The 72,089-nt window shown below is 44.2% G+C and overlaps 1 protein-coding gene across 2 annotated transcripts; it reads right to left on the bottom strand.

Annotated features, from left to right (window-relative positions):
- Positions 1 to 30,766: 30,766 nt before the first annotated feature.
- Positions 30,767 to 54,155, bottom strand: LOC121543302 (angiopoietin-1). Of its 2 annotated transcripts, none has more exons than XM_041853081.2 (9): positions 53,371 to 54,155; positions 44,899 to 45,054; positions 44,159 to 44,280; positions 43,760 to 44,001; positions 41,981 to 42,129; positions 41,070 to 41,171; positions 36,976 to 37,142; positions 32,643 to 32,773; positions 30,767 to 31,228 (listed from the first exon to the last, which is right to left on the bottom strand). In XM_041853081.2, exons 1-9 carry the CDS (start codon positions 53,812 to 53,814, stop codon positions 31,068 to 31,070), a joined length of 1,674 nt encoding a protein of 557 aa, XP_041709015.2. In that variant the 5' UTR covers positions 53,815 to 54,155; the 3' UTR covers positions 30,767 to 31,067. The 2 variants fall into 2 exon arrangements, with proteins under 2 accessions (XP_041709015.2, XP_041709016.2); XM_041853082.2 differs by having other exon boundaries at positions 41,981 to 42,126.
- Positions 54,156 to 72,089: the final 17,934 nt, after the last annotated feature.

Here is a 72,089-nt window from a genome sequence, read left to right as displayed (position 1 = left end):
CTTGTGGCATGCTCTTGTGCCCTCTTGACAAGAGTGGTGGTGGTGTTTTTTTTTTTTTTTATGTTTTATTATTTATTGAGGCCCAGGCCTCTACTTCAGGTCTATACTTACTATCTACACCTTATGGACACAGTTAATTTTACAATAATTATATATATATATTAGGGCTGTCAAAAATAGCGCGTTAACGACGTTAATTAGTTGTTTGCTGTTAATTACGTCAATTTTTTAACGCATTTCACGCATGCGCAGTGTGACAAATTATTCAGGTCAGGAAAGTGGTTGGGAGCTAGAGGCGAGATGGAGCAAGGTGAGCAAAGTGGGCCTATTGACGGATTCAAATATAAAAAGAATGATGATGGTACAGTTAACAAGTACAAGGTTATTTGCAAGATTTGTAAGGAGTTTCAATTTCACCGGAGCTGTTCAAGCTTGAAGTACCATGTCAACGCCAAACATGCGTTTGCTGGGCCGTCAGATTCAGCAAGTGGTTTGCGCCAGACCACGCTGAATGTTTGCAGGCAATTAACAAAATCAACCTCAGATAATTTGACCAACACAATAGCAAAATGGATTGCAAAGGATTGTAGACCCATTAGCATTGTAGAAGACTCAGGTTTCCTTGATGTTTTGCAAGTGGCGTCTCAAGACTCATTCTATAAGCCACCGTCAAGAGCCACAGTTATGAAGAAAATCCACGAGCTCTATGAAAACGAAAAAGGAAAGAGGTCTTGGCTCAAGTAAATCATATCGCCCTGACAGGAGACCATTGGACATCAGTGAGTAACAACAATTACCTCGGAGTAACTGCACATTTAATCAGTGACACGTGGGAACTGAAGTCTTTTGCGCTGACTATATTAAAAACTGAGGAGCGTCATTTTGCGGAGGCTTGTAAAGAACAGTTCCTGTCTGTTGCACGTGAGTGGGACATCGTATGCATTTCAGAAAAAAAATGGTTAGGATTCAGGTGTAATTGCAAATAGTGATTAATCATGATTAATCCACTGAAAATTCTGATTAATTTGATTAAAAATTTTAATCATTTGACAGCCCTAATATATATATTTTTTTTATTTTATTTATTTTTTTTGCTCCTGAACTTCTTCTACTCTCAACCTCTCTGATCATTTTCATGATGTCCATCCGGTTTGCTTCTATATGCCATATCTTTCTAACTGTGCTCTTTCCCAAAAGCTCCCAACATACAACCTATATACTTATTATGGACACAGTATGCTTACATTATTAGCTATCTTTGTTATTATTTGTTGTTATTTGTTATTAGTCCCATCCTTCAACTCTATTCAATACCTCCCATCTATCTTTTAACACCATCCATATAGGATTTCTATTTGCCATATATATTTCAACCGTACTGTGATGTTTCATTGCCTCATTGCTTCTACAGATTGTGAATGAAAAATAAACATTTTTGCTAAAAGTATTATTATATTATTGATCGATTGACTATGACTTTTCAGATCACCCAGTAATGCTATCTGCAAGGTTAGCTCTGGGTAAATATTGCAATCCTTTAGCCATTCCTGGACCTGTGTCCAAAAACTACAAGCTACAAATGGACAGAACCAAAACAAATGATCTAATGATTCTGTCTCTTAACAGCAAAATATGCAGAGCTGGGAAGATTGTGTCCCCCATATAAATAACATTCTATTGGTGGCAAGAATTTTATATAATAATTTAAATTGAAAGATTCAAATTTTTGAATCCGGTGTCGTTTTGCGTGTCAGTTCATAAACACTATGCCATGGGATCGGTACGTCAAAGATCTCTTCCCAACTATTTTGCAATCTATATGGGACGGCTGTCAATCGTTTGGTCATTAAGTGAAACTGATATACTTTTTTATTTATCACAGTTTTCCTTAACCAATTATGTTCTTTAATGCAAGGCCGACAGACAAGTTCCTTACTTTCTCCCCCTTCCACTTTCCTCTTCCACTTTTGCGGTAAGGCTGCAATTATTTGGTTGTAATTTTGGGTAGAGCAGATATTTCCATATGTTTTTGTTAGCTGCATGTACCGATGATATCATTTACGAAGATTACACCTTTTTTAAACATTCTGTCAAGGTTTTTTGTCAATTAGTATATTTGAATTTAACCACAATATTTGTTGCATTATTTGTTCTGTCATTTCTGGAGGATTAAATTGAAATTGCAACCAACTTTCTATGGCTTGTTTTAGAAATAGTGATATTTGGGAGATTATTTCCTTTTCAAATAACTGCAAATGAGTTGTTGTAATCTGAATAAAGGGAAAAAGGCCTTTCTTGAACATTGGGTGAGACAATCTTACTAATTTGCTTGAGAACCAGTTCGGATTTAAGTATAACTTTTGTATGACTGAAGCTTTTAGTGATAGGTCTAATGCTTTAATATTTAATACTTTCTGTCCTCCGAATTCATATTCATTATATAAATATGCCCTTTTAATTTTGTCTGGCTTGCCGTTCCAAATAAAATTGAATATTTTTTTCTCATATAATTTAAAAAACTGTTTGCTAGGCGTAGGCAAGACCATAAGCAAATAGGTAAACTGGGATAATACTAAAGAGTTAATCAGGGTGATTTTTCAACAAATTGACAGGTATTTTCCTTTCCATGGTAGTAAGATCTTATATATTTTTGCTAACTTTGTATTAAAATTCATTGAAGTGAGATCATTTATTTCCTTTGGGATATGTATTCCGAGTATATCCACATCACCATCAGACCATTTTATTGGTAAACTACATGGTAATGTAAAAATTGTATTTTTTAGTGATCCAATATGTAATATAGTATATTTGTCATTATTTGGTTGTAATCCAGAGAGGTTAGAAAATGTATCTAGATCCTCTATGAGGCTGTGGAGGGATTCTAGTTGTGGATTTAAAAGAAAACATGAATCATCAGCGTACAATGACACCTTTGTTTTTAAGCCCTGGATTTCTAATCCTCTGATATTATTATTGGATCTGATTTTAATAGCTAACATCTCGATGGCCACAATAAATAGATATGCCGATAGTGGACAACCTTGTTTCACTCCTCTTGACAGTTTAAAACTTTCTGAGAAATAGCCATTATTTACTATTTTACACCTAGGGTTACTATACATGATTTTGACCCATTTTATAAGAGATTTTGACCCATTTTATGCATATCCTATTTTCCATCATTATCAATTAATATGTGTAATAATGTCGGCGGTTCACGCGTAGGATTCTAACATATAACCCGGATTGCCATTATATTACATTTAATTCATTGACAAGCAATTATTATCCTAGCAAATAATTCCCGTGCTCCATCCCATACCCTCCCCCCCCCCTCCCCCCCAACATCCCCACCCCCCCACAACAGATGCCAGACAAGCACACACGCACATACTCACATACTCCAACACACTCAACCCCCCTCCTCCACAATCCACCACAAAATCAGATACTCAACGGCTGTTATATCCCAGAGCCCAACTCGAGAAATAACCTGATTTATGAGTGCACATACAGTTAAAGCTGATTGAGAAAGCATGCAGATTGAGCAGAAATTGATAACAATGTGAGATTTGATTAATCTACTTAATCTATGTCAAGTCCTAGGTGATGGAGATCAGATCCACCCTCTTCACCTGAGACACAAACACTCTGATCCCCTGTTGTAACCATTTTTCCAAGCATCTCCGTGCGGTCAGACCTTTGATTATTTTGTGCCACCTGGGCCACAATGATAAATCCCCTCTCTGATTGTCCGAGTGTGACCCCCTCCCCATGGGTTACTGCAGCCAGTGTTGCCAGCACTGCCACTACCTGGGTGGGCGTACCCCACCGGAATCCCCACCGGCTAGGTAAAAGGTCGTCAAGGTTCTCATTAGCAGCTTTGAGAATTTCCTTGTATATTATGCTCTCCCATCAGGGGGCTCTGGCTTTGTAGGACCAACCCTGCCAGGCAGGCTCAGAATCATGAGGGGGCGGTGCTGCTCAAGTAGGTCTCTGACCGCATTTATTTCTCTGTTTAGGCTGCATACTCACAGCAGGTCCATAAAAGAGATGGGAACTTCTCTTTGGTGTATGGGTCGCTCAGGTGGGTGTCCAGGTTATAGGGTTAGGGATCTTTCCATCATGATAGGACAATGAAAAATTAGATTAGATGTATACTATATTTAAAAATGTATATCCCTCATCTACACAAAATTGAAAGCTCTCTCTCACTACCCCTGCTCATAGACCCCCGGTCGGCTCTGGGATATGCAACCATTTCTCCTCTCACTCACTTAACGCCGCACCTTTTCAAACACAAAAATGCACACCACATGGTTGACTGCGGAAGAAATGGGCCGAGCATGCAAACGCACTCGCATGCACATCTGCCGCAAGGGGGAAAGGACGCCAGAGAGAACACAGGACCAACCACAACAACCTCCCGCCAAAAAAGCCATGTTCTAATTATTTGTATTTAAAGATGTATTATACGTTTTATCCTTTTATAAAATACTATACTTACTATAAATATTATTTTATATTACAATCCCTATCATTGCTAGTATCAGGTGCTCCAATAATCGACTCCTCTATTACAACTTTTAGAATAGCCATGGAGTAGTCTTTGTGTCTCTGAACATTTGGTTGTCAATATATAGTTTATCCACCACGAGTGCAACACGTTTCCCTTTTAATCTGTTTTCCTTGAAGATTGGATACAGAACTTTGCACCTTTCTACAATCTCCCTCGGGAACTGATCATTCATGCCTATTTTCGTGCCAGCAAGTCTTTTTCCGAGGCTTTTCACCATAGCTTTATCCTTAAAAAAAGCAAATTTGGCAACGATTGGGCGCTCATATTTCTGTCCTCTTTTTCCGTAACGTTGTACACGTTCGAGTTGGATTTTATCGACAGCCTCGAGTGGGATTTGTAGCGCTGTATGCAGGAAGTCCTTCATAATATTCTCTGTTATTTCTTCCTCCTTTTCCTGAATACCCGTAAGTACTAGATTTTCCCTCATCAATCTAGTTTGGATGTCTAGTAAGGCTTCTCTCAGAAGGTTGTTCTCCTTTTTTAGTTCCCTAACGTCCGTTTCCATTTTAGAGACTGTCACTTTTAATTTTTTGGTTTCTTTCTCCATTACCAAAGCTTTTTCGTCACTCATTTGAAGACTCGCTTTCAACTCTTTTACGTCTTTACTGACCAATTCTAGTATGCCCAATTTGTCATTTATCGACTTCAACAGGTCGCTTTCCACACTTACCATACCCAGTGGTGAAAAGCATATATCATCTGTATCAGTCGATGAGTCGCGTTTCCTTTTGGGGATCGGCTCTCCACGCTTATCTTCAGTCATGTTTGGGTGTTGCGTGTTGTTGTAATATTTGTCGATATATTTCTCTAGCCTTATGATCTGTTTTGTGTTATTATCCAGATTGAATTATATTAACTGCGAATATATGAAATGCTAATATTTAGTCTAACTTACTGATTTTGAATATTATGTTTTTATCTTGAGGTGTTTTGTACCGCTTTCTATTCAATACGCCATCTTGTCTACGCGTGCCCCCACCACAGTTGTAGCTGGTTTGTTTGTACACGTCCATAGTATTTGGAGAGGACCCGGGGCGGCATGCTGTTGTGCCCTCTTGACAAGAGTGGCGTAGTAGTGCAGTTCTGTTTTTGTCGTGTGTCTGTAAATAGCCTGTAAATACCCTGTTTTTTTGTATTTTTCGTACATATTTCCCTATCAGACATTTCATCCTTCTACAAAATATACTTTCCTGCAACCCGCCTCACTCAATGTGGAACGGATTCTATTATTGACTTACCTTTTATCTCCAGTTGAAACTAGCTAGCCAGCTAACTAGCTACTTGCTATTAGCCACAGTTAGCGGTATTTCACCCAGAACATTGGATTTTTCTGCGGGATTAATTTAATCACTGGACATTAATCACCGGATCGCAACTAGCTAGCCGCAACCGAATGGATGTTGCTGTCTGGCTAATCACCACTGCCCCCGATGCAAGCACCAGTTAGCCTCGAGCTAGCCTAGAGCCAGGCTCATATCTACCTCTAGGTCTACCGGACGGGAGTAGCCAGCTAACTAGCTACTTGCTATCAGCTACCGTTAGCGGTTTTTCACCATTGTCCGTGGCCTGCACCACTCACCAGCCAGCTCTAGTCTGGACTATTATTCGGCCAGTCTGCACAGCACGTTATCGACCCAGAACATATCAGTTTTTCTGCCGGAATCACTGAATCACTGGACCTTTAACTCCGGAATCATCGCTACCTGCTAGCTGCAACAAAATGGATGTTGTGGTCTGGCTAATCATCCTGAGCTAGGCCCATCTCCCGGCTATCTACCTCTCTGTCAACCGGACGGGACCACCTAGTGTTGACATGGAGCCCCGCCGATCCTACACGACTGGTCTACCGACGAAATCGTCTGATGTCGTTACGACGTCGACCACGAAGATTCCATCTGCTAGCCCCGGCCCGCTAGCACACACTAGTTGTGGCCTCTTGCTCGCTAGTGCTTTAGCAGCCCCCGAACTACCTCCGAACTATCCTATTGCTGTTCACCGGACCTTATGATAACTCAGCTATTCAGCTGATGTCTGCTGGACTGTTCCTTTTTACGGTACCGCATCCTGTTTATGTTTAGCCTCAGCCCAAACTGTGTCGTCATTACCAGCTGTTGTCTTAGCTCTCTCAAATTACACCTGTGATTGCTTTATGCCTCTCTCCCATCTCAATATGGTTAGCTTATTGTTGTTTCGGTTATTTCTAATTGACTATTTCACTGTTGATCCCCCAGCCCAGCTAAACCTGCCTTAGATAGCTCCTTTGTCCCACCCCCCATACACGCGGAGACCGACTCAATTGGTGCCTCCAGTGATGCTATCTCTTTCATTGTTACCCAACGCTTAGGTTTACCTCCACTTTACTCATATCTTTCCATATCGTTGTCTGTACATAATGCCCTGAATCTTTTCTACAACACCCGGAAATCTGCCCCCTTTATTCTATGTACCCAACGCACTAGAAGACCAGTTCTTAAAGCCTTTAGCCGTATCCTTATTCTAGTCCTCCTCTGTTCCTCCAGTGATGTAGAGGCTAACCCAGGCCCTGCAGCCCTCAGTATCACTCCTACTCCCCAGGCGCTATCATTTGCTGACTTCTGTAATCGCAAAAGCCTTGGTTTCCTGCATGTAAATATCAGAAGTCTACTTCCTAAATTTGAGTTATTCACTGCGTTAGCACACTCCGCCAACCCTGATGTTCTAGCAGTGTCTGAATCCTGGCTTAGGAAGGCCACCAAAAATTCTGAAATTTCCATCCCCAACTATAACATTTTCCGTCTAGATAGAACTGCCAAAGGGGGTGGAGTTGCAATCTACTGTAGAGATAGCCTGCAGAGCTCTATCATACTATCCAGGTCTGTGCCCAAACAGTTTGAGCTTCTACTTCTAAAAATCCACCTTTCCAGAAATAAGTCTCTCACTGTTGCCGCTTGCTACAGACCCCCCTCAGCCCCCAGCTGTGCCCTGGACACCATATGTGAATTGATTGCCCTCCATTTATCCTCAGAGTTCGTACTGCTTGGTGACCTAAATTGGGATATGCTTAATACCCCGGCCATCCTACAATCCAAACTAGATGCCCTCAATCTCATGCAAATTATCAACGAACCTACCAGGTACAACCCTAAATCCGTAAACATGGGTACCCTCATAGATATAATCCGGACTAATTTACCCTCTAAATACACCTCAGCTGTCTTCAACCAGGATCTCAGTGATCACTGCCTTATTGCCTGCGTCCATAACGGGTCCGCGGTCAAACGACCACCCCTCATCACTGTCAAACGCTCCCTAAAACACTTTAGCGAGCAGGCCTTCCTAATTGACCTGGCCCAGGTATCCTGGATGGATATAGATCTCATTCCGTCAGTAGAGGATGCTTGGTTGTTCTTTAAAAGTAATTTCCTCTCAATCTTAAATAAACATGCCCCATTCAAAAATACAGAACTAAGAACCGATATAGCCCCTGGTTCTCCTCAGACTTGACTGCCCTTGACCAGCACAAAAACATCCTGTGGCGTACTGCATTAGCATCAAATAGCCCCCGCGATATGCAACTTTTCAGGGAAGTTAGGAACCAATATACACAAGCAGTCAGGAAAGCAAAGGCTAACTTTTTCAAACAGAAATTTGCATCCTGTAGCACTAACTCCAAAAAGTTTTGGGACACTGTAAAGTCCATGGAGAATAAGAGCACTTCCTCCCAGCTGCCCACTGCACTGAGGCTAGGAAACATTATCACCACCGATAAATCTACAATAATCGAGAATTTCAACAAGCATTTTGCTACGGCTGGCCATGCTTTCCACCTGGCTACCACTACCCCGGCCACCAACTCTGCACCCTCCGCTGCAACTTGCCCATGCCCCCCGCTTCTCCTTCACACAAATTCAGACAGCTGATGTTCTGAAAGAGCTGCAAAATCTGGACCCCTACAAATCAGCTGGGCTAGACAATCTGGACCCTTTCTTTCCTAAAACTAGCCGCCGAAATTGTCGCAACCCCTATTACTAGTCTGTTCAACCTCTCTTTCGTAACGTCTGAGATCCCCAGAGATTGGAAAGCTGCCGCGGTCATCCCCCTCTTCAAAGGGGGTGACACTCTAGATCCAAACTGTTACAGACCTATATCCATCCTGCCCTGCCTTACGAAAGAATTTGAAAGCCAAGTTAACAAACAGATCACCGATCATTTCGAATACCACCGTACCTTCTCCGCTATGCAATCCGGTTTCCGAGCTGGTCATGGGTGCACTTCAGCCACGCTCAAGGTCCTAAACGATATTATAACCGCGATTGATAATAGACAGTACTGTGCAGCCGTCTTCATCGACCTGGCCAAGGCTTTCGACTCTGTCAACCACCGCATTCTTATTGGCAGACTAAATAGCCTTGGTTTCTCAAATGACTGCCTCGCCTGGTTCACCAACTACTTCTCAGATAGAGTTCAGTGTGTCAAATCGGAGGGCCTGTTGTCTGGACCTATGGCAGTCTCTATGGGGGTGCCACAGGGTTCAATTCTTGGGCCGACACTTTTCTCCGTGTATATCAATGATGTCGCTCTTGCTGCTGGTGACTCTCAGATCCACCTCTACGCAGACAACACCATTTTGTATACATCTGGCCCTTCATTGGACACTGTGTTAACAAACCTCCAAACAAGCTTCAATGCCATACAACACTCCTTCAGTAGCCTCCAACTGCTCTTAAACACTAGTAAAACTAAATGCATGCTCTTCAATCGAACGCTGCTGGCACCCGCCCACCCGACTAAAATCACCACTCTCGACGGGTCTGACCTAGAGTATGTGGACAACTACAAATACCTAGGTGTCTGGTTAGACTGTAAACTCTCCTTCCAGACTCACATTAAGAATCTCCAATCCAAAGTTAAATCTAGAATCGGCTTCCTATTTCGCAACAAAGCCTCCTTCACTCATGCTGCCAAACATGCCCTCGTAAAACTGACTATCCTACCGATCCTTGACTTCGGAGATGTCATTTACAAAATAGCCTCCAACACTCTACTCAGCAAATTGGATGTAGTCTATCACAGTGCCATCCGTTTTGTCTCCAAAGCCCCATACACTACCCACCTGTCACACCCTGGCTCTGGGACTCTATATGTTGAGCCAGGGTGTTTTCATTCTATGTGTTCTGTTTCTATGTTGGGTGTTCTAGGTTGTGTATTCTATGTTTGCCTGAGTGACTCCCAATCAGAGGCAACGAGTGTCAGCTGTTGGCTGGTTGTCTCTGATTGGGAGCCATATTTAAACTGTATGTTTTCCCTTGGTGTTTGTGGGTTTTTGTTCCGTGTTTCGGTCATTGATACCGTGGACTTCACGAGTCGTTTCTTGTTTTGTATTGTTTAAACTTTAACTAATTAAAGTATGTTTGTTCATCACGCTGCGCATTGGTCTCTCCCTGACGATCGTGACAGAAAAACCCACCATACCAGGACCAAGCAGCGTGTCCAGGAGCAGGCAGCCTGGACATGGGAGGAGATATTGGACGGGAAAGGGTCCTGGACCTGGGAGGAGATCCTGGCCGGGATGGATCGCCGGCCATGGAGTGAGACAGTTGAGAGGCGACGGAGAGAGGAGCAACGGCGTAAGCAGTGTCAGCGTCGGACGGTCGAGAGGCAACCCCAAAAAATGTTTAGGGGGGCACACGGCAGGGGGCGACTGGGCAGCAGGAGGCTGCCACAGGGCGATTAGGTGAGGAGGCCACCAGGTTAAGGGGGCTACTGGCCCAGAGGGAGCAGGAGTTAGTGTTGCAGAGGATGGAGCTATTGGAGGCGATAAGGGAAAGGGTGAGAAATGAGGCACGGCGAGAGGAACTCGGTAGGCAGCTGAGGGAGCGGAGGGTTATGATGAAACCCAGTCCCGCTCCTCACACCAAGCAAGTGGTGTGCGTCACCAGTCCGGTCCGGCCCGTTCCTGCTTCCCCGCACTAAGTGTACGGTGCACGTCGCCAGCCCAGCCCGGCCTGTTCCTGTCCCTCGCACCAAGCCTACGGTGTGCGTCGCCAGCCCGGCCCGGCCTGTTCCTGCCCCTCGCACCAAACCCACGGTGTGCGTCGCTGGCCCGGCCCGGCCCGTTCCTGCTTCCCGCACTAAGTGTACGGTGCGCATCGCCAGCCCGGCCCGGCCTGTCCCTGCTCCACGCACCAAGCCTACGGTGTGCGTCGCCAGCCCAGCCCGGCCTGTCCCTGCTCCACGCACCAAGCCTACGGTGTGCGTCGCCAGCCCGGCCCGGCCTGTCCCTGCTCCACGCACCAAGCCTGCGGTGTGCGTCGCCAGCCCAGCCCGGCCTGTCCCTGCTCCACGCACCAAGCCTACGGTGTGCGTCGCCAGCCCGGTCCGGCCTGTCCCTGCTCCACGCACCAAGCCTACGGTGTGCGTCACCAGCCCAGCCCGGCCTGTCCCTGCTCCACGCACCAAGCCTACGGGGTGCGTCGCCAGCCCGGCCCGGCCTGTCCCTGCTCCACGCACCAAGTCTAAAGTGCGCGTCGCCAGCCCGGCCCGGCCTGTTCCTGCCACTCGCACCAAGTCTACGGTGCGCGTCGCCAGCCCGGCCCGGCCTGTCCCTGCTCCACGCACCAAGTCTAAGGTGCGCGTCGCCAGCCTGGCCCGGCTTGTTCCTGCCACTCGCACCAAGTCTACGGTGCGCGTCGCCAGCCCGGCCCGGCCTGTTCCTGCCACTCGCACCAAGTATACGGTGCGCGTCGCCAGCCCGGCCCGGCCTGTTCCTGCCACTCGCACCAAGCCTACGGTGCGCGTCGCCAGCCCGGCCCGGCCTGTTCCTGCCACTCGCACCAAGCCAGGGGTGCGAGTCGCCAGCCCGGCCCGGCCTGTTCCTGCCACTCGCACCAAGCCAGGGGTGCGAGTCGTCAGCCTGGTCCAGAACGTTCCTGCTACTCGCACCAAGCCAGGGGTGCGAGTCGTCAGCCTGGTCCAGCCCGTTCCGGCTCCACGCACCAAGCCAGGGGTGCGAGTCGTCAGTCCGGTGAGGCCCGTTCGGCCCACGCACCAAGCCAGGGGTGCGAGTCGTCCAGTCCGGTGAGGCCCGTTCCGGCTCCACGCACCAAGCCAGGGTGCGAGTCGTCCAGTCCGGGTGAGGCCCGTTCGGCTCCACGCACTAAGCTAGGGGTGCGCATCGTCAGCCCGGTCCGGTCGGTTCCTGCCTCACGCACCAAGCCAGGGGTGCGCGTCGTCAGTCCGGCACAACCCGTGCCTGGGTCATCGGTGCCAAATCAGGTACCGCTCAACTGCTCCACAACGGAGCTGAAGCTAGCCGCTCCTGCTACGTCCAGGTCAGCTCCAGCCAGCGGGGCCAGACCGGACCAGGGGGCGCTATGGGGGGTTTATTGGAGGGTGGTGGGCAAGGCCGGAGCCAGAACCGCCGCCGAGGAGGTATGCCCACCCAGCCCTCCCTGTTTTGCTCTTATTGAGGCGGTCGCAGTCCGCGCCTTTAGGGAGTACTGTCACACCCTGGCTCTGGGACTCTATATGTTGAGCCAGGGTGTGTTCATTCTATGTGTTCTGTTTCTATGTTGGGTGTTCTAGGTTGTGTATTCTATGTTTGCCTGAGTGACTCCCAATCAGAGGCAACGAGTGTCAGCTGTTGGCTGGTTGTCTCTGATTGGGAGCCATATTTAAACTGTATGTTTTCCCTTGGTGTTTGTGGGTTTTTGTTCCGTGTTTCGGTCATTGATACCGTGGACTTCACGAGTCGTTTCTTGTTTTGTATTGTTTAAACTTTAACTAATTAAAGTATGTTTGTTCATCACGCTGCGCATTGGTCTCTCCCTGGCGATCGTGACAGAAAAACCCACCATACCAGGACCAAGCAGCGTGTCCAGGAGCAGGCAGCCTGGACATGGGAGGAGATATTGGACGGGAAAGGGTCCTGGACCTGGGAGGAGATCCTGGCCGGGATGGATCGCCGGCCATGGAGTGAGACAGTTGAGAGGCGACGGAGAGAGGAGCAACGGCGTAAGCAGTGTCAGCGTCGGACGGTCGAGAGGCAACCCCAAAAAATGTTTAGGGGGGGGCACACGGCAGGGGCGACTGGGCAGCAGGAGGCTGCCACAGGGCGATTAGGTGAGGAGGCCACCAGGTTAAGGGGGCTACTGGCCCAGAGGGAGCAGGAGTTAGTGTTGCAGAGGATGGAGCTATTGGAGGCGATAAGGGAAAGGGTGAGAAATGAGGCACGGCGAGAGGAACTCGGTAGGCAGCTGAGGGAGCGGAGGGTTATGATGAAACCCAGTCCCGCTCCTCACACCAAGCAAGTGGTGTGCGTCACCAGTCCGGTCCGGCCCGTTCCTGCTTCCCGCACTAAGTGTACGGTGCACGTCGCCAGCCCAGCCCGGCCTGTTCCTGTCCCTCGCACCAAGCCTACGGTGTGCGTCGCCAGCCCGGCCCGGCCTGTTCCTGCCCCTCGCACCAAACCTACGGTGTGCGTCGCTGGCCCGGCCCGGCCCGTTCCTGCTTCCCGCACTAAGTGTACGGTGCGCATCGCCAGCCCGGCCCGGCCTGTCCCTGCTCCACGCACCAAGCCTACGGTGTGCGTCGCCAGCCCAGCCCGGCCTGTCCCTGCTCCACGCACCAAGCCTACGGTGTGCGTCGCCAGCCCGGCCCGGCCTGTCCCTGCTCCACGCACCAAGCCTGCGGTGTGCGTCGCCAGCCCAGCCCGGCCTGTCCCTGCTCCACGCACCAAGCCTACGGTGTGCGTCGCCAGCCCGGTCCGGCCTGTCCCTGCTCCACGCACCAAGCCTACGGTGTGCGTCACCAGCCCAGCCCGGCCTGTCCCTGCTCCACGCACCAAGCCTACGGGGTGCGTCGCCAGCCCGGCCCGGCCTGTCCCTGCTCCACGCACCAAGTCTAAGGTGCGCGTCGCCAGCCCGGCCCGGCCTGTTCCTGCCACTCGCACCAAGTATACGGTGCGCGTCGCCAGCCCGGCCCGGCCTGTTCCTGCCACTCGCACCAACCCTATGGTGCGCGTCGCCAGCCCGGCCCGGCCTGTTCCTGCCACTCGCACTAAGCCAGGGGTGCGAGTCGCCAGCCCGGCCCGGCCTGTTCCTGCCACTCGCACCAAGCCAGGGGTGCGAGTCGTCAGCCTGGTCCAGAACGTTCCTGCTACTCGCACCAAGCCAGGGGTGCGAGTCGTCAGCCTGGTCCAGCCCGTTCCGGCTCCACGCACCAAGCCAGGGGTGCGAGTCGTCAGTCCGGTGAGGCCCGTTCCGGCTCCACGCACCAAGCCAGGGGTGCGAGTCGTCAGTCCGGTGAGGCCCGTTCGGCCCACGCACCAAGCCAGGGGTGCGAGTCGTCCAGTCCGGTGAGGCCCGTTCGGCTCCACGCACCAAGCTGAGGGTGCGCATCGTCAGCCCGGTCCGCCCGTTGCTGCTCCACGCACCAGCCAGGGGTGCGCATCGTCAGCCGGTCCGGTCAGTTCCTGCCTCACGCACCAGCCAGGGGTGCGCTGTCGTCAGTCCGCACAACCCGTGCCTGGGTCATCGGTGCCAAATCAGGTACCGCTCAACTGCTCCACAACGGAGCTGAAGCTAGCCGCTCCTGCTACGTCCAGGTCAGCTCCAGCCAGCGGGGCCAGACCGGACCAGGGGCGCTATGGGGGGTTTATTGGAGGGTGGTGGGCAAGGCCGGAGCCAGAACCGCCGCCGAGGAGGTATGCCCACCCAGCCCCCCCCCGTTTTGCTCTTATTGAGGCGCGGTCGCAGTCCGCGCCTTTAGGGGGGGGTACTGTCACACCCTGGCTCTGGGACTCTATATGTTGAGCCAGGGTGTGTTCATTCTATGTGTTCTGTTTCTATGTTGGGTGTTCTAGGTTGTGTATTCTATGTTTGCCTGAGTGACTCCCAATCAGAGGCAACGAGTGTCAGCTGTTGGCTGGTTGTCTCTGATTGGGAGCCATATTTAAACTGTATGTTTTCCCTTGGTGTTTGTGGGTTTTTGTTCCGTGTTTCGGTCATTGATACCGTGGACTTCACGAGTCGTTTCTTGTTTTGTATTGTTTAAACTTTAACTAATTAAAGTATGTTTGTTCATCACGCTGCGCATTGGTCTCTCCCTGACGATCGTGACACCACCACTGTGACCTGTACGCTCTTGTTGGCTGGTCCTCACTACATGTTCGTCGTCAAACCCACTGGCTCCAGGCCATCTATAAATCACTGCTAGGCAAATCCCCGCCTTATCTTATCTCATTGGTCACCATAGCAGCACCCAACCGTAGTCTGCGCTCCAGCAGGTACATCTCACTGGTCATTCCCAAAGCCAACACCTCCTTTGGCCGCCATTCCTTCCAGTTCTCTGCTGCCAATGACTGGAACGAATTGCAAAATTCTCTGAAGCTGGAGACTCTTATCTCCCTCACTAACTTTAAGCATCAGTTGTCAGAGCACCTTACCGATCACTGCACCTGTACACAGCCCATCTGAAATTAGCCCACCCAACTACCTCATCCCTATATTTTGCTCTTTTGCACCCCAGTATCTCTATTTGCACTAGGCTCCGGGAAAGCACCCTAAAGAGCAAGACATGCTTTTTTTTCAATTAAGAGGAGGTGCTGTTTCCAGCTTCTTCCATGTACATGAATCCCCAGTGGGCTCCAATGGAGGTGATGCCGGCACCGTCGGAGCGGCCGCTGAGAAGCCTCAGCTCACTGCCTACATCTCCTTTTTTCACCCACTTCGCAACCAAACACAGGAGACCAGGTGTAGTCATATCTCAGCTGAAACCTAAGAAACAGAGCAGGCTTTTCATGTTAGTTGTGTTTTGATAAGGCACATTCAGACAGAGAAAATAGGTAGCGTTGCAGAGTATCAAGGACTGACATTTTCCATTGTACTCGGGGTTAGATATGATAACACTATTTGTCATGTACTGAGTATGCAATGAACAGAAAGAAAGAAAGAAAGAAAGAAAGAAAGAAAGAAAGAAAGAAAGAAAGAAAGAAAGAAAGAAAGAAAGAAAGAAAGAAAGAAAGAAAGAAAGAAAGAAAGAAAGAAAGAAAGAAAGAAAGAAAGAAAGAAAGAAAGAAAGAAAGAAAGAAAGAAAGAAAGAAAGAAAGAAAGAAAGCGTCTGTTTGGGGTCTGTTGGGTAGTGTAGTTGGACTGAGTCAGTGGTGTCTGTTGGTTAGTGTAGTTGGATTGAGTCAGTGGTGTCTGTTCATGGGTCAGGGTCTGCTCACCCGTTGATGTAGACGTTGTTGTTGTAGTAGTAGGAGTAGTAGTAGTTGTTGTTGTTGTTCTCCCACACTCTGACCGCTGTGATGCGTCCCTCACCGGAGGAGGCAAATGGGGTGCCAGTGCCCAGACCCACCGCAGAGGAATACGAGTACGGTTCTTTGATGGCTAAAATAATATGGGCAATATGTTTACTATATTAATAATCAATATATACATATATATACACACCTACACTATATGCACAGAATATACAGTATATTTTATTTATATGTATAGTTTTCATTTTACTGACACATTTCTCAAAGATCTTTACATAATTAAAAAAGTGCAAATGAATTAACTAAAAAGTACATTCTGCAATGCATTAAACCATCAGAAGTTGTCTCTAAGAACTTCTAAGTCTAACTGAAAAAGACAAGTTGAAGTGAAATCACAAAAGCCATTATATAATTATATAATTCTGAATTGTGATATGATTTATTACTCATGCATTGCCAAACAGCTGGCCAAGAAGACTGTGACAAACAGGATTGAGAACATTCTGCAAACGGGAGGCATCAATACTTATGACCTTTCATTTCACTCAGTTTCTCTCTCACTCCATTTCACTTTAAATGGTAAAACTTGAAATAATTGTAAACAGTTTTTCATAGTAGTTCATAGGACGGGGGAGGAATAAAATAAACTTTAAATTGTGAAATGTGACTTTACAAACAACAAACCATTCTTGAACATGAAATGTTATAAAACAGCTTTAAAAAGTTGAACCTACTCTTGCAGTGCTAAGCTAATGTCAAATTAAAAATAAGGTCAGATCGGGTCATTAATAGGGGAGTTAGTTCAGATACCAATTTTATTGTAGAAGATTTGTTTCATTACATATATTTCCGTTTAACTCTAGAGGGGCAGAGGAGATTCAACATTTCCTGTCTCTATTATTGTGAGAATTTTTCACTCACATAGTCATCAAGGGGCTTAAGGGGCCGATCCCGACTTAGGAATGTATGACTTTCCTACGCTCGCCTTTCCTACGCACTTCTCAATATTTATTCAGACTTAACTTACTTAGTTGCGTAACAACCTCTGCAGGTCTGGCTACCTTGTGTGTTCAGAATACATTTAAACCGCTGAAAACCCTCCCACTTGTTGGCCAACAAATTCGTGGAGTTTTCGTTCAATGGGGTTTTCAGCACATTTATCTTAAGCCATCCCTTTAAATAAGGTACACCATTTAGTTAGAAATTTGTCGACAGACTAGAATATATAGAGAAAACGGGTTCAGAATATTAGGGATCAATGAAAGAAAGCCTTCTAAATATATGCATATTCGTCTCCGTTTCAGCCCCAATTGGTAGATTTTAAAATACTCTGATCTTGTAGATTATTTATTAATCATAAAAAACAGGTTTGGAGAGCCTTTATGCACGATCGAAAGAAAACTGTGTTTTGATTAATTCAGAAAATTGCCACATTCAGTTCTTCAACCCATGGTAATGTTGGAAGATTAGAGTACATAGAATTATAATAGGAGGGGACACCGGGGCATGTTGGGGGAGACCGGGGCATGTTGTCAAAGGGGCAAGTTGTCACATGGCCCCCGTGCTTCACGGATGGTCATTATGGCCAAACAGTTCTATTTTTGTTACATCAGACCAGAGGACATTTCTCCAAAAAGTACGATCTTTGTCCCCATGTGCAGTTGCAAACCATAGTCTGGCTTTTTTATGGCGGTTTTGGGGCAGTGGCTTGTCCTTGCTGAGCACCCTTTCAGGTTATGTCGATATAGTACTAGTTTTACTGTGGATATAGATACTTTTGTACCTGTTTCTTCCAGCATCTTCACAAGGTCCTTTGCTGTTGTTCTGGGATTGATTTGCACTTTTCGCACCAAAGTACGTTAATCTCTAGGAGACAGAACGCGTCTCCTTCCTGAGCGGTGTGACAGCTGCGTGGTCCCATGGTGTTTATACTTGTGTACTACTGTTTGTACAGATGAACGTGGTACCTTCAGGCGTTTGGAAATTGTTCCCAAGGATGAACCAGACTTGTGGAGGTCTACAATTCTTTTTCTGAGGTCTTGGCTGATTTCTTTTGATTTTCCCATGATGTCAAGCAAAGAGACACTGAGTTTCAAGGAAGGCCTTGAAATACATCCACAGGTACACCTCCAATTGACTCAAATTATGTCAATTAGCCTATCAGAAGCTTCTAAAGCCTTGTCATCATTTCCTGGAATTTTCCAAGCTGTTTAAAGGCACAGTCAACTTAGTGTATGTAAACCCACTGGAATTGTGATACAGTGAATTATAAGTGAAATAATCTGTCTGTAAACAATTGTTGGAAAAATTACTTGTGTCATGCACAAAGAAGATGTCCTAACCGACTTGTCAAAACTATAGTTTGTTAACAAGAAATTTGTGGAGTGGTTGAAAAACAAGTTTTAATGACTCCAACCTAAGTGTATTTAAACTTCTGACTTCAACTGTACATTTACTACATACAGTGGCGATTTTAGCATGTACTGTATATCTGTATATATTTTTTTTAGATGCATGCCAGCAAAGACTCTACACAACACTAAACAACACATTAATTGCACTATAACGGTAACATACGGTACCCACATACTGTTAGGGCCTACATAAAGCTGTCCCAACAGCAGAGTCCCAAGACCTTACCACTGCTACACCTGGCTATCAGCGGAGCCTTGTCTGGCAACGAAACAGTTCATTCAGCCTCATTTCCTGCCTTTAAAAAAACATAGCTGATATGGCTGACTTGCTTAAACAAATGTGGTTTCTACTGACAATAAAGATAGGCATACAAACTACGGCATAAGGGGACGACGAGCGGATAAGAGGCAATCCATAATTTTGATTAAGACATTAATGAGTGAGCTAGGACGGACGTAGTCAATATAACTATTTGTTCAGCACTTTTGAAATGTAAAGCGACAGAATTCAGAACATGGGCCATTCTTAAAATATTCTCCCTGTACACCAAGTCAGAACCGTAGGATAATTAAAGGGGGCGTATAAGCAGACAATGAAAGCTCTTACAACATTCGATGATGATAAAACAGGCTATAGGCTAAATGTGCACCACCAAGTCAGAACAGTAGGCAAAATTATGAGGGAAAAAGGGAGCAAATTATTAGGGTGAGGCACATGGGCTACTAACAGCTTACTACACAACATACACTTAGTATTACTTTCTTAGCTACAGTATACTTATCTCCCTGGCATATTTACATCATTTATGCAGCAGCATACAATACATTTTCGGACTCACCTTGTTGTGTTGTGCTCACTTGAACAGGAAGGTGGCGCGGCGGTCCTTCTGGGGAAATTTTGTCATCCAACTTTGTCATCAAAGTCTGGCATTCTCTGGATTTATGGTGCTTTCAAGACAACTGGGAACTTTGGAAAAAAACAAGGTCGAATCATGACGTCAGTGATCTTCAGGTCGGAGCTCTAGAAAGAGGCCCGAGTTCCCGATTTACAATTCCGAGTTGGATGACCATTCAAAACGTATTTTCCCAGTAAGAGCTCATTCTTTTCTAAGTTCACAGTTTTCTTGAACTCACTGAAGTCTGAGATTTTCCCAGTTCTGAGTTTCCAGTTGTTTCGAACGCGGCAGAAGTCATGCTGGATTGACAGCATGGCCAATGTTGAATGTTTATCCTTTTAAGCTTGGAAAGAGACCCTTAAACCCAGACTTGGACCACACACTCACTCCACTGAATAGCAGGCTAGTGGTTGCTTTGCAATGCTTGCCATTAGCCACTGATTCCTTCCAAACCACTCATTGTTGAATTTGTGATTTCCAACTTGTTGTGTAATGTTTATGTCCAATGGCCGATGAGCACCAATACATTTTATCTATCATTTCTCTACATAATTTATATTCATATGACAAGGATTGAAAAGGATTTGCCAGATTGTTTTCATGATGATGACTGCTAGCTAAGATTTTGAAAGTACGTTGTTGACATGATCAGTCCAATCAAAGCTATGGTACATCTAACGTGATACGACGTCATTTTATCTGTGGCCAATGACTTTGAGTCTTCTTGGATGGGTACTTCTAATGTAACTCTATGGCAGCACCCAAGGGGCTTTAATTTTCGAGCTCTACCCTTAGACTTGGTGGTGACATCGTGTCCCCATGAGTGACAGAACACTGAGCCAATCACGGCGCAACTAGAGAACATTACCAACCCCTACGCTCTGTATTTTCCGCTGGCTGCTCCACCACCACAGAAAGCACTGAACTAGGCTGAAACACCTGCATTTTGGAGCTGCCTTACTCAAGAAAGCAAAAAAAGAGACCATGTTTGTACGCGGCTTTATTAACACAATGATTTTTTTTATTTTTTACTTTTTACATTGTTTGCAAACTGATATGTGACACATATTAATGCCAAAATAACATGCCAAACAGGCAAATCATAATAATAATTGAATCTATTAAATGTTTTTTCTAAACAGGTGGAGCTCTGACTACATACAGTGGGGAAAAAAAGTATTTAGTCAGCCACCAATTGTGCAAGTTCTCCCACTTAAAAAGATGAGAGAGGCCTGTAATTTTCATCATAGGTACACGTCAACTATGACAGACAAAATGAGAAAAGAAAATCCAGAAAATCACATTGTAGGATTTTTAATGAATTTATTTGCAAATTATGGTGGAAAATAAGTATTTGGTCAATAACAAAAGTTTCTCAATACTTTGTTATATACCCTTTGTTGGCAATGACACAGGTCAAACGTTTTCTGTAAGTCTTCACAAGGTTTTCACACACTGTTGCTGGTATTTTGGCCCATTCCTCCATGCAGATCTCCTCTAGAGCAGTGATGTTTTGGGGCTGTCGCTGGGCAACACGGACTTTCAACTCCCTCCAAAGATTTTCTATGGGGTTGAGATCTGGAGACTGGCTAGGCCACTCCAGGACCTTGAAATGCTTCTTACGAAGCCACTCCTTCGTTGCCCGGGCGGTGTGTTTGGGATCATTGTCATGCTGAAAGACCCATCCACGTTTCATCTTCAATGCCCTTGCTGATTGAAGGAGGTTTTCACTCAAAATATCACGATACATGGCCCCATTCATTCTTTCCTTTACACGGATCAGTCGTCCTGGTCCCTTTGCAGAAAAACAGCCCCAAAGCATGATGTTTCCACCCCCATGCTTCACAGTAGGTATGGTGTTCTTTGGATGCAACTCAGCATTCTTTATCCTCCAAACACGACTGAGTTGAGTTTTGACCAAAAAGTTCTATTTTGGTTTCATCTGACCATAAGACATTCTCCCAATCCTCTTCTGGATCATCCAAATGCACTCTAGCAAACTTCAGACGGGCCTGGACATGTACTGGCTTAAGCAGGGGGACACGTCTGGCACTGCAGGATTTGAGTCCCTGGCGGCGTAGTGTGTTACTGATGGTAGGTTTTGTTACTTTTGTCCCAGCTCTCTGCAGGTCATTCACTAGGTCCCCCCCGTGTGGTTCTGGGATTTTTGCTCACCGTTCTTGTGATCATTTTGACCCCACGGGGTGAGAACTTGCGGGGAGCCCCAGATCGAGGGAGATTATCAGTGGTCTTGTATGTCTTCCATTTCCTAATAATTGCTCCCACAGTTGATTTCTTCAAACCAAGCTGCTTACCTATTGCAGATTCAGTCCCAGCCTGGTGCAGGTCTACAATTTTGTTTCTGGTGTCCTTTGACAGCTCTTTGGTCTTGGCCATAGTGGAGTTTGGAGTGTGACTGTTTAAGGTTGTGGACAGGTGTCTTTTATACTGATAACAAGTTCAAACAGGTGCCATTAATACAGGTAACGAGTGGAGGACAGAGGAGCCTCTTAAAGAAGAAGTTACAGGTCTGTGAGAGCCAGAAATCTTGCTTGTTTGTAGGTGACCAAATACTTATTTTCCACCATAATTTGCAAATAAATTCATAAAAAATCCTACAATGTGATTTTCTGGATTTTTTTTCTCAATTTGTCTGTCATAGTTGACGTGTACCTATGATGAAAATTACAGGCCTCTCTCATCTTTTTAAGTGGGAGAACTTGCACAATTGGTGGCTGACTAAATACTTTTTTTCCCCACTGTACACTACATACATTTTCAGACATGTAGGCTACACACTCGCTCACACACACACACACACACACACACACACAAACCTCACACACACACACACACAGCTTTTTAAATTATTAATGTTTTGTCAAACCAAAGTTTTTATTCTAATATGTTTTAATAAAATGTTGACATTGTAATTTATTATCGTGTTCAGTTGATTTATAAGGATTTACCTCCATAAAGAGCAATTATCTCAAATAAGCAGTGAAATGAGATATACTTGCAATCATGTAGTTCGCTTTTTTCGAGAATATTTTTTACTTCAAATAGTACGAGGTGATACATAATGCTTCAACTGTTGGCACTAACAGCACAGAGGTCCGTTCAAAAACATTCTCAAACATTTGCGAACGCTAGCTTACAAATGAAAACACATTTTTGGGCTTGCTGTTGGCCATGAACATTTGCCAGGTAGGGGCGTGGATCAGAAAACCAGTCAGTATCTGGTGTGTGTGTGTGTGTGTGTGGGGGGGTAGATCAGCTTTAATATTGTGCAGATAGATTGTGGCAGCTTCTATCAATGTAACTGTCTGCATCATTTCCAATTCCCCATATATTTTATTATAAATATATATATATATATATACACTACCAGTCAAATGTTTGGACACACCTACTCATTCAAGGGTTTTTATTTTTTACTATTTTCTACATTGTATAATAATAGTGAAGACATCAAAACTATCAAATAACACATATGCAATCATGTAGTAACCGAAAAAGTGTTAAATAAATCAAAATGTATTGTAGCCACCCTTTGCCTTGGTGACAACTTTGCACACTCTTGGCATTCTCTCAACCAGCTTCATGAGGAATGCTTTTCTAACTGTTTTGAAGGAGTTCCCACATATGCTGAGCACTTGTTGGCTGCTTTTCCTTCACTCTGCGGTCCAACTCATCCCAAACCAGCTCAATTGGGTTGAGGTCAGGTGATTGTGGAGGCCAGGTCATCTGATGCAGCACTCCATCACTCTCCTTGGTCAAATAGCCCTTACACAGCCTGGAGGTGTGTTTTGGGTCATTGTCCTGTTGAAAAACAAATGATAGTCCCACTAAGCGCAAACCAGATGGGATGGCGTATCGCTGCAGAATGCTGTGGTAGCCATGCTGATTAAGTGTGCCTTGAATTCTAAATAAATCACAGACAGTGTCACCAGCAAAGCACCCCCACACCATCACACCTCCTCCGCCATGCTTCACGGTGGGAAATACACATGCGGAGATCATCCGTTCACCTACTCTGCGTCTCACAAAGACATGGTGGTTGGAAACAAAAATCGCAAATTTGGACTCATCAGACCAAAGGACAGATTTCCACCGGTCTAATGTCCATTGCTCGTGTTTCTTGGCCCAATCAAGTCTCTTCTTCTTATTGATGTCCTTCGACTGTCTCTTTGCTTATTTGAGCTGTTCTTGCCATAATATGGACTTGTCTTTTACCAAATAGGGCTATCTTCTGTATACCACCCCTACTTTGTCACAACACAACTGATTGGCTCAAACACATTAAGAAGGAAAGAAATTCCACAAATTAACTTTTAACAAGGCACACCTGTTAATTGAAATGCATTCCAGGTGACTACCTCATGAATGCCAAAAGTGTGCAAAGCTGTCATCAAGGCAAAGGGTGGCTACTTTGAAGAATCTCAAATATAAAATATATTTTGATTTGTTTAACACATTTTTGGTTACTATATGATTCCATATGTGTTATTTCATAGTTTTGATGTCTTCACTATTATTCTACAATGTAGAAAATAGTTTAAAAAATAAAGAAAAACCCTTGAATGAGTAGGTGTTCTAAAACATATATTTTTAAATATATTTACCTTTATTATTTTTCCCTAACCCTACCATCCCTCCCCTAATTCTACTTCCAGCTTATATGTGATGATGAGTGTGATAGAAGGAGTCAGGCGCAGGAGGGTAAATCACCGAATACAGAGTTTATTCTGTTGTACACAATTGCGCTGGATAGCGACACACGAAAACAGGCACAGGGGAAACTATCTACCCTGGCAATACACAGTACGGGATACTCCAACAATATACAGGCACAGGGGAAATATCTACCCCGGCAATACAAAGTGCGAGTAGCTCCACCGAGCTACACTACTCTCACAATAAACAATCACCCACAAGGACAAGGGGGGCAGAGGGAACACTTATACACGGACTAATGAGGGGATAAGGATCAGGTGTGTGTAATTGACAAGACAAGACAAATGGAATGATGATATATGGAGTGGCAGTGGCTAGTAAGCCGGTGACGACGAACGCCGAAGCCTGCCCGAACAAGGAGGGGAGGCAGCCTCGGCGGAAGTTGTGACATTATACATACTACAGTGAGGGAAAAAAGTATTTGATCCCCTGCTGATTTTGTACGTTTGCCCACTGACAAAGAAATGATCCGTCTATAATTTTAATGGTAGGTTTATTTGAACAGTGAGAGACAGAATAACAACAAAAAAATCCAGAAAAACGCATGTCAAAAATGTAATAAATTCATTTGCATTTTATGAGGGAAATAAGTATTTGACCCCTCTGCAAAACATGACTTAGTACTTGGTGGCAAAACCCTTGTTGGCAATCACAGAGGTCAGATGTTTCTTGTAGTTGGCCACCAGGTTTGCACACATCTCAGGAGGGATTTTGTCCCACTCCTCTTTGCAGATCTTCTCCATGTCATTAAGGTTTCGAGGCTGACGTTTGGCAACTCGAACCTTCAGCTCCCTCCACAGATTTTCTATGGGATTAAGGTCTGGAGACTGGCTAGGCTACTCCAGGACCTTAATGTGCTTCTTCTTGAGCCACTCCTTTGTTGCCTTCGCCGTGTGTTTTGGGTCATTGTCATGCAGGAATACCCATCTACGACCCATTTTCAATGCCCTGGCTGAGGGAAGGAGGTTCTCACCCAAGATTTGACGGTACATGGCCCCGTCCATCGTCCCTTTGATGCGGTGAAGTTGTCCTGTCCCCTTAGCAGAAAAACACCCCCAAAGCATAATGTTTCCACCTCCATGTTTGATGGTGGGGATGGTGTTCTTGGGGTCATAGGCAGCATTCCTCCTCCTCCAAACACGGCGAGTTGAGTTGATGCCAAAGAGCTCGATTTTGGTCTCATCTGACCACAACACTTTCACCCAGTTCTCCCCTGAATCTTTCAGATGTTCATTGGCAAACTTCAGACAGGCCTGTATATGTGCTTTCTTGAGCAGGGGGACCTTGCGGGCGCTGCAGGATTTCAGTCCTTCACGGCATAGTGTGTTACCAATTGTTTTCTTGGTGACTATGGTCCCAGCTGCCTTGAGATCATTGACAAGATCCTCCCGTGTAGTTCTGGGCTGATTCCTCACCGTTCTCATGATCATTGCAACTCCACGAGGTGAGATCTTGCATGGAGCCCCAGGCCCAGGGAGATTGACAGTTATTTTGTGTTTCTTCCATTTGCGAATAACCGCACCAACTGTTGTCACCTTCTCATCAAGCTGCTTGGCGATGGTCTTGTAGCCCATTCCAGCCTTGTGTAGGTCTACAATCTTGTCCCTGACATCCTTGGAGAGATCTTTGGTCTTGGCCATGGTGGAGAGTTTGGAATCTGATTGATTGATTGCTTCTGTGGACAGGTGTCTTTTATACTCCCTTTAAGAGTGTGCTCCTAATCTCAGCTCGTTACCTGTATAAAAGACACCTGGGAGCCAGAAATCTTTCTGATTGAGAGGGGGTCAAATACTTATTTCCCTCATTAAAATGCAAATCAATTTATAACATTTTTGACATGCTGTCACGTACGTTAAGGAACGGGACGGACCAAGGTGCAGCGTGAAAGGCGTACATGTTTATTAAAGAATAAACACACGACCCAGTAACCAAAATAACAAAACTCAACCGTGAAGGTCCAAAGGCTAACACACAAGCCTAAAACAGGACCACAACAAAAACCCACAACACAGGCAAGAAAACTGGCTGCCTAAGTATGATCCCCAATCAGAGACAACGAGCGACCGCTGCCTCTGATTGGGAACCACACCCGGCCAAACATAGAAATACAAACCTAGAAATTCACACCCTGACCAAACTAGCTAGAGTTCTATAGGCCAGGGCGTGACACATGCGTTTTTCTGGATTTCTGTTGTTGTTATTCTGTCTCTCACTGTTCAAATAAACCTACCATTAAAATTATAGACTGATCATTTCTTTGTAAGTGGGAAAACATACAAAATCAGCAGGGGATCAAATACTTTTTTCCCTCACTGTATATACATCTTACGGACACAGTACATTAATCATCTTGTTATTTTTAGTCCCACCCTTCAGCTCCCCTCAATCCCTCCCATCTATCACTGAACACCATCTAGTTTTGATTTCTATTTGCTATATATTTTGAAACTGTGCTGTGATGTTTCACAAAAGGTTTTAACCTTTCTATTCTCATAGTTTCTACAGATTGACTATGACTTCAAATCACCCAGCAGTGCTATTTGCAGAGTTAGCTCCAGGTAAATGTTACAATTCTTCAGCCATTCCTCAACCTACGACCAAAAACAAGCTACATATGGACAGTACCAAAACAAAGGATCTAATGATTCTGTCTCTTTGCAGCAAAATCTGCAGAGCTGGGATGGTTGTATCCCCCATATATATAGCATTCTATTGATTGCAAGAATTTTGTATAATAATTTAAATAAAAAAACTCTAAGTTTTGAATCCGGAGTAGTTTTGTGTATCAGTTCATAAACCATGTGCCATGGAATATCTCTTCCCAACTATTTTGCAATCTGTATGGCACAGCTGTACATTTTTTGGACCTGAACTGAAACTGGAATACTATTTTATTCATCACAATTTTCTTTAACCAATTTTGGTATTTAATGCAGGGCCGACAGACAAGTTCCTTACTTTTCCCCCCTTCCACTTGCCTCTTCCATTTTTCTGGTAATGCCGCAATTAATTGGTTGTAATTTTGGATAGAGCAGAAATGTCCCTGTATTTTTGTTAGCTGCGTATGTGACATACAGTGCATTTGGAAAATATTCAGACCCCTTGACTTTTTCCACATTTGGGGTAGTGTGTGTAGATTGATGAGTAAATGTTTTACTTTATCAATTTTAGAATAAGGCTGTAACGTAACAAAATGTGGAAAAAGGGAAGGGGTCTGAATACTTTCCGGATGCACTGTAACTCCATCAGTCCTATTCATGATATAATTTACAAAGATTATACTGTTTAAAAAAAAAATATCTCCAAAGATAATGTATTTTTTATCAATTAGTATATTTGTTTTTAACCATATTTGTTGTAATATTTGTTCTGTCTTTTCAGGTGGATTAAACTGAAATTGGAACCAACTTTCTATGGCTTGTTTTAAAAATAGCGACATTTTGGAGATTGTTTCATTTTCAAATAACCAAAAGTGAGAGGTTGTAATTTGAAGAAAGGGAAAAAGGCCATTCTTACTAATCTGCTAGAGAACCAGTTTGGATTTAAGTATAGCTTTTGTATGACTGAAGCCTTTAGTGAGAGGTCTAATGCTTTAATATTTCATTTCTGCCCTCCGAATTCATATTAATTATATAAATATGCCCGTTTAATTTTGTCTGGCTTGCTGTTCCAAATAAAATTGAATATTTCTTTCTCATATAATTAAAAAAACAAGTCGTTAGGTATAGGCAGGGCCATAAGCAAATTGGTAAACTGGGATATGACTAAAGAGTTCATCAGGGTGATTTTTCCACAAATAGACATGTATTTTCCTTTCCATGGTAGCAAGATCTTATCTATTTTTGGTAACTTTCTATTAACATTTATTGTAGTGAGATCATTTATTTATTTCGGGATAAGAATACCGAGTATGTCCACGTCACCGTCAGACCCTTTTATTGGTAAACTACACTGTAATGTAAAAGTTGTATTTTGTTATGATCTAATACGTAATATAGAACACATCATAATTTGGTTGTAATCCAAATTGTGGATTTAAAAGAAAACATGAATCATCAGTGTACAATTACACCTTTTTTTAAGCGCTGGATTTCTAGCCCCTTGATATTATTGTTGGATCTGATTTTAATAGCTAACATTTTGATGGCCATAATAAATAGATATGCCAAAAGTGGACAACCTTGTTTTACTCCTCTTGACAGTTTAATACTTTCTGAGAAGTAGCCATTATTTACTATTTTACATGGGTTACTATACATAACTTTAACCCATTGTATAAGAGATTCTCCAAAATTGAAATATTCCAGGCATTTATATATAAATTCCAGTTGTACTTTCTCAAAAGCCTTTTCAAAGTCAGATATGAATACCAGGCCTGGTTTCCCAGATTTTTCATAGTGTTCCATTCTTTCCCGTACTTGTCTTATATTATCTTTAATGTATAGTCCATGTAAAAAACCTGTCTGATTAGGATGAATAATATCCGACAATACCTTTTTAATTCTATGCGCTTTGCATTTTGCTAGGATTTTTGCATCACAACACTTTAGTGTAAGGGGCCTCCATTTTTTTAATGGACTGGATCTTTATATTTACCACCTGGGTCCTGTTCCAGTAATAGTGAAATCAGACCTTCTTGTTGAGTATCTGATAATCTACCATTTTTATAGGAGTAGTTAATACATGCTAATAACGGTCCTCTGAGTAGATCAAAAAAGGTTTGATATACCTCAACTGGTATGCCATCCAGCCCTGGAGTTTCCACGGACTTAAAGGCTTTTATTGCATCAAGACGTTCCTCCTTTGGCCTTCACATGAGTATTTCTGTGCAGCTGTTAATTTTACATTATTAATATAAAAAAATCCTAACAATTAACTTCGGTGAGTGGAGATGGAGGAGACTGAAACGGAAACATATGCTTAAAGTACTTTGCTTCCTCTTTCAAAATATTGTTTGGTGAATCATAGGTGACTCCGTCATTTGTAACACGTTTCAGTAAATTATTTTTGGTAGCATTTCTATGTTGCACATAAAAATATATATATTTTCCCCATATTCATTCCAGTTTGTTTTATTTTTATAATATATTACACTTGCTCTTTCTTGAATATGTTTCTCCAGTTCTTTTTGTCTTTCCTCTAACTTATTCTGTGCCTCTATGGTATTTTTGTTGTTGTTGCTATATATCTGTACTGTTAGTCCCTCTATTTATTTTAATATGAACTATTTTGACTTAAATTGCTTTTGTTTTAAAGATGAGTATGGAATTGCATGGCTTCTAAAAGCACATTTAAAAGTGTCCCATACAATAAGGGCATCTGCTGTACCTATCAGTGCATTCGTAAAGTCTTCAGACCCCTGGACTTTTTCCACATTTTGTTACGTTACAGCCTTATTCTAAAATTGATTAAATCGTTTTTTCCCCCCTCATCAATCTACATACAATACCCCATAATGACAAAGCAAAAACAGGTTTATATACATTTTTATAAATGTATATAAAAGAACCCGGAAATATCACATTTACATAAGTCTTCAGACACTTTACTCAGTACGTTGTTGAAGCACCTTTGGCAGCGATTACAGCCTCAAGTCTTCTTGGGTATGGTGCTACAAGCTTGGCACACCTGTATTTGGGGAGTTTCTCCCATTCTTCTCTGCAGATCCTCTCAAGCTCTGTCAGGTTGGATGGGGAGCGTCGCTGCTCAACTATTTTCAGGTCTCTCCAGAGATGTTTGATCGGGTCCAAGTCAAGGCTCTGGCTGAGCCACTCAAGGACATTCAGAGACTTGTCCCGAAGCCACTCCTGTGTTGTCTTGGCTGTGTGCTTAGGGTCGTTGTCCTGTTGGAAGGTGAACCTTTGCCCGAGTCTGAGGTCCTCAGCGCTCTGGAGCAGGTTTTCATCAAGGATCTCTCTGTACTTTGCTCCGTTCATCTTTCCCTCGATCCTGACTAGTCTCCCAGTCCCTGCCACTGAAAAACATTCCCACAGCATGATGCTGCCACCACCATGCTTCACCTTAGGGATGGTGCCAGGTTTCCTCCAGATGTGACGCTTGGCATTCAGGCCAAAGAGTTCAATCTTGGTTTCATCAGACCAGAGAATCTTGTTTCTCATGGTCTGAGAGTCCTTTAGGTGCCTTTTGGCAAACTCCAAGCAGGCTGTCATGTGCCTTTTACTGAGGAGTGGCTTCCGTCTGGCCACTCTACCATAATGGCCTGATCGGAAGAGTGCTGCAGAGATGATTGTCCTTCTGGAAGGTTCTCCCATCTCCACAGAGGAACTCTGGAGCTCTGTCAGAGTGAACATCGGGTTCTTGGTCACCTCCCTGACCAAGGCCCTTCTCCCCTGATTGCTCAGTTTGGATGGTCGTCTAGCTCTAGGAAGAGTCTTGGTGGTTCCAAACTTCTTCCATTTAAGAATGATGGAGGCCACTGTGTTCTTGGGGACCTTCAATGCTGCAGACATTTTTTGGTACCCTTCCCCAGATCTGTGCCTTCACACAATCCTGTCTCGGACCTCTACGGACAATTCCTTTCGACCTCATGGCTTGGTTTTTGCTCTGACATGCCCTGTCAACTGTGGGACTTTATATAGACAGGTGTGTGCCTTTCCAAACCATGTCAAATCAATTGAATATACCACAGGTGGACTCCAATCAAATTGTAGAAACATCTCAAGGATGATCAATGGAAACAGGATGCATCTGAGCTCAATTTCGAGTCTCATAGCAAAGGGTCTGAAAACCTATGTAAATAAGGTATTTCTGTTTTTATTTATAAACATCTCTAAAAACCTGTTTTTGGTTTGTCATTATGAGGTATTGTGTGTAGATTGATGAGGACATTTTTTATTTAATCCATTTTAGAAATAAGGCTGTAACGTAACAAAATGTGGAAAAAGTCAAGGGGTCTGAATACTTTCCGAATGCACTGTATGCTATGTCGGAAAAAGTCATTTATAAATTCTGTCCTGGTTAAAAATAAGTTGTCATCCAATAGACTTTGATTAAATATCCTCGCCCACATGGTAATATCCCACCTTGTATTTTGTGTTTCCGTCACACCTGTTGTGAGTTTTTTTTATGCAACAGGCCAGTACTTTATCCCATAAAAACAGTTGGATGGAAACATGGCTAATGATGCCAATATGGCTCTGGACAATGTACCCAACGACAGTCACCGAAAGGTCCTCTCAGAAGTCTGCTGGTCGTATCATCATGGCGGTAGCACGGAGAGAGTAACTTGACCCTTTGAAGTAGTGCCACCTGATCCCATTCAGTTTACCCATGTTCTGACCATGATTGTAGTACATCCCGTTCAGGTTCGATGGTCCACAGGCATCGAACCACCAACCTGAAGGCATAGAGAGAAAGGCAGAGAGAAACAAACAACATTTATTTTAGGCTTGATGATGTTACACTATCAGAGGAACTATCAAAGTCATAACTGTGTGACCTCCCTGTAACCTCTGATTATCTCTAGATAGCTTTGTTGCAGCGCCAAGTCATCAACACTAGAGCAGACTCCAGCACTCCTCTCTCTGGATAGCTTTGCCCCATTCTGACCTCTGACCTTTCATTACAGGTGAGAGAGGAGTGTGAGGGCAACTAACAAAATATAAATAGTCTACAACAATCTCTGCGAGCCCAACACGTTTGGACCAGCTACTTGGAGTCTTATGGAGGGCCGTTAATGCCAAGTGATCTATCCACTAACCACTACACCTCCTGAACTCATCAACCTATGGGATGAGTCTCAAATGGCACCCTGTTCCCTATGTAGTGCACTACTCTGGTCCAGAGCTCCGGTCAAAAGTAGTGCACTATATTGGGAATAGGATGCCATTTGGGACACAGCCATACTCTAGTAAGCTACATGTTGGCGTCAGCCATGCTTTAACCTACATTCCATGGGCATCTAAATTCAGTGTTATAGGTTAGAACTGACTGGAAGCTGGTGCTTGATGTTTGTGGCTACTTTTGGGTCTAAAGCACCCCAGTGTATTGAGGGCAAGAGGTGCATGCTGTATGTGGATTTAAATACCTCGTTGTCACTCTAGACCAGCGTTTGCCAAACTCGGTCCTGGGGACCCCAATGGGTGCATGTTTTGGTTTCTTCCCTAGCACTACACAGCTGATTCAAATAATTTACTCATCATCATGCTTTGATTATTTGAATCAGCTGTGTAGTGCTAGGGCAAAAACCTAAATGTGTACCCAGAGGGGGCCCCAGGACCGGGTTTGGGAAACGCTGGTCTAGACATTGATAAAAGGATAAAGACATGTATCTGTACTATGCATTTTCTGATGTCCATTCTGGATCTAAATCCTGATGGGATTGTAGCTACTCATTTACATCACTTTAATATGAATTTTACTGTTCTTTTCTATCATTTCCGCTGACCAGTTCCCTGGACTTCTAAACCAGCCACATGGCACGTGGCAATCATTCTGTAAAATGATGAGGGCTGCCACCTGGCTTAACCAGCTAAGATAGCATCCTCTGCTTTGATATGTCAGTAACAGTGCTGAATACATGCTAACTGGCTCCGGCTTGCTCTGCAGGTCTTCTAGACCGGGGGGATAAAGTGGGTGATGGTGACATGGAGGTCAATGGGTTGGAAATGTTTTCACCTTGCCTAGCATAATCTGGGTGGGTTGTTGTAGTTGTCTTATTGCTTCTACTTATCCAATTGTTTCAGTTCTACAGGAGTGCATACAGAGTGCATGTGGTTAGGGGTCGATGTGGACTTTAGCCTCAGACATACCCCCGGTGAGCATGAGAGCACATTTGCAGATGCAGTTGTCATTGTCCATATCCTTGGTACTGAAGTCTGCTCCGTTGATGACCAGGCTGCTCTGTCTGCCTGCCGTTCCACTGTGACTCTTCAGGAACAGCCTGACACAGTCGCCAGGGTAACACAGAGGGAAATAAAGCAGAAACACAATGGGAGTGCCCTTTAGCTGCTGGAGAATGCTTTGTTCTTGTTCTCACTGTGTGAACACTGGAGGAAAGAAATTCACCACCATTTTATATTTACATTTTAGTAATTTAGCAGACGCTCTTATCCAGAGCGACTTACAGTTAGTGAGTGCATACATTTTCATACAGTGCATACACCACACTGTTCTTCTAATCTAACACAAATAATATGTACCTCCCCTTGCAACCTGGTCTCAGAGTATTTCCTATTATTCTGTACGTAAATCCGAGTACCTCCCCTTGTTCTCACTGTGCGAACGCTTGAGGACAGAAATTCACCACCACAATGTTCTTCTAATCTAATAGAAAATATTATGTACCCTTCTAAAGAAGTGTCTTTGAAATTATCGTACACTATATTAAAACCAATCACACCTGTTGCTTTTATAAAGAAAATCCTGGTTTATGAGGGTATTGTTGGTTTCCTCATTTGTTTCAAACCATATACACTTCCCTGTGAACCCTTTGCACTCTCTCATCCTGCATTGTATTGCCCCATCTACTGTACTGCATGTCAAGCGGCAGGTCCAACTGTGGTTTATGAGTCAGACATCTTTGAGGTCTTGCCAGAACCAGATAATGGATACTTCACTTCTTAATCAGTAGACTTGAATATTATGTCTATGTTGAATACTATGTCTATGTTGAATACTGTGTCTATGTTGAATACTCTGTTGAATACTATGTTGAATCCTATGTCTATGTTGAATACTATGTTGAATCCTATGTCTATGTTGAGGGGGTCAAATACTTATTTCCCTCATTAAAATGCAAATCAATTTATAACATTCTTGACATGCGTTTTTCTGGATTTTTTTGTTGTTATTCTGTCTCTCACTGTTCAAATAAACCTACCATTAAAATTATAGACTGATCATTTCTTTGTCAGTGGGCAAACGTACAAAATCAGCAGGGGATCAAATACTTTTTCCCCTCACTGTATGTGGTCACTCTGTGTGGTCATATATCTGACCCATCAAAGTGTCAGGCTGATCATTAATGGGGCTTCAGTATGGTATGTTGACCAGGTGTTTGGCTCCTCTACAGTGACTCTGTGTCACACGAACTAAGTAGTAGTGGAAGGCAGCCTGGCTCTCTGAAACCCAGTGTATCTGAAGAGCTGCAAAATTGCTTAGGAGCCATGAACAGGGCGACCATGTCTATCAGCGCCATTTTGCTATCAGATTTGTGTGTATTGTTTTGTATTGTTATATACTACTGCACTGTAAGATCTAGGAACACAAGCGTTTAGCTAGGTATTACTGCAATGTTGGAGCTAGGAACACAAGCATTTAGCTAGGTATTACTGCACTGTTGGAGCTAGGAACACAAGCATTTAGCTAGGTATTACTGCACTGTTGGAGCTAGGAACACAAGCATTTCGCTAGGTATTACTGCACTGTTAGAGCTAAGAACACAAGCATTTCGCTAGGTATTATTGCACTGTTGGAGCTAGGAACACAAGCATTTAGCTAGGTATTACTGCACTGTTAGAGCTAAGAACACCAGCATTCTGCTAGGTATTACTGAACAGTTGGAGCTAGGAACACAAGCATTTAGCTAGGTATTACTGCAAAGTTGAAGCTAGGAACACACGCATTTAGCTAGGTATTACTGCACTGTTGGAGCTAAGAACACAAGCATTTCGCTAGGTATTACTGCACTGTTGGAGCTAAGATTACAAGCATTTTGCTAGGTATTACTGCATTGTTGGAGCTAAGAACACAAGCGTTTAGCTAGGTATTACTGCACTGTTGGAGCTAGGAACACAAGCATTTAGCTAGGTATTACTGCACTGTTGGAGCTAGGAACACAAGCGTTTAGCTAGGTATTACTGCACTGTTGGAGCTAGGAACACAAGCATTTAGCTAGGTATTACTGCACTGTTGGAGCTAGGAACACAAGCATTTAGCTAGGTATTACTGCACTGTTGGAGCTAAGAACACAAGCATTTAGCTGGGTATTACTGCACTGTTGGAGCTAGGAACACAAGCATTTCGCTAGGTATTACTGCACTGTTAGAGCTAAGAACACCAGCATTTCGCTAGGTATTACTGCACTGTTAGAGCTAAGAACACAAGCATTTCGCTAGGTATTACTGAACAGTTGGAGCTAGGAACACAAGCATTTAGCTAGGTATTACTGCAAAGTTGAAGCTAGGAACACACGCATTTAGCTAGGTATTACTGCACTGTTGGAACTAAGAACACAAGCATTTCGCTAGGTATTACTGCACTGTTGGAGCTAGGAACACAAGCATTTAGCTAGATATTACTTTACTGTTGGAGCTAAGAACACAAACATTTCGCTAGGTATTACTGCACTGTTGGAGCTAGGAACACAAGCATTTAGCTAGATATTTCCACACTGTTGGAGCTAGGAACACAAGCATTTAGCTAGGTATTACTGCACTGTTGGAGCTAAGAACACAAGCATTTCGCTAGGTATTACTGCACTGTTGGAGCTAGGAACACAAGCATTTAGCTAGGTATTACTGCACTGTTGGAGCTAGGAACACAAGCATTTAGCTAGGTATTACTTCACTGTTGGAGCTAAGAACACAAGCATTTCGCTAGGTATTACTGCACTTTTGGAGCTAGGAACACAAGCATTTAGCTAGGTATTACTTCACTGTTGGAGCTAGGAACACAAGCATTTAGCTAGGTATTACTAAACTGTTGGAGCTAAGATTACAAGCATTTTGCTAGGTATTACTGCATTGTTGGATTTAGGAACACAAGCATTTAGCTAGGTATTACTGCACTGTTGGAGCTAGGAACACAAGCATTTCGCAACACCCGCAATAACATCTGCTAAATATGTGTATGCAACCAATAAAATGTGATTGGATTTGAGCTGTAGGCCCATTTCACGCCACACTCCATAGAATAGCTTTCATTTTAAAGGCTGTGATCTTCCTCTATATGCCATGTTTAAAAGAATGGTCATTATTTACATAGATTCCCGCTAACAGATTATATATACTGACTGCTATGTACTGTAAATTACTTTTCCATTTCCACTGACATACTCTGTTTACTCTCGCTCTCAATACTACTCAAGAGTTAATCTAATAGCTCTTTGTACATCCTTCCATCCTTCCTTGTTTTTAACTGGCTAGCAAAAATGTGAGCCAGGTAAAAATGGTACTGGTGTGTGTTCGTTTGTGTGATCGCATATCCGTGTGTGGGTGAACTAAATCGGATTGAGACAAAGCTTCCTGGTTATCGTTCTAAGGAATTAAAATATGGTAATTCCCTTTTACGATCTTACAGTTTATTTTGTTAGTAATGGCATTGTGAAATGAGGCAGAGCCTCTCTTTCACTAAGAAGCTGTGTGACAATAGTTTGTTTTGGACCATCTCCATCACAAGTACTACAGAATGGTCATGAAATAAGAATCTAGAGACCAAAATTGATTCCATTCCAGAACTCCAAAATATTTTTCAGTATGTTTTTGAACAGAGAATAAATGAAAAAGTAAGAATTATGATATTCTGCTGAAGTCCTAGACGCCTCAATCATAAGGTTATGGACAAAGAAGTCAAGCAAACTGAAAAATGTATTGATTACAAATCATGATCAGAGTCCCCAGTGCCTCACCATCGTTACTGTGATGGAAATACAACACCAAGCACATCATTGTCAGTGATGGAACCAAGTCCAATATCTCATTCCCACTTCATTAAAAATCTACTACATTTCCTCAAGAAAGTAAAAAGACAACCACAATTGAGTAGTAGAGTGACTATTTAAATAGGAATGTGGGCGTATTTAGTCAGGGAATGTCCAATGATCATAAAAACAGTACTGTAGGTACGATACAATGCGCTGAGATTCGATAAAACTTCATTTTTCTCCACTTAGGGTACATACAGATGTAGGATCTTAATTTGAGCCAGTTTGCTAGAGCAGGAAAATAATCCTGCAGGAACGGAAAATGTGAATTATTATGTGGATTATAATTCATGGACATTTTTGTAGGGGTTGATACATTTTTCTTTAGGGCAAATCAAGTCTGAATTTTCAAAGTGGAAATGACATCTGTAGTTGCTATCAGCACCCCTACTGTGATACTCTTTAAGAATACGTCCCACAACACATTGCTGGTATCCTACCTGTAATTCTGCTTCTCGCTGCCGATGTAGAAGCAGTCGTAGTGGGAGAAGGCCTGCTGTCCATCCCAGTCGATCAGTTCCACCCTCAGGTTATAGGGCCTCTGACTGGTCAGCAGGAACACAAACTCATTCCCCAGCCAGTGCTCTCCAAACAGACTCCCAAAGCCCTGCAACAGCACAACAGCACAGCAACACATTTGTAAGTAAGCCTTGTCCAAGCCAGAAAGGCTCATAGGAGCAGGAGCCTATCTCCTGTTTCTGTAGTGTAAGGCAGCTTGATGTACCAGTACACCACCTGGACAGGATGCTAGTCTATCTCCTGTTTCTGTAGTGTAAGGCAGCTTGATGTACAAGTACAACCCCTGGACAGGATGCTAGTCTGTCGCAGGGCCTTACCCCAGCAACACATGGAGCTATAGAAAAAGAATTACTGTCATATCGAGTTCTTCTACAGGGACAAGATGACAAACCCTATATGGTTCTAGGTAGAACCTTTTTTCTTAAGAGTGCAGACTAGAAGAATGTTCTACTCAGGGAATCTTTATTCTTTTTTTAAAAAGGAATTCTGTTCTGTGTTTTACTATTTTTTGACGGTGGTGAATTGAGGGAGACAGACAGATGAGATGAGTAGATAGAGAGATATAGATATAGATATAGATAGAGATATAGCTAGAGATATATAGATAGAGATATATTGATAGAGATATAGATAGAGAGATATAGATAGAGATATATAGATAGAGATATATTGATAGAGATATAGATAGAGAGATATATCGCTATATCTCTCTATTCTATATCTCTATCTATATCTCTATCTATATATCTCTATCTGTATATATATCTATATCTATATCTATATATCTCTATCTATATATCTCTATCTATATCTCTCTATCTATATATCTCTATCTATATATCGCTATCTATATATCTCTATCTATATCTCTATCTATATCTCTATCTATATATCTCTATCTATATATCTCTATCTATATATCTATATCTCTATCTATATCTCTCTAGCTATATCTCTATCTATATATCTATATCTATATATCTGTATCTATATCTATATATCTCTATCTATATATCTATATCTATATATCTCTATCTATATCTCTATCTATATATCTCTATCTATATCTCTATCAATATATCTCTATCTATATATCTCTATCTATATCTGTATCTATATATCTCTATCTATATCTCTATCAATATATCTTTATCTATATATCTCTATCTATATATATATCTATATCTCTATATCTCTATCTCTATATCTCTATCTATATATCTCTATCTATATCTCTATCTATATATCTATATCTATATCTCTATCTATATATCTCTATCTGTATATCTCTATCTATATATCTCTATCTATATCTCTATCTATATCTCTATCTATATCTCTCTATCTATATCTCTCTATCTATATCTCTATCTATATATCTCTATCTATATCTCTCTATCTATATCTCTCTATCTATATATCTCTATCTATATATCTCTATCTATATAGCTCTATCTATATATCTCTATCTATATCTCTATCTATATCTATATATATATCTATATATCTCTATATATCTCTATATATCTCTATCTATATCTATATATATATCTATATCTATATCTATATATCTCTATCTCTATCTATATATCTCTATCTATTTCTCTCTATCTATATCTGTATCTATATATCTGTATCTACTCATCTCATCTGTCTGTCTCCCTCAATAGATAGAGAGATATAGATAGAGATATATAAGTCCCCTGTAGCTCAGTTGGTAGAGCATGGCGCTTGTAATGCCAGGGTTGTGGGTTCGTTTCCCACGGGGGCCAGTATGAAGATGTATGCACTCACTCTGGATAAGAGCGTCTGCTAAATGACTAAAATGTAAATATATAGATAGAGAGATATAGCTATAGAGAGATAGTGTTGGGGTCTGCAGCACTAGACTGTTCCCGAGTGGCGCAGTGGTCTAAGGCACTGCATCGCAGTGCTAGCTGTGCCACTAGAGATCCTGGTTCGAATCCAGGCTCTGTCGTAGCCGGCCGCGACCGGGAGACCCATGGGGCGGCGCACAATTGGCCCAGCGTCGTCCAGGGTATGGGAGGGAATGGCCGGCAGGGATGTAGCTCAGTTGGTAGAGCATGGCGTTTGCAACGCCAGGGTTGTGGGTTCGAAAATAATGTATGCACTCACTAACTGTAAGTCGCTCTGGATAAGAGCGTCTGCTAAATGACGTAAATGTAAATGTAAAATGTAGACCAGACCTTGGCATGGATCTTTTTTTTTTACCAGAGACAATTTACAATATATCAACATTTGAATGGTGATCTAAGCACACCATGTTTAGACTCAACTTAAACAGTTTCCTCTCTCCTGTCGTCTTCTCTCAGATGTGTTCAATCAGAGGCCATTAGTGTCATGATGAAACACTCCCCACAGAGGGGTCACCGAGCGAACACATGCCCCATGAACAGCAAATCATATATTCTCAATGGGGGAAGTCAAGAGGGAACCCGTTGTATGCCCGTGTCTTTGCCAGGCTATACTCCACACTTCTTTAGCCCCTCACTGGAGGGCAACCATCCCTCGCTCTGGCCGAAAGTAGTGCACTATATAGGCTATAGGGTGCCACTTGGGATGTTCCTTGCTATGCGTTTGTAATGCTCCTTTCTCTGTTACAGTTTGACATATACATTTATATTGTGGAATATTGTGCTATGTAGGGATTCATATTTTCCCGAAAATCTACCAAGTTTCAATACCTGGAATAATTCATATTTATCCCGTGAGTCCCGGGATATACTGCAAAAATCGGAAGTGCCCATTTAAAGCTTTTAAAACCAAGATATGGTCACTACGCTAGGGTTCTCCCCAAATAACAGGGGTGCTGCGCCACCTTGTCGGCTTGGCTGCGCCACTATGTCAAGATTTCAGAGCAAATTAAACAGAAATGTAGTCATGATAGAGTAACTATCTTTGATCGACAGCGCATTTCAGAAGTAGCCTAGGCGATCTCGACACAGAGCACGCTCAGCACGCATAGAGCGCACTCCGAGCATAGCATTGTCGATTCATTCTTTGTAACAGCAGTCAAACAAAAGTCAAATGACCAAAGTTAACCTCCTTCAACGAATGACAGAATATCTCCTATATTTGGCAAAATCAAGTTGATGATTATACAGATAGCAGATCTGCTCATGAATAATGGGGAGATGAAGTGGAAATAGTTTAAATATCAAGGTATCTTAACGGGGACCAACTCTGTTTAAAAAATATCAATTTCTACTCTCATATCGTTTGTTGATCACACCGAAGCTCTCATATGGGCAGCAAGTACGAGACAGCACAGAGAAGCAGGGAAAGCGGTATTTTGACATGCATAGGCGAGAAACGTGCTTTGATAATGCAACCTATGGATTCCATAATCAAATTAGAAACAGGAGTGAGACAGGAGTCAGGATTTTGGGTTTCATTGGGATTGGGACTGGATAGGAAAATAGCCTAGGCTCTGAAGATAGAATTTCCCCTCATGCCTCTGAATTGTTAACAGACTTCATGTCTGTGACCGAGATGCCTATGTAGTGAATTGTGCATAGGCCTATCAAATTTGTGACTGTCTGAAGATTTACAATGACAGCTTAAAGAGGCACACGTTCTTTAATAGGCTATACTGTAGGGGTTTCCTGTAGGGTTCGTTAACTGCATTCGGGTCATGTGTGCAGTCCAGCACGACCGGCAGTGTCAATTATGCGTGCTCTTTGAATTTATGGCGACTTTGTGTCAAGTAAATAAGCTAGGCTAATGGCTTCCATGTGACAACCTGTTTGGATAATGTTGCATTTTAATTTTTGTTAATCTTTTGCTGTGGAATTTAATTAGTGCAGACATTGTGGATAAATGTTGTAATTTCCCGGGTCTTGTTGTTTATTTTTTCCGGTAAACGTGAAGAGTGTTCCCGGGACAGTCCCGGGATCCCGATTACCCATGTTAATCCCAAATGCTATGTATTCACCAAAATCAGAAAAGATGTCAGTGTGAATACTGTGAGAATATTCCACCCTGGCCTCCTCACCATCTTGTACTCCTTCCACGTTCTCTGGAAGTCCATGGTCCCGTCTTTTCTCCTCTGAATGACGGACCATCCTCCCCCTGCTGCCTCCATGTTACAGTAAACCTACAGAGAGAGAGACAGAAAGTCAGTGACATGGGTAGATTACGCACTACTCTCACACATGCAGTGCATATCATGACAATAACGACTCTGTTTCCTGTAAAAGAAGACTAGCGGTTAAGAGAGTTGGGCCAGTAACCGAAAGCTTTGGGCCAATAACCGAAATGTCGCTGGTTCGAATCCCAGAGCAGACAAGGTGAAAAATCTGTCGATGTGCCCTTGAGCAAGGCATTTAAACATAATTGCTCCTGTAAATCGTTCTGGATAAGTGCGTCTGCTAAATGACAAAAATGTACTATAGATGAGTGTACCATGTTCAGGCCATAATGACAATGTGTCCTAAGCCCAGGGACGTAGCTCAGTGTAGCCATGGAGGTCCCATTGACACTGACAGCTGATAATGGACAGGAACACACTGCCAGTCAGCCATCTGCGGCTTGGCAGGAGGAGGACATCTGCCGTGTAGCTGCGGTGAAGAGGCCAGCCAAGAGTATTTCCAGACCCAGCATATCAGCCAGCCAATACCTGACATATTCCTGGGATATTGTTGTCGAATCTTTTGGCAAGCGGCTTTAGGGTACCGTATATGAATTGCTGCCACTTCACTTGCACGTAAACTAAAGTAGGTTACAGTAAGAAAAAGTGCAGCCCTTGAATTTTTCATGTCAGTTTTTGCTGTTTTGCATGCAGAGCCAAAGCCTGCATATATCATCTGTAATGTATGCCTCTATAATACAAATTATGCTAATTGAATTTACATCTCTTTTCCCCCTCTAATATTTACTGAAGATAATATATCAAGTTTTCCTTACCTTTTTGGTCTCCTGTGTGTTGATGTGAATAGTATATACTCCACTGTTGTTGAAGCCAGCTTGAAAGATTTCAGAGCAGTCCCGATACTTTCTCTCCTCATGAGATGAATCTCTCTGCTTAAAGGCAAAGTTGCTGTTTGGGACCACTGCTTGAATAGATAATGAAACAAGAGCAAACAAATTATAAACTAGGCTCCAATTTGAATGCATCCAAAATCCTTTGTAATCAACAGCCCAGACTGGGTCAGTTCCTATTAGAACAGGTTCTTATGTTCTGGAATGCATCTTATGTTCTTAGAACACTAGACAAGTAGCTGTTTCTAGTCTGAAGAGGCTCTTGAAGCCAGTCTGGGCCCTGACTGAAACACTTCTGGTGATGTTTAGCAGAACTCCCTTTGGGCGACAGGTAGCTTAGCAGTTAGAGCGTTGGGTCAGTAACCAAAAGGTTGCTTGTTTCAATCCACTAGCTGACAAGGTGAAAAATCATTAGATGTACTCGAGCAAGGCACTTAACCTTAATTACGCCAGGGTCTCCGTTGATAATGACAGACCCTGGCCATGACCCCACTCTCCGAGGGCGTCTCAGGGAGAGTTGGGATATGCAAAAAAAACACATTTACAATTCACAAATGGATATTACATTAATTCACACTTGTACATGTGTGAAATAGGACAAATATAAGCACCCACCAAGTTATTATAAACTCCTATAAATTCTCTTCAGTCTCCAGTCTACAGTAAGTTCTATTTAACCCTAGCCTGAGCTTTTAAGGTCACCCCCCTCCAAGCCTAAATCATTCCTATCTGTGCTATGGTATTTATGATCCAGGCTTTTCCCGGTCATAGATTAAGCCTATGCTACTTCCCAGTGAGCTAAATTACGTTGAAAAGAGGTCTAAAATACGTATTTTCCAGACGTTGAAATCAGGTTCATTTTCGGGTTCTGAATGAAAGTTGAATAGACGTCTTTTAGACAAAGCTATAGAAATTCAGCACAATATATCCTTCAGTTCTGGATAAGAGCGTCTGCTAAATGACAAAAATGAACACTGGCAAAGTATACTGGGTGTTATTCTAATGAGCTCCGCCCCCAAACAAAACCAAATTTGGTCGGTCCGGATCAGACCAAATCTGAACCAATCATAGACGTCTATGTTTCACAGGTTAGGACAGCACAGTACAGTACAGTACTGTACAGTGTAGAGCACAGTAGAGTGCAGTGCCATTTTGTACTCTACTGTACTGAACTATACTCTACTTTTCTTTACTATACTTAACTGTACTGTACTCTGCTGTGCTCTACTGTACAGTGCTGTAGTATGCTGTAGGACCAAATCTGAATGAATCATAGACAGGTTTTTTGGGGCCAAATCAAGGCCTGTCCAGACTAAATTTGAATCAAACTTAGACATCTGTGTTTGGGCCGAATCAAGTCCGGTCTGGACGTCTGTGGACATTGAAATCAAGGCCGCTCCGGACCAAGTTTCAACCTCTTTTCAACGTCCATGGACGTCGGCCGGTGCTCACTGGGTTAGTCCAGCCTTCTTAGTCCAGGTATAGGCTTTATCTGTGCCCAGAGAATACCTTGTCTGAACCTGTGAACATTTGCCACAATATATCCTCCAGTACCTCTGTTGTATTTAACCCTACCTAGAGCTTTTAAAGCCAACTCCCTCTTCCCGGAAATCATTCCTATCTATGCTATGATATTCATACCCCAGAGTATTTTATTTATACTTTCTGTAACAGGAAACATTGGCCCCAGCATCCATCCAGTACCTCCAGACCCTCTGTCCTTAGAGCAGAGTTTCATCAGACTGTTGACGGTGTCAGTGAGCTGCTGTTGTTGACTAAGCAGGATACTGTTGTTGCCAGTGGCCTGGTCCAGATGGGTGTGTAGCTCTGTGATCACACTGCTCTGTCTGGCTACCAGCTGCTGCAGGCTGGACCTCTCCTCCTGTAAGGTAACCAGCTCCTCATGGTGCCCAGACTCCAGCTCCTGCATCTTCTGCTCCAAGAGCCTGATCAATACAAGTGATTTGACAATCAGTTGATCAGTCGATCAGTCAGTCAGTCAATCAGTCAATCAATCAAACAGTCAGTCAGTCAGTCAGTCAGTCGGCCAATAAATCAAGACAGAACTGCTCATGGGAAGAAAATCATCCATGTTGATTTTACCCATTCTTGTTGTGCAGCTTGCTGATCTCTGTAGATTGGTGGAGGAGCTGGGTCTCCAGTTTGTTGGTGGACAGAGAGTTCTCCAGGAGCTGAATCTCCAGCCTCGAGGTCTGATTCAACACCTGTCCATCAGGAAACTGTTACTATCATTCATATTCACCCAGTCAAGTGTATAGACATGATCTATATAGGCTAAAAGTGTTAACATGTATTTTAATGTACTTCATAGGCCTATTCATCCAATCAAATGAGGATAATTGCTGTGTAGGCTACATGATTAAGTAGTAAGTGTTACTGATATCATATCGTGCACTTTAATGTTCTTTGGAGAGGGATATTTGTATATGATTCATACTGTTGTAAATCACATTGGCTACGCATGGCCTGTCTGCAACGAACTTGAAACATTGTATCAACTATTATGGCCTCCCGAGTGGCGCAGTGGTGCTAACTGTGCCACTAGAGAATCAGGCTCTGTCGTAGCCGGCCGCGGCCGGGAGACCCATAGGGCGGCGCACAATTGGCCCAGCGTCGTCCAGGGTAGGGGAGGGAATGGCTCAGTTGGGATGTAGCTCAGTTGGTAGAGCATGGCGTTTGCAACGCCAGGGTTGTGGGTTCGATTCCCACGGGGAGTATGAAAATAAATAAATAAATAAAATAATGTGTGCACTCACTAAATGTAAGTCGCTCTGGATAAGAGCGTCTGCTAAATGACTTTTAAAAAATAAAAAATACTGCACCTGGATCTCTACATCTGTCAGTTTCTGTGTGTGCTGGGCAGTCTGGGTCAGGAGGTTGGTGCCTAGATCCAAAATGGCGGCTGTGTGGTTGTGGACAGCACTTTGCTGCAGCCGAGCCATCTCCACCTTCAGACTGTCCTTCACATAGCTCTCAATCTGACACACAAACACAGAGGAGGTATGAAGAGATGTTTAGGGCTTTACCTCTCTTGCCAGACTCCTGGTGTTCTGTACACTCCACTTCATTGGCTGTGAGAAAAGTTCAAACATGGTTACATTTAATTAAAATTTTGGTAATGTTCTAGGCACACTCTCCAACTGGCTTGACATTGTGTCACGCCCTGACATAGAGATCTTTAGTTGGTTTGGTCAGGGTGTACATTTCTATGTGTAAGATCTAGATTTTGTATTTCTATGTTGGCCGGGTGTGGTTCCCAATCAGAGGCAGCTGTCGATCGTTGTCTCTGATTGGGGATCATACTTAGGCAGTCATGTTGCCTACCTATGTTGTGGGATCTTGTTTCTGGTTTGGCTTGTTTATGTGTAGCCCATTAGAACTTCATGTTACGTTGCTTTTGTTGTTTTGTCTTGTGTTTACTTCTTAATTAAACATGTACGCATACCACGCTGCACCTTGGTCCAATCCTTTACTCAACGAACGTGACAGAAGATCCCACCACCAACGGACCAAGCAGCGTGAACAGGAAGAGCAGACAACATGGACATGGGAGGATATTTTGGACGGTAAGGGATCCTGGACTTGGGAGGAGATCCAGGCAGGTATGGATCGCCTTCCTTGGGAGCAGACGGAGACAGCGAGGGAGAAAAAATGGCGACTCAAAAGGTCCCGATCACTAAGGAAGCCCGAGAGGCAGCCCCAAGAAAAATGTTTGGGGAGGCACACGGGGTGGTGGGCGAAGCAGCAGGAGGCCCTGAAAGACCTGCAGCTCAGCACTCTGAGAGAGGAGACCACCACCTTACGGGGGCTGATAGAGAAGAGGGAGCAGGGGCTCTCCATTCAGAAGGAGGCACTGCAGGAGGCCCACAGGGAGAAGGAGTCAGTGGATGCACGGAGAGAGGAGCTGGCTAGGCAACAGGAGGAGCTGAGAGAGGAATTAACCCTAGAGAAAAGGAGAACGCAGTCCTTAGAGCAGAGGCTGGCAGAGCCAGGTTTCAGAGAAGAGCCAACTCCCCGCACTCGTGTTAAGGAGCGTGGGACCATACAGGCACCCTGTTATGCTGTGATACGCACTGTATCTCCAGTGCGCGTTCACAGCCCGGTGCGCTTGGTGCTGAATGCTAAAATGAGCGTTCAGCCAGGCCGGGCTGTTCCTGCTCCTCGCACCAAACCAGTGGTGCGTGTCCCCAGCCTGGTACGGCCCGTACCTGCTCTCCGCACCAAACGAGTGGTGCGTGTCTCCAGTCCTGTACGCCCCGTACCTGCTCCACGCACCAAACCAGTGGTGCGTGTCCCCAGCCTGGTACGGCCCGTACCTGCTCCCCGCACCAAACGAGTGGTGCGTGTCTCCAGTCCTGTACGCCCCGTACCTGCTCCACGCACCAAACCAGTGGTGCGTGTCTCCAGTCCTGTATGGCCCGTACCTGCTCCTCGCACCAAACCAGTGGTGCGTGTCACCAGCCCGGTATGCCCCATACCTGCTCCCCGCACCAAACCAGTGGTGCGTGTCTCCAGTCCTGTACGGCCCGTATCTGCTCCTCGCACCAAACCAGTGGTGCGTGTCGCCAGCCTGGTGCGCCCCATACCTGCTCCTCGCACCAAACCAGTGGTGCGTGTCCCCAGCCCGGTATGGCCCGTGCCTGCTCCTCGCACCAGACTAGTGGTGCGTGTCCCCAGCCCGGTACGGTCCAGTTCAGGGTCAGAGCAGTCCGCTCCACCGGTGCCTAGTCCAGCTCTGGTCAGCTGCTCCACTCCAGTGCCAGAGCAGTCCGCTCCACCGGTGCCCAGTCCAGCTCCGGTCAGCTGCTCCACTCCAGTGCCAGAGCAGTCCGCTCCACCGGTGCCGAGTCCAGCTCCAGTCAGCTGCTCCACTCCAGTGCCAGAGCAGTCCGCTCCACCGGTGCCTAGTCCAGCTCCGGTCAGCTGCTCCACTCCAGTGCCAGAGCAGTCCGCTCCACTGGTGCCCAGTCCAGCTCCGGTTAGCTGCTCCAGTCTAATGCCAGAGCAGTCCGCTCCACCGGTGTCTAGTCCAGCCCCGGTCAGATGCTCCAGTCCAGAGCCAGAGCAGTCCACTCCACCGGGGTTCAGTTCAGCTCCGGGCAGCGGCTCCACTCCATCTCCTGATTCTGCCTCCTCAACCCTCCTCTCCTCCCTTTCTGCATCTTTTGACTCTATGTCCCCTATCCTCCCGGCCGGCTCGGTCCTCCCCTCCTGCTCCGTGGCTTGACGACTCATTGCGAGCTCACAGAAAAGGGCTCCGGGCAGCCAAGCGGAAATGGAGGAAAACTAGACTCCCTGCAGACCTGTCATATTTTCACTCCCTCCTCTACATTCTCTTCCTCTGTTTCCGCTGCTAAAGCCACTTTCTACCACTCTAAATTTCAAGCCTCTGCCTCTAACCCTAGGAAGCTCTTTGCCACCTTCTCCTCCCTGCTGAATCCCCCTCTTCCTCCCCCTCCCTCATCCCTCTCTGTGGATGACTTCGTCAACCATTTTGAAAAGAAGGTTGACGACATCCGATCCTCATTTATTAAGTCAAATGACACCGCTGGTCCTGCTCACACTGCCCTACCCTATGCTTTCACTTCTTTCTCCCCTCTCTCTCCAGATGAAATCTTGCGACTTGTGACAGCCGGCCACCCAACCACCTGCCCGCTTGACCCTATCCCCTTCTCTCTTCTCCAGACCATTTCCGGAGACCTTCTCCCTTACCTCACCTCGCTCATCAACTCATCCTTGACCGCTGGCCATGTCCCTTCCGTCTTCAAGAGAGCGAGAGTTGCACCCCTCCTCAAAAAACCTACACTCGATCCCTCCAATGTCAACAACTACAGACCAGTATCCCTTCTTTCTTTTCTCTCCAAAACTCTTGAGCGTGCCGTCTCTAGCCAACTCTCCTGCTATCGCGCTCAGAATGACCTTCTTGATCCAAACCAGTCAGGTTTCAAGACTGGTCATTCAACTGAGACTGCTCTTCTCTGTGTCACGGAGGCTCTCCGCACTGCTAAAGCTAACTCTCTCTCCTCTGCTCTTATCCTTCTAGACCTATCCGCTGCCTTTGATACTGTGAACCATCAGATCCTCCTCTCCACCCTCTCCGAGTTGGGCATCTCCGGCGCTGCTCACTCTTGGATTGCGTCCTACCTGACAGGTCGCTCCTACCAGGTGGCGTGGCGAGAATCTGTCTCTACACCACGTGCTCTCACCACTGGTGTCCCCCAGGGCTCAGTTCTAGGCCCTCTCCTATTCTCTCTATACACCAAGTCACTTGGCTCTGTCATATCCTCACATGGTCTCTCCTATCATTGCTATGCAGATGACACACAATTAATTTTCTCCTTTCCCCCTTCTGATAACCAGGTGGTGAATCGCATCTCTGCATGTCTGGCAGACATATCAGTGTGGATGTCGGATCACCACCTCAAGCTGAACCTCGGCAAGATGGAGCTGCTCTTCCTCCCGGGGAAGGACTGCCCGCTCCATGATCTCACCATCACGGTTGACAACTCCATTGTGTCCTCCTCCCAGAGTGCAAAGAACCTTGGCGTGACCCTGGACAATACCCTGTCGTTCTCCGCTAACATCAAAGCGGTGACCCGATCCTGCAGGTTCATGCTCTACAACATTCACAGAGTACGACCCTACCTTACACAGAAAGCGGCACAGGTCCTAATCCAGGCACTTTTCATCTCCCGTCTGGATTACTGCAACTCGCTGTTGGCTGGGCTCCCTGCCTGTGCCATTAAACCCCTTCAACTTACCCAGAACGCTGCAGCCCGTCTGGTGTTCAACCTTCCCAAGTTCTCTCATGTCACCCCGCTCCTCTGCACACTCCACTGGCTTCCAGTTGAGGCTCGCATCTACTACAAGACCATGGTGCTTGCCTACGGAGCTGTGAGGGGAACGGCACCTCCTTACCTTCAGGCTCTGATCAGACCCTACACCCAAACGAGGGCACTATGTTCATCCACCTCTGGCCTGCTAGCTCCCCTACCTCTACAGAAGCACAGTTCCCGCTCATCCCAGTCAAAGCTATTCACTGCTCTGGCACCCCAATGGTGGAACAAGCTCCCCCACGACGCCAGGACAGCGGAGTCACTGACCACCTTCCGGAGACACTTGAAACCCTACCTCTTTAAGGAATACCTGGAATAGTATAAAGTAATCCTTCTTCCCCCACCCCCCCATAAAAAACAAATAAAAAAAAGGTGGTTGTCCCACTGGCTATCATAAGTTGAATGCACCAATTTGTATGTCGCTCTGGATAAGAGCGTCTGCTAAATGATGTAAATGTAAATGTAAATGTCTTTTGACTGATTTCATGTCAATGCTTATATGGCAAAAATTCGCTAGCTAGCTAACCAACAACTCTAACGATTTATTTGAGAGTGCTGATTGTGAAAATGTATTCATGTTTTCAATAAACATTTGAAGGCAAAATATATTTTACATTTGACCCTGTCTGTTTTACCCCATAGTTGCATATGCATTGGTTTTGTTGCTAAACAACCAACTGGTCTATTTGTGCTTGAAGTTCAAAAAGTCAACCCAAAATAAGCTAGCAGTCTTATTGAAACATAGTGAATGTTTTCAGGAAGTTATTTAAAAAACTCAAAATAACCTATAGTTTCCGTTCTCAGAGCGTTAATAAAACCTCCCAGTAAAACTTTGAAGGAACCAGAGTAAAACATTCTCAGAACCTCTCTGCAACCTACAAATAAAAGTTCCCAGAATAGAGACAAAATCTTCTGTTCTCAGAACGTTTGAAAACGTTATGTTTTACCGGTCAGGAAACGTATGGCTTCGTTCCCACAACCAATGTGAAACCAAAAACATACGTTCCCACAACTTCCAAGGAACCAACCAGAAATAACGAAATTATATCCAGGGAAGAAAATAAGTTGGATATGTATTCATTCCATTCAGTAATTTTGGATTTAAGGATTTACTGCATCGATATGGTCCTGTCTAAGGATTTCCTTGGCCCCTGGTCAACTACTTAGGGAGGGATCTTTCAGGGTTGTTGATTTCAGTCATTTCCCTTTAGTCAACCAGGAGAGATCAGTCATGGGACTGCATCTGTATGTTTTCTACCACAGATACATCATGTGGACAGGGCTCAGCTGCCAATGACATTATCCATCTCAAGTTCACTATCCTCATGATGATTACAATGAGGAGAGGAGAGGTCTTTCCCAGCAATATGCTTTCAAAATATGTTTTTTTTTTTGTGACAGCTCAGGGTCATTCAGTGATTCATTGAAGTTTATAGTTTTCCTGTTACACCGGCTTTCAAGCCATGGCCTTTTCAGTTCATGTCAATCAGTTTGAGTTTAGCCTTGGACAGCTTTTCAAACTATGTAGTTCCAAAAATGTACAGTTTGGAAATTACCGTTACAGTTAGGTAGTCACAATAATGGCATATGAAATATGAAATATTTACATCGCAAAGCTAGAATTTATTGTCTCACTTCATCCCTGATTTAACGTAACAGATCACCCTAAGTATGATTTTCAATTTGAGAACATCTACTGTGTGGCTAGATTCCCTCTGCACAGACAGAGGAAAGGCCTGGTCTCTATGACACTTACTGAAAGTGCAGTGTCAGACTGTTTATCTCTGCTGCTATGTGGTCTGAGCAGCTTCCCACTAAGAATGAAGACAATTTAATAGTCGGCTAATGGAATCAGTCAGGAACATAATGGATTGCTATTAATCTGTAAGATCAGAGTGTATTAAGATGTCAATGTCAATGCAGAGGAAAGGGAGAGAAGGGCTAGTGCACTGTACACATGTTGAGCAGGAGAAAACGTGTCAAGTGGCAGTCTCCTTATTACAATGTCCAGATTAAACATGTAATGTCCTTTCCTCAAATAATTACACACTATGTTAGACATAAGAAACCCAGAGGAGTAGTTGCAGGGCCGGACTACCACATTTGGGGCCCCAGGGCACCTACCTCCAGGGGCCCCACCAAAATAATAAATATATATACAGTACCAGTCAAAATATACAGTATCACACCTACTCATTCCACAGTTTTTCTTAATTGTTACTGTTTTCTACATTGTAGAATAATAGTGAAAACATCAAAACTATGAAATAACACATATGGAATCATGTAGTAACCAAAAAAGAGTTAAACAAATGATGGACTGTCATTTCTCTTTGCTTATTTGAGCTGTTCTTGCCATAATATGGACTTTGTCTTTAACCAAATAGGGCTATCTTTTGTATACCACCCGTACCTTGTCACAACACAACTGATTGGCTCAAATGCATTAAGAAGGAAATAAATTCCACAAATGAATCTCAAATATAAAATATATTTTGATTTGTTTAACACTTTTTTGGTTACTACATGATTCCATATGTGTTATTTCATAGTACTGATGTATTCACTATTATTCTACAATGTAGAAAATAGTAAAATAAAGAAAAACCCTTGAATGAGTAGGTGTGTCCAAACTTTTGACTGGTACTGTAAATTATTATTATATTTTAATTATTTTTGGGAAAACAGATTTATTTTAGGAAAACAGCTAACTTCCTGCATTTCAACACATTTTGCCATGGGGCAGAGATAAATATTTGCAGTTTTATAATACTATTCTACACATTTTGTCATGAAGCTGAGAGAAAATGTTGCAGTTTTAAAGCTAATTTCCCTGCAATTCTACAAATTTTTCCATGGGGTGGAGAGAAAGATGTGCTGTTTTATAGCTCATCTCATGCTATTCTTCACATTTTGTCATGAGGCTGACAGAATATTTCACATTTTTAAAGCTACTTTCCTGCTAATCTACACATTTTGCCATGATGCTGAGAGAAAATGTTGCAGTTATAAAGCAAATTTCCTGCAATTCTACACACTTTGCCATTGCCTCCAGGGGGCCCCCACCCCCCCGTCCCCCCTGGTTGGGGCCCCCTGAACATCGGGGGCCCCAGGGTACATGCTCTGAGTGCCCTTTAGGTAATCCAGTCCTGAGTAGTTTACACAAGATAACCAGAATGAAGTTTGAGGAAAGTCTTCATGTATAATTCTGTTGGTTGGCAATGTATGCAGCATACAGAATGTTTTCACACAGTCAACCCCTCTAAGATTTTACATGTGGGCAAGAGCTATTATATGTCAATGTTTATTGTTTTTGATGAAACAATTCCTGTGTCCAATTCATGCATTGAAAGTATGACGGCTATCTACAACACTTGCCATCTTATTCATTAGCATTTATGTTATGTTAAGTTCATATATCATAAACACTCTTCCAAACCATTGTGGAACAAATTGGTGCCAAACTACTGAAGTGGTAGTCTGTTTCTACTGAAGTGGTAGTCTATTTCTACTGAAGTGGTAGTCTGTTTCTACTGAAGTGGTAGTCTGTTTCTACTGAAGTGGTAGTCTTTTTCTACTGAAGTGGTAGTCTTTTTCTACTGAAGTGGTAGTCTTTTTCTACTGAAGTGGTAGTCTGTTTCTACTGAAGTGGTAGTCTGTTACTACTGAAGTGACAATCTGTTTCTACTGAAGTGGTAATCTGTTAATACTGAAGTGGGGCCAATGTGACCCAGTGTGAGAAGGTTCAGACAGACAACACAGTGTTTTCTTAAGAACAGCCAGTCCAGCCGGACACACTCAGAACATCACAACCTAGCGACCAAGTAAACAGACATAGAGGAAAGAGATGGATCCAGGTTGGGCAGAGCCAAATGTGTCCTATAATAATAATATTCATTATGGCAGGATACATTTGGCTTGGTCCAAATGGTTAATGGGGTTGTAACATACTCAATGCTAATAATGTGCACTTAAAGATGCACTATGCAGAAATCGCTCCGGCATTTCCTGGTTGCAAAAATTCTAATAGTTAGCCTAATTTCAGTTTATGTGACAAAATAAGCAAGGATAGTGTAGATAATCATTGTACCATCTAAACCACTGTGAAATATGTTTTCCAGAACCGAAAAAATATTGTATTTTCAACTGTTTAAAACTGGTGTACAAAACAGACGACACAAAAAACTAAACTCAAGAACGGGAAGCATAGAAATAGCGCACATAGAACCGATCTACCGCTTCTTAGACTTGTTTTGATAACAACTTTGGCTAATGTAATAGCACATAGTTCAATCTGATAAAAAAGCAGATCATTTTGACCTGCACAGCCATGGGACATAGTATGCATTTCCTTCCAGATTACATATGTCTGATAAAGCTCTGTTTAGACTGAAACGTCAGGCTTTAATCTTTACATCAACTACTACTATACTGTATGCATAGAGAACATGCTTTTACCTTCTGAAGCCACTGTGTGTAGTTGTCCATGATGTGCTCCAGGTGTTGGATCCTCTGGCTGCCCAGAGCTGGGGCCGGTCCTGGGATGTTGGGCTTTATCAGGGGGGCATCTCCTTGTAGAGTGTTCCCCTGGTACTGGCCCTGTCCCTGGCTGGTGCTGGAGCCGCCGACCCCCTCCCCCTCCGTCCAGCACGGCCTGTTCCCCCCAGCGTTCTCTGGCAGCAGGAAGGTATAGGTGCAGGATCCGTGCTGGATAGAGTTGTACTGGCGAGCGTTAGTGTTAGTGCTGGCGCTCATGGAGCTGCTGCCAGCTATGTCCCCTGAGCCCCTGGGCAGCTCTTCCAGAGACACAGACACACAGCCCGTCAGCAGCAGGAGAAGGGCAGCCAGAACCAGCCAGATTATGTCGCAGCTGGGCTGGCAGGGCAGGAAGTACCACGGCATGGCCGCAGGACACACAGGCTAACGGTCCTCCTTTATGTCTTCTAACTAGACTGTCTGTCTTCTGTCTCTCTTCACAACATGTCTTCCTGTCCTGTCGTCAATCAGACGGTTGGGAGGCAGACCGTCGATCCAGAAGGATGACCGCTTTCCATCAGTAGTCCTCTCAAGTCTCAGTTTGGAACTCATCCCTATCCACCACCAGTTGTCTTGTTAGTTGTTGTAGCTGGTCCAGATCCAAGCCAGGGACCACACTACCCAGTTGTGTGATGTAGACTACGGAGTCAGTCAGTGGAATGATCTGTGTTGTATCCTCCTCTGCATGGCTGGCTGTATGGAGTGCAGTGCTGTTCCTCCTGTCTGCCTGTCTGTCTGTATGGGGGGGGCGGGGGCTGCACACTGGAACGTCCAACTCTGGGCAGGCTCTGTGCCTCCCATACTGAGGGACTGATCGAATGGAATGTGAGTGAGAGAGAGAGAGAGAGAGGGAGAGGGAGAGAGAGAGATGTGTGTGTATGAGATTCAGTTCTATTAATATAGTCCTGATTTGAAAACTCTTTCACAACACAGGTTTGAATGAATGCCTGGTCTCTACAGAGAACAGGAGATGGGCTCTCAGTCACTCTTTATTTACACTGTCGTTATTTCATCTTAATTGAATGATGCAATCTTATCCAGCTCTCCCTCATAGGAATGTAAACGTCTTCCATATAGAAAATAAACCGTTGTTTTAATGTATGGAAGGAGGATGGTTCTCTGGGGAAATGAAGGCCAACTCTGAGGGCACGCTCTACCATCTTTAAAATAACAAACAGTTTTTGACTTTTTGTTAGACAGTGTCTGTAAATTACATTGACATCTAGAAAGTACATTTAAACATGACATGAACAAAATGGAGAACCCAATAGAATCTTGTCGCTGAGCAGACACATTTTGTAGCCTACCATTGTTTACTATGGCATGCCAGATTACTGTACATATTTACTTCTGAAAAACACAAACACAAATTTGTTAGAATATGAAAAAGAATGTGAGTGTTTTCCCTAGACCCCTGTCATACTTCAGGACTGAAGAGGAGGTATAGGAATCAAACTAAAGACCCCTGCTAGACTTCAGGACTGAAGAGGAGGTATAGGAATCAAACTAAAGACCCCTGCTAGACTTCAGGACTGAAGAGGTGTAGGAATCAAACTAACGATCCTGGCTATACTTCAGGACTGAAGAGGTGTAGGAATCGAACTAAAGCCATGGAGCAGAAGCTGACTCTTTCCATGTCCTCATTCTAGTGACCATGCTGGGGTTGTTATCAGAAAGCTGCTCTTTCACCCATTTGGCTCCTAGACCCTGCTCTGCTCCTTACTCTCCTGCCACAGACAGACAAACAGACAGACAGACGGTCACAGTGGAGTCTCAGAGAGGCTGGGCTCCTTCCCCCTCACCGTTCTAGTTCTAGAATGAAACAGTGTGTCACTGAGTGGCATGGTGCCAAAGCCAAACTGGGAGCTGGACTCCAGGTTCACACTTTAAATGACTCCAGTGCATACATACAGTACAAATAGACCGATAGTGCTGTTTGTTCATCACACTTTAAATGACTCCAGTGTATACATACAGTACAAAGAGACCGATAGTGCTGTTTGTTCATCACACTTTAAATGACTCCAGTGCATACATACAGTACACAGAGACCGATAGTGCTGTTTGTTCATCACACTTTAAATGACTCCAGTGCATACATACAGTACACAGAGACCGATAGTGCTGTTTGTTCATCACACTTTAAATGACTCCAGTGCATACATACAGTACACAGAGACCGATATTGCTGTTTGTTCATCACACTTTCAAGTTAAGTGACCAGTGATAATGTTAAAGTCAGGACATTGGTAAGGTAGGTGTTGTCTACAGCTATGGGAATCCATGGAGTAGCAATGTAGGTCTACATAAAATTATGAGAAAGGCCTCCCTGCATTGTTATTGTTACAGTAACACAGGCGTTACTAAACTACCATCAGGAGAGCAGTGACTGCACTAACATCGTGTGAACACAGTGTGCAGATTCAGAACACCAAACACCACCACAAATTATTCTCATGTGCTCCAGGCTTGGCAACCAGTGTGTCTCACTCTGTATGGTTTGTGTTTGTTAGTTTTGGAAAGGGTATGTGTGTTTTACTTGATTGAATGAATCGTGAAGTATTTGTGATTGAAGTCAACCTTGTTGAGAGGGTCAAATTTAGCAACAAGGAGATGGTAAGAAGTTGTTAATCTCTAAAGGAAGTGTCTCATTCAGAATGTAAGTGCTAAAGAGCAGAAAACACTGGCTGATGGCTTCATATCCCCCTAGGCTATGAAGGGGGGATATGAAGCCATCAGCCAGTGTTTTATTGGGGCTTTATTGGGGCTTCATATCCCCCCAGCCAGTGTTTTACTGGGGCTTTATTGGGGCTTCATATCCCCCTAGGCAGAATGCTTTATTGGGGCTTCATATCCCCCTAGGCAGAATGCTTTATGCTCTCTTTAGACCCTCCCCACTGAGAGTTCATTTGGAGCAACAAGTACAAAAAAAACATTAATTGCTATTGGGTCTTTATATTAATTTTATTTGCACCCAAAGAAAGCCAGACGTTACAAAATTAAAAGTAGATTCAAAAAGTAGGTTCACCATGTAACCAACAGAGGTGAGACTATGGTCAATACTGTACATGTCCACTAGATTGTAACCGACGGAGGTGAGATTATGGTCAATACTGTAACTGTCCAGTAGATGGTAACCAATAGAGGTAAGATTATGGTCAATACTGTAACTGTCCACTAGATGGCGATACAACACCTATTATATTGTAAAGAGAGAGTCCCCTGTAGCTCAGTTGGTAGAGCATGGCGCTTGCAACCCCAGGGTTGTGAGTTCCTTTCCCATGGGGGGCCAGTATGAAAATGTATGCACTCACTAACTGTAAATCGCTCTGGATAAGAGCGTCTACTAAAATATAAAAATGTAAAGACTGAAGAAGAGGAGTGTTGAGCTGAGGACTTCACAGAGAGAAAATTAAAACAGTAAGATAACTGTATAATATATACAAATACAATACTTAAAAACACAAGATTATCCTACAATTATTACAAGAAGAAAAACCTCATGAATATATATATACTGAACAAAAATATAAATGCAACAATTTCAAAGGTTTTACTGAGTTACAGTTCATATAAGGAAATCAGTCAATTGAAATAAATTCATTAGACCCTAATTTATGGATTTCACATGACTGGGCAGGGGCGCATAGGCCCACCCACTTGGGAGCCAAGCCCAGCCAATCAGAATGGGTTTTTCCCCACAAAAGGGCTTTACTACAGACAGAAATCCTCCTCAGTTTCATCAGCTGTCTGGGTGTCTAATCTCAGACAATCCTGCTGGTAAATAAGCCGGATGTGGAGGTCCTGGGCTGGCGTGGTTACACGTGGTCTGCGGTTGTGAGGCCGGTTGGACGCACTGCCAAATTCTCTAAAACAACATTGGAGGCAGCTTATGGTAGAGAAATGAACGTTCAATTCTCTGCCAACAGTTCTGGTGGACATTCCTGCAGTCAGCATGCCAATTGCACGCTCCCTCAAAACTTGAGACATCTGTGGCATTGTGTTGTGAGACAAAACTGCACATTTTAGAGTGGCCTTTTGTCCCCAGCACAAGGTGAGCCTGTGTAATGATCATGCTGTTTAATCAGCTTCTTGATATGCCACACCTGCCAGGTGGATGGATTATCTTGGGAAAGGAGAAATACTAACAGGGATGTAAAGAAATGTGTGCACAAAATCTGAGAGAAATAAGTTTTTTGTGCGTATGAAAAATGTCTGGGATCTTTTATTTCAGCTCATGAAACATGGGACCAACACTTTACATGTTGAGTTTATATTTCTGTTCAGTACACATCTGCCCTCACAAAAGGGACCCTTCAGTCTTCAACTACAGTGGGGAAAAAAAGTATTTAGTCAGTCACCAATTGTGCAAGTTCTCACACTTAAAAAGATGAGAGAGGCCTGTAATTTTCATCATAGGTACACGTCAACTATGACAGACAAATTGAGAATTTTTTTCTCCAGAAAATCACACTGTAGGATTTTTAATGAATTTATTTGCAAATTATGGTGGAAAATAAGTATTTGGTCACCTACAAACAAGCAAGATTTCTGGCTCTCACAGACCTGTAACTTCTTCTTTAAGAGGCTCCTCTGTCCTCCACTCGTTACCTGTATTAATGGCACCTGTTTGAACTTGTTATCAGTATAAAAGACACCTGTCCACAACCTCAAACAGTCACACTCCAAACTCCACTATGGCCAAGACCAAAGAGCTGTCAAAGGACACCAGAAACAAAATTGTAGACCTGCACCAGGCTGGGAAGACTGAATCTACAATAGGTAAGCAGCTTGGTTTGAAGAAATCAACTGTGGGAGCAATTATTAGGAAATGGAAGACATACAAGACCACTGATAATCTCCCTCGATCTGGGGCTCCACGCAAGATCTCACCCCGTGGGGTCAAAATGATCACAAGAACGGTGAGCAAAAATCCCAGAACCACACGGGGGACCTAGTGAATGACCTGCAGAGAGCTGGGACCAAAGTAACAAAGCCTACCATCAGTAACACACTACGCCGCCAGGGACTCAAATCCTGCAGTGCCAGACGTGTCCCCCTGCTAAAGCCAGTACATGTCCAGGCCCGTCTGAAGTTTGCTAGAGTGCATTTGGATGATCAAGAAGAGGATTGGGAGAATGTCATATGGTCAGATGAAACCAAAAGAGAACTTTTTGGTAAAAACTAAACTCGTCGTGTTTGGAGGACAAAGAATGCTGAGTTGCATCCAAAGAACACCTTACCTACTGTGAAGCATGGGGGTGGAATCATCATGCTTTGGGGCTGTTTTTCTGCAAAGGGACCAGGACGACTGATCCGTGTAAAGGAAAGAATGAATGGGGCCATGTATCGTGAGATTTTGAGTGAAAACCTCCTTCCATCAGCAAGGGCATTGAAGATGAAACGTGGCTGGGTCTTTCAGCATGACAATGATCCCAAACACACCGCCCGGGCAACGAAGGAGTGGCTTCGTAAGAAGCATTTCAAGGTCCTGGAGTGGCCTAGCCAGTCTCCAGATCTCAACCACATAGAACATCTTTGGAGGGAGTTGAAAGTCTGTGTTGCCCAGCGACAGCCCCAAAACATCACTGCTCTAGAGGAGATCTGCATGGAGGAATGGGCCAAAATACCAGCAACAGTGTGTGAAAACCTTGTGAAGACTTACAGAAAACGTTTGACCTGTGTCATTGCCAACAAAGGGTATACAACAAAGTATTGAGAAACTTTTGTTATTGACCAAATACTTATTTTCACCATAATTTGCAAATAAATTCATAAAAAATCCTACAATGTGATTTTCTGGATTTGTTTTTCTATTTTTGTCTGTCATAGTTGACGTGTAACTATGATGAAAATTACAGGCCTCTCTCATCTTTTTAAGTGGGAGAACTTGCACAATTGGTGGCTAACTAAATACTTTTTTCCCCCACTGTAATTAAAACAATGTAAAGAAAGAGAGAGGTGATGAATAGTTAAATGCAAAGGGGAGGAAGAAAATGGAGAGAGGGAGAGAGAGAGTGAAGAGAGAGAATTAAGAGAGATAGAGAGAGAGAGTGAAGAGAGAGAGAGAGAGAGTGAAGAGAGAGAGAGAGTGAAGAGCGAGAGAGTGAAGAGAGAGAGAGAGTGGAGAGAGAGAGCGACAGAGAGAGAAAGAGAGAGAGAGCGAGAGAGTGAAGAGAGAGAGAGTGAAGAGAGAGTGAAGAGAGAGAGTGAAGAGAGAGAGAGAGTGGGGAGAGAGAGAGAGTGGAGAGAGTGAGCGACAGAGAGAGAGAGAAAGAGAGTGAAGAGAGAAAGAGAGTGAAGAGAGAGAGAGTGAAGAGAGAGAGAGTGAAGAGAGAGGGTGAAGAGTGAGAGTGAAGAGAGAGAGAGAGTGAAGAGAGAGGGAGTGAAGAGAGAGAGAGTGAAGAGAGAGAGTGAAGAGAGAGAGAGTGAAGAGAGAGTGGAGAGAGAGCGACAGAGAGAGAAAGAGTGGAGAGAGAGAGAGCAACAGAGAGAGATAGAGAGTGAAGAGATAGAGAGTGGAGAGAGAGAGAGTGGAGTGAGAGAGCGACAGAGAGAGAGAGAGAAAGAGAGTGAATAGAGAAAGAGAGTGAAGAGAGAGAGAGAGTGAAGAGAGAGAGAGAGTGAAGAGTGAGGGTGAAGAGAGAGAGAGTGAAGAGTGAGAGTGAAGAGAGAGAGTGTGAAGAGAGAGAGAGAGTGGAGAGAGAGAGCAACAGAGAGAGAGAGAGTGAAGAGTGGGAGTGAAGAGAGAGAGAGTGAAGAGAGAAAGAGTGGAGAGAGAGAGTGGAGTGAGAGAGCGACAGAGAGAGAAAGAGAGAGAAAGAGAGTGAAGAGAGAGAGAGTGAAGAGTGAGAGTGAAGAGAGAGAGAAGAGAGAGAGAGTGAATAGTGAGAGTGAAGAGAGAGAGAGTGAAGAGAGAGAGAGAGAGTGGAGAGAGCAACAGAGAGAGAGTGAAGAGAGAGAGTGAGAGTGAAGAGAGAGAGGGTGAAGAGAGAGAGAGTGAAGAGTGAGAGAGAGAGATTTGAGAGTAGAGAGAGAGATGAAGAGAGTGAGAGAGAGAGAGTAAAGAGAGAGTGAAGAGAGAGAGAGAGTGAGAGAGAGAGTGCAGAGAGAGAGAGAGAGAAGAGAGAGAGAGTGAAGAGAGAGAGAGAAGAGAGAGTGGAGAGAGAGATGCAGAGAGAGAGAGAAAGAGAGTGAAGAGAGAGAGATGAAGAGAGAGAGTGAAGAGGAGAGAGAGAGAGAGAGAGAGTGAAGAGAGAGAGAGTGAAGAGAGAGAGAGAGTGAAGAGTGAGAGTGAAGAGAGAGAGAGTCAGAAAGTCTGTGTTGCCCAGTGACAGCCCCAAAAAATCACTGCTCTAGAGGAGATCTGCATGGAGGAATGGGCAAAAATACCAGCAACAGTGTGTGAAAACTTGTGAAGACTTACAGAAAACGTTTGACCTGTGTCATTGCCAACAAAGGGTATACAACAAAGTATTGAGAAACTTTTTGTTATTGACCAAATACATTTCCTCACCATAATTTGCAAATAAATTCATAAAAAATCCTACAATGTGATTTTCTGGATTTGTTTTTCTATTTTTTGTCTGTCATAGTTGACGTGTAACTATGATGAAAATTACAGGCCTCTCTCATCTTTTTAAGTGGAGAACTGCACAATTGTGGCTAACTAATACTTTTTTCCCCCACTGTAATTAAAACAATGTAAAGAAAGAGAGAGGTGATGAATAGTTAAATGCAAAGGGGAGGAAGAAAATGGAGAGAGGGAGAGAGAGAGTGAAGAGAGAGAATTAAGAGAGATAGAGAGAGAGAGTGAAGAGAGAGAGAGAGAGATGAAGAGAGAGAGAGAGTGAAGAGCGAAGAGAGTGAAGAGAGAGAGAGAGTGAGAGAGAGAGCGACAGAGAGAGAAAGAGAGAGAGAGTGAGAGAGGAAGAGAGAGAGAGTGAAGAGAGAGAAGAGAGAGAGTGAAGAGAGAGAGAGAGTGGGAGAGAGAGAGAGTGGAGAGATGACCGACAGAGAGAGAGAGAGAAAGAGAGTGAAGAGAGAAAGAGAGTGAAGAGAGAGAGAGTGAAGAGAGAGAGAGTGAAGAGAGAGGGTGAAGAGTGAGAGTGAAGAGAGAGAGAGAGTGAAGAGAGAGGGAGTGAAGAGAGAGAGAGTGAAGAGAGAGAGTGAAGAGAGAGAGAGTGAAGAGAGAGTGGAGAGAGAGCGACAGAGAGAGAAAGAGTGGAGAGAGAGAGAGCAACAGAGAGAGATAGAGAGTGAAGAGATAGAGAGTGGAGAGAGAGAGAGTGGAGTGAGAGAGCGACAGAGAGAGAGAGAGAAAGAGAGTGAATAGAGAAAGAGAGTGAAGAGAGAGAGAGAGTGAAGAGAGAGAGAGAGTGAAGAGTGAGGGTGAAGAGAGAGAGAGTGAAGAGTGAGAGTGAAAGAGAGAGAGTGTGAAGAGAGAGAGAGAGTGAGAGAGAGAGCAACAGAGAGAGAGAGAGTGAAGAGTGGGAGTGAAGAGAGAGAGAGTGAAGAGAGAAAGAGGAGAGAGAGAGGGAGTGAGAGAGGAAAGAGAGAGAAAGAGAGAGAAAGAGAGTGAAGAGAGAGAGAGTGAAGAGGAGAGTGAAGAGAGAGAGAAGAGAGAGAGAGTGAATAGTGAGAGTGAAGAGAGAGAGAGTGAAGAGAGAGAGAGAGAGTGGAGAGAGCAACAGAGAGAGAGTGAAGAGAGAGAGTGAGAGTGAAGAGAGAGAGGGTGAAGAGAGAGAGAGTGAAGAGTGAGAGAGAGAGATTGAGAGTGAAGAGAGAGAGAGTGAAGAGAGTGAGAGAGAGAGAGTAAAGAGAGAGTGAAGAGAGAGAGAGAGTGGAGAGAGAGAGCGGCAGAGAGAGAGAGAGAAAGAGAGAGAGAGTGAAGAGAGAGAGAGAAGAGAGAGTGGAGAGAGAGAGCGACAGAGAGAGAGAGAAAGAGAGTGAAGAGAGAGAGAGTGAAGAGAGAGAGTGAAGAGTGAGAGTGAAGAGAGAGAGAGTGAAGAGAGAGAGAGTGAAGAGAGAGAGAGAGTGAAGAGTGAGAGTGAAGAGAGAGAGAGTGAAGAGAGAGAGCGACAGAGAGAGAGAGAGAGTGGAGAGAGCAACAGAGAGTGAGAGAGAGAGTGAGAGTGAAGAGAGAGTGAGAGTGAAGAGAGAGTGAAGAGAGAGAGAGTGAAGAGAGAGTGAAGAGAGTGAGAGAGTAAAGAGAGAGTGAAGAGAGAGAGAGTGGAGAGAGAGAGCGACAGAGAGAGAGAGAAAGAGAGAGAGAGTGAAGAGAGAGAGAGAGTGAAGAGAGAGTGGAGAGAGAGAGCGACAGAGAGAGAGAGAAAGAGAGTGAAGAGAGAGTGAAGAGTGAGAGTGAAGAGAGAGAGAGCGACAGAGAGAGAGAGAAAGAGAGTGAAGAGAGAGAGAGTGAAGAGAGAGTGAAGAGTGAGAGTGAAGAGAGAGAGAGTGAAGAGAGAGTGTGAGAGAGTGAAGAGTGAGATTGAAGAGAGAGAGAGAGTGAAGAGAGAGCGACAGAGAGAGAGAGAGAAAGATAATGAAGAGAGAGAGTGAAGAGAGAAAGAGTGAAGAGAGTGAGAGAGATTGGAAGAGTGACAGTGAAGAGAGAGAGAGTGAAGAGTGAGAGCAAGAGTGAAGAGAGAGAGTAAGAGTGAAGAGAGAGAGCGAGTGAAGAGAGAGAGAGTGAAGAGAGAGAGTGGAGAGAGAGAGCAACAGAGAGAGAGAGCAACAGAGAGAGAGAGAGTGAAGAGTGAGAGTGAAGAGAGAGAGTGAGTGAAGAGAGAGAGAGAGTGAAGACTGAGGGTGAAGAGAGAGCGAGAGTGAAAAGTGAGAGTGAAGAGAGAGAGAGAGTGAAGAGAGAGAGAGTGAAGAGAGAGAGCGACAGAGAGAGTGAAGAGAGAGAGAGAGTGAAGAGAGAGAGAGAGAAGAGAGACAGTGAAGAGAGAGAGAGAGTGAGAGAGAGAGAGAGAGTGAAGAGAGAGAGTGGAGAGAGAGAGAGAAAGAGAGAGAGTGAAGAGAGAGAATGAAGGGAGAGAGAGTGAATAGAGAGAGAGTGAAGAGAGAGAGTGAAGAGAGAGAGAGTGGAGAGAGAGAGAGTGAAGAGAGAGCAACAGAGAGAGTGAAGAGAGAGAGAGTGAAGAGAGAGAGAGTGAAGAGAGAGAGAGAGTGAATAGAGAGAGTGAAGAGAGAGAGCGACAGAGAGAGTGAAGAGAGAGAGTGAAGAGAGAGAGTGAAGAGAGATAGTGAAGAGAGAGAGAGAGTGGAGAGAGAGAGAGAAAGAGAGTGAAGAGAGAGAGAGTGGAGAGAGAGAGAGTCAAGTGAGAGAGCGACAGAGATAGAGAGAGAAAGAGAGTGAAGAGAGAAAGAGAGTGAAGAGAGAGAGAGTGAAGAGAGAGAGAGTGAAGAGTGAGGGTGAAGAGATAGAGAGTGAAGAGTGAGAGTGAAGAGAGAGAGAGAGTGAAGAGTGAGAGTGAAGAGAGAGAAAGAGTGAAGAGAGAGCGACAGAGAGAGAGAGAGAGAGTGAAGAGAGAGATAGTGAAGAGAGAGAGTGAAGAGTGTGAGAGAGAGAGAGAGAGTGAGAGTGAAGAGAGAGAGAGTGAAGAGAGAGTAAAGAGAGTGAGAGAGAGAGTGAGAGTGAAGAGAGATAGAGAGTAAAGAGAGAGTAAAGAGAGAGTGAAGAGAGAGAGAGTGGAGAGAGAGCGACCGAGAGAGAGAGAGAAAGAGAGAGAGAGTGAAGAGAGAGAGAGAGTGAAGAGAGTGGAGAGAGAGCGACAGAGAGAGAGAGAGAAAGAGAGTGAAGCGAGAGAGAGTGAAGAGCGAGAGAGTGAAGAGTGAGAGTGAAGAGAGAGAGAGTGAAGAGAGCGAGAGAGAGTGAAGAGTGAGAGTGAAGAGAAAAAGAGTGAAGAGAGTGAAGAGTGAGAGAAAAGAGAGAGAGAGAGAGTGAAGAGAGAGAAAGAGAGTGAAGAGAGAGAGAGTGAAGAGAGAGCGACAGAGAGTGAGTGAAGAGAGAGAGCGAGATGAAGAGAGAGAGAGTGAAGAGAGAGAGAGAGTGAAGAGAGAGAGAGAGTGAAGAGAGAGAGCGACAGAGAGTGAGTGAAGAGAGAGAGCGAGAAGAGTGAGTGAAGAGAGAGAGTGAGAGTAAAGAGAGAGAGCGAGTGAAGAGAGAGAGTGAAGAGAGAGAGAGAGAAAGAGAGAGAGAGTGAAGAGAGAGAGTGAAGGGAGAGAGAATGAAGAGAGAGAGTGAAGAGAGAAAGAGTGAAGAGTGAGAGAGAGTGGAGAGAGAAACAGAGAGAGAGTTTGAAAGAGAGTAAAGAGAGAGAGAGTAAAGAGAAAGAGAGAGTAAGGAGAGAGAGAGAGAGATAGAGAGAGTGAAGAGAGAGCAAGAGTGAAGAGAGAGAGTGAAGAGAGAGAGAATGAAGAATGAGAGAGAGAGTGGAGAGAGAGAGAGAAAGAGAGTGAAGAGAGAGAGAGTGAAGAGAGAGAGAGAGTGGAGAGAGAGAGAAAGAGAGTGAAAAGAGAGAGAGAGTGAAGAGTGAGAGTGAAGAGAGAGATAGTGAAGAGAGAGAGAGTGAAGAGTGAGAGTGAAGAGAGAGAGTGAAGAGAGAGTGAGAGAAGAGAGAGAGAGTGAAGAGAGAGAGAGAGTGAGTGAAGAGAGAGAGAGTGAAGAGAGAGAGCGACAGAGAGTGAGTGAAGAGAGAAAGCGAGAGTGAAGAGAGAGAGAGTGAAGAGAGAGAGAGAGTGAAGAGAGAGAGCGACAGAGAGTGAGTGAAGAGAGAGAGCGAGAAGAGTGAGTGAAGAGAGAGAGTGAGAGTGAAGAAAGAGAGAGTAAAGAGAGAGTGAAGAGAGAGAGAGAGTGGAGAGAGATAGTGACAGAGAGAGATAGAGAAAGAGAGAGAGAGTGAAGAGCGAGAGAGTGAAGAGAGAATGTAGAGAGAGAGCGACAGAGATAGAGAGAAAGAGAGTGAAGAGAGAGAGAGTGAAGAGAGAGAGTGAAGAGTGAGAGTGAAGAGAGAGAGAGTAAAGAGAGAGAGAGAGTGAAGAGAGAGAGAGAGAGAAGAGTGAAGAGAGAGAGAGAGTGAAGAGAGAGCGACAGAGAGAGAGAGAGAAAGAGAGTGAAGAGAGAGAGAGTGAAGAGAGAGAGTGAAGAGTGAGAGTGAAGAGAAAGAGAGTGAAGAGAGCGAGTGAGGGTGAAGAGTGAGAGTGAAGAGAGAAATAGTGAAGAGAGTGAGAGAGATTGAAGAGTGAGAGTGAAGAGAGAGAGAGTGAAGAGTGAGAGCAAGAGTGAAGAGAGAGAGCAAGAGTGAAGAGAGAGAGCGAGTGAAGAGAGAGAGTGAAGAGAGAGAGTGGAGAGAGAGAGCAACAGAGAGAGAGAGCAACAGAGAGAGAGAGAGTGAAGAGTGAGAGTGAAGAGAGAGAGTGAGTGAAGAGAGAGAGAGAGTGAAGACTGAGGGTGAAGAGAGAGAGAGAGTGAAGAGTGAGAGTGAAGAGAGAGAGAGTGAAGAGAGAGAGAGAGTGAAGAGAGAGAGAGTGACAGAGAGAGTGAAGAGAGAGAGAGTGAAGAGAGATAGTGAATAGAGAGAGAGAGAGTGGAGAGAGAGAGAGATAGTGAGAGAGTGAAGAGAGAGTGGAGAGAGAGAGAGTGAAGAGAGAGAGTAGAGAGAGAGAGCGGCAGAGAGAGAGAGAGAAAGAGAGAGAGAGTGTGAAAGAGAGAGAGAGTGAAGAGAGAGAGAGTGAAGGGAGAGAGAGTGAAGAGAGAGAGTGAAGAGAGAGAGAGTGGAGAGAGCGACAGAGAGAGAGAGAGTAAGAGAGTAAAGAGAGAGATGGTGAAGAGAGAGAGAGTGTAGAGAGAGCAACAGAGAGAGAGCAACAGAGAGAGAGTGAAGAGAGAGAGTGAAGAGAGAGAGTGATGAGTGAGAGTGAAGAGAGAGAGAGTGAAGAGAGAGAGAGAGAGTGAATAGAGAGAGAGTGAAGAGAGAGAGCGACAGAGAGAGTGAAGAGAGAGAGTGGAGAGAGAGTGAAGAGAGAGAGAGAATGGAGAGAGAGAGAGAGAGAGAGAGAAAGAGAGTGAGTCAAGTGATAGAGCGACAGAGATAGAGAGAGAAAGAGAGTGAAGAGAGAGAGTGTGAAGAGAGAGAGAGAGTGAAGAGAGAGAGAGAGAGTGAAGAGTGAGGGTGAAGAGAGAGAGAGTGAAGAGAGAGAGAGAGTGAAGAGAGAGAGAGCGACTGAGAGAGAGAGAGAGAGAGAGTGAAGAGAGAGATAGTGAAGAGTGAGAGTGAAGAGAGAGAGAGAGTGAATAGAGAGAGAGAGTGAAGAGTGAGAGAGAGTGAAGAGAGAGAGAGTGAAGAGAGTGAGAAAGAGAGTGAGAGTGAAGAGAGATAGAGAGTAAAGAGAGAGTGAAGAGAGAGAGAGTAGAGAGAGAGCGAGAGAGAGAGAGAGAGAGAGAGAGAGAGAGTGAGAGAGAGAGAGAGAGAGAGAGAGAGAGCAGACAGAGAGAGAGAGAGAGAGAGAGTGAAGAGAGAGAGAGAGTGAAGAGCGAGAGAGTGGAGTGAGAGTGAAGAGAGAGAGAGTGAAGAGAGAGAAAGAGAGTGAAGAGAGAGAGAGTGAAGAGAGAGAGAAAGTGTGAAGAGAGAGAGTGAGAGTGAAGAGAGAGTGAGAGTGAAGAGAGAGAGCGAGTGAAGAGAGAGAGAGTGAAGAGAGAGAGAGTGAAGAGAGAGAGAGTTTGGAGAGAGAGAGAGCAACAGAGAGAGAGAGAGTGAAGAATGAGAGTGAAGAGAGAGAGCGAGTGAAGAGAGAGAGAGTGAGAGAGAGTGAAGAGAGAGAGAGTGGAGAGAGAGAGCAACAGAGAGAGAGAGAGTGAAGAGTGGGAGTGAAGAGAGAGAGAGTGAAGAGAGAGAGAGTGGAGAGAGAGAGAGTGGAGAGAGAGAGAGCGACAGAGCGAGAGAGGGTGGAGATAGCGAGAGAGAGGTAGAGATTGAAAGAGAGTAAAGAGAGAGAGAGTGAAGAGAAAGAGAGAGTGAAGAGAGAGAGATAGAGAGAGTGAAGAGAGAGAGAGTGAAGAGAGAGAGTGAAGAATGAGAGAGAGTGAAGAGAGAGTGAAGAGAGAGAGAGAGTGAAGAGAGCGAGAGAGTGAAGAGAGAGAGAGTGAGTGAAGAGAGAGAGAGAGTGAAGAGAGAGAGCAACAGAGAGTGAGTGAAGAGAGAGAGCGAGAGTGAAGAGAGTGAGAGTGAAGAAAGAGAGAGAGTGAAGAGAGAGCGACAGAGAGTGAGTGAAGAGAGAGAGCGAGAAGAGTGAGTGAAGAGAAAGAGTGAGAGTGAAGAGAGAGAGTAAAGAGAGAGAGAGAGTGAAGAGAGCGAGATAGAGAGTGAGAGAAAGAGAGTAAAGAGAGAGAGGGTGAAGAGAGAGAGACTGAAGAGAGAGCAACAGAGAGAGTGAAGAGAGAGAGAGTGAAGAGTGAGAGTGAAGAGAGAGAGAGTGAAGGGAGAGAGAGTGAAGAGAGAGGGAGTGAAGAGAGAGGGAGTGAAGAGAGAGAGAGTGAAGAGTGAGAGAGAGAAGAAAGAGAGAGAGAGAGTGAAGAGAGAGAGTGAACAGAGAGAGAGTGAAGAGAGAGAGAGATAGTGGAGAGAGAGAGCGACAGAGAGAGAGAGAAAGAGAGAGAGAGAGTGAAGAGAGAGAGAGTGAAGAGAGAAAGTGTGGAGAGAGCGAAAGAGAGTGAAGAGAGAGATAGTGTAGAGAGAGAGAGAGAGTGGAGAGAGAGAGAGAAAGAGAGTGAAGAGAGAGAGAGAGAAGAGTGAGAGTGAAGAGAGAGAGAGTGAAGAGAGAGAGAGAGTGAAGAGTGAGAGTGAAGAGAGAGAGTGAAGAGAGAGAGAGTGAAGAGAGAGAGAGAGAGTGAAGAGAGAGAGAGTGAGTGAAGAGAGAGAGAGAGTGAAGAGAGAGAGCAACAGAGAGTGAGTGAAGAGAGAGAGCGAGAGTGGAGAGAGAGAGTGAAGCGAGAGAGAGTGAAGAGAGAGAGCGACAGAGAGTGAGTGAAGAGAGAGAGCGAGAAGAGTGAGTGTAGAGAGAGAGTGAGAGTGAAGAGAGAGAGTAAAGAGAGAGAGAGAGAGAGTGGAGAGAGAGAGTGACAGAGAGAGAGAGAAAGAGAGTGAAGAGAGAGAGAGAGAGAGAGAGAGTGAAGAGTGAGAGTGAAGAGAGAGAGAGTAGAGAGAGAGAGAGTGAAGAGTGAGAGTGAATAGAGAGAGTGAAGAGAGAGAGTGAATGAAGAGAGAGAGAGTGAAGAGAGAGAGCGACAGAGAGTGATTGAAGAGAGAGAGCGAGAGTGAAGAGAGAGAGAGTGAAGAGAGAGAGAGAGTGAAGAGAGAGAGCGACAGAGAGTGAGTGAAGAGAGAGAGCGAGAAGAGTGAGTGAAGAGAGAGTGAGAGTGAAGAGAGAGAGTAAAGAGAGAGAGAGGGAGCGAAGAGTGAGAGTGAGAGTGAAGAGAGAGAGAGAGAGTGAAGAGAGAGAGAGTGGAGAGAGAGAGGAGGAAAAAAGATGAGTCAGATACATTACATTAACAGTAACATTAACATAACATTAACATTTCATTAACATTAATATAAAAAGCTTCAGCTCAAGATGATCTAAAGGTTGTATGGGTTATTTGCATAAAGGAGATTAAAGCAGAATATTAAGTCAATAGAGAGGCTTCCAACTGGGTACAGATGTCAATTTAACGTATATTCCAAGTTGGTTCAACGAAATGACGTGGACACAACGTTGATTCAACCAGGGTGTGCCCAGTGGGTTGTATTTCTGACAGGAAAATATCATTATAGACCCATTGAAATGCACCATCTATTCTTCAAGAGGCTCCTTAGTTACTTTTAGACGCAAATCAAATACTTAGTGAGGTGAACATGAAAATATGTTGTCTTATAAGGAGGTGTGGGGAGCAATGCACAGCAAAGCACAATGCCATTTAGAAATGCCATTTATGTAGTTTGAACACGAGACATTCTCCTTTATAGTTAATTTCCCATACAGAATTATACTGCACATTCCGAGCAACGGATGTTGGTTATGAGTTGATAATAAGCTTATAACAAGTAATAATGCATAAAAAATAGTGATTGTATGAAAATTGTTAAACATTGAGCAACTCCTCCTTTCAGTTAACTCTGACCACTCACAGTACAACAGGAATATGAACCCAACTATTCCCTAGTGGCACATCAGAAGATTCCAGTCAAATGTTCCATTCTGCTTACACAAGCAACATCGAGCCTGCTGTAGCTACGTGCTCACATTGCAGAAAATAAAGCCAGGCATTTTTCAAAGTTTTGATTCCTGAGAAACAATTCTCAGCTAACTTCTCAGCAACTTTTAGTTAGACATTACGCACTGTTCCTCTTTTTCACAAGAAAATCCCACATGCACACAGACGACACAGACGTTTTGTTCTTCTGTCCTCGTGGGGACCTAAAATTGATTTCCATTCAAAATCCTATTTTCCCTAACCCTAAACTGTCACACCCTGGCTCTGGGACTCTATTTGTTGAGCCAGGGTGTGTTTATTCTATGTGTTATATGTCTATGTTGGGGGTTCTAGTTTGTTTTATTCTATGTTTGCCTGAGTGACTCCCAATCAGAGGCAACGAGTGTCAGCTGTTGGCTGGTTGTCTCTGATTGGGAGCCATATTTAAACTGTCTGTTTTCCCTTTGTGTTTGTGGGTTCTTGTTCCGTGTTCGGTCATTGTTACCGTGGACTTCACGAGTCGTTTCTTGTTTTGTTTATTGTGTCGATTATCACTAAAGATAATAAAGTTCACTATGTTCGTTCAACACGCTGCGCATTGGTCTCTCCCTGACGATCGTGACATAAACCTAACCCTTACCTTAACCGGTAACCCTAATCCTAACTCCTAACCCTAATTGTAACCCTAATAACCCTAAACTTAACCCCTAAATTTAAAATAGCCTTTGTCCTTATGGGGACATGGGAAATGTCCCCACAAGGGATAATTTCCCTTGTTGTATTATCCTTGTGGGGACTTTGGGGGATTTTAGGTCCCCACAAGGATAGAAGAACCAACCCCCCCCACACACACACACTATGCTCCTTTGAGACCCCTCTTTCAAAATCACTGAGATCTCTTCTTCTAGCCATGGTAGCCAAAATAATGTTAATAATGGTTAAGGTAAAGGTTATGGTTATGGTAATGGTTATGGTAAGGGTAGCGGTTAAGGTTAGGGTTTAGGGTAGGGACGTCCCAAGGATTCCGGATAGCACTAAACCCAAAATAATGGGCAACTGGGCATTTTTATACATGACCCTAAGCATGATGGGATGTTAATTGCTTATTTAACTCAGGAAGCACACCTGTGTGGAAGCACCTGCTTTCAATATACTTTGTATCCCTCATTGTCTCAAGTGTTTCCTTTATTTTGCCATTTACCTGTATATCTCTACACTGTTTATGGCTCTGCTACAAACTGAAACTACATAACGGCTCAACTGCACAGTAACGTCACCAGATTTCATTGGTTAGCTGTAGACTTTCTCTCTCTCCTTAATCTCCCCCTCTATTTCTCTCTTTCCCATTTCCTTCCCGTAAATGTGATATTGGTACTTTTAGCTGAGCTTGCTGGTCCTGGGCCTCACACAACTCCTGGGCAATGAGTGAGTCTCTATTGATGGCTTTCCAATCTGTCAGCTCAAGAGTCCTGATAGAGAGCAACAGCCTACTTTCAATCCAGCCAACAACACTGTCACATCTCACACAGCTTGCTGTTCCACTCACTACCTGCCTGGCCTTCCTGACCAGAGGTTTGTGTCCCTGACCATATTTTTGTGGCGGCATCCCAAATGACATTCTATTGGTCCGTAATGGTACCACTACACTCTTAGAAAGAAAAGTGCTATCTAGAACTTAAAAGGGTTATTCGGCTGTCCCTAAAAGAGAACCCTTTGAGGAACCCTTTTTGGTTCCAGGTAGAACCCTTTTGGGTTCCATGTAGAACCCTATGTGTAAGAGTGTATGTAGTGCACTGGGTCCTGGTCCAAAGTAGTGCACTACATAGTGAATAGGGTGCCGTTTGGAACTGAACCCATACCTTACCTTACCTCTACACTGACAACATAGGAACTAAAACCAAAGGGACAATGTGTTCACAATCACACAGATATTGCTCAGGACTAGATGGAGGCTTGTTTGTAGGGCACTGCATCAGAGCCACACAACGAAACCACGCGGTCTGTAAAAGTGCAGACAACTGGAGGGTAGCCATAGAGTAATATAAAAATTATATGCGTCCCAAATGGCACCCTATTCCCTATATAGTGCACTACTTCTGAAAAGAGCTCTATGGGCCCTGGTCAAAAGTAGTGCACTATATAAAGGGAATAGGGTGCCATTTGGGACGCATCCATTGTGTTTCTACCGTTGACAGTAGGTAACACCAGTAGTTTATACAGTAGTCTTATCTTTGCCTGGGGACTTCATCTCTTACTTTGTCTCAATGCTGCTGTGGAGTTAGTTTTCTGTGAAGAAGCAGTGCTTTTGCTAAACAGCACAGTAATGAGGTCTGCCTGCATCTAGAGCCCACATCATTGTGGCTTGTGATGGTACTTGTGGGCTACGTGCTGGAACTAGAATCTTGGG

Source organism: Coregonus clupeaformis, chromosome 17, assembly GCF_020615455.1.
Source record: "Coregonus clupeaformis isolate EN_2021a chromosome 17, ASM2061545v1, whole genome shotgun sequence".
In the NCBI taxonomy this organism is placed as follows: domain Eukaryota; kingdom Metazoa; phylum Chordata; class Actinopteri; order Salmoniformes; family Salmonidae; genus Coregonus; species Coregonus clupeaformis.
The sequence above is the reverse complement of the archived record's forward strand: the minus strand, read 5'-3'. Positions and strand labels throughout refer to the sequence as shown.

What these genes read in the sequence shown, in the direction of transcription:
- LOC121543302 (XM_041853081.2), bottom strand. Translation starts at nt 53,814, where the DNA reads ATGCCGTGGTACTTCCTGCCCTGCCAGCCCAGCTGCGACATAATCTGG. An exon ending in ACACACAGGAGACCAAAAAG is followed by an intron (nt 41,172 to 41,980) that starts GTAAGGAAAACT and finishes CTCTCTCTGTAG; the next exon opens with GTTTACTGTAACATGGAGGC. An exon ending in CGTGGAAGGAGTACAAGATG is followed by an intron (nt 37,143 to 41,069) that starts GTGAGGAGGCCA and finishes GTGCTGTTGCAG; the next exon opens with GGCTTTGGGAGTCTGTTTGG.